General features: G+C 49.7%; 2 protein-coding genes across 3 annotated transcripts; one reads left to right on the top strand and one right to left on the bottom strand.

The window, feature by feature from the left end:
- Positions 1-8,954: 8,954 nt before the first annotated feature.
- On the top strand, positions 8,955-16,486 carry A4GNT (alpha-1,4-N-acetylglucosaminyltransferase). The gene is made up of 4 exons (XM_066193802.1): positions 8,955-9,066; positions 12,723-12,934; positions 13,607-14,056; positions 15,370-16,486. Exons 2-4 carry the CDS (start codon positions 12,818-12,820, stop codon positions 15,979-15,981), a joined length of 1,179 nt encoding a protein of 392 aa, XP_066049899.1. The 5' UTR covers positions 8,955-9,066; positions 12,723-12,817; the 3' UTR covers positions 15,982-16,486.
- A 17,403-nt stretch (positions 16,487-33,889) lies between these two features.
- CLDN18 (claudin 18) lies at positions 33,890-51,310 on the bottom strand. Of its 2 annotated transcripts, none has more exons than XM_066194171.1 (5): positions 51,091-51,310; positions 38,672-38,836; positions 37,068-37,173; positions 36,645-36,755; positions 33,890-35,836 (listed from the first exon to the last, which is right to left on the bottom strand). In XM_066194171.1, exons 1-5 carry the CDS (start codon positions 51,308-51,310, stop codon positions 35,659-35,661), a joined length of 780 nt encoding a protein of 259 aa, XP_066050268.1. In that variant the 3' UTR covers positions 33,890-35,658. The 2 variants fall into 2 exon arrangements, with proteins under 2 accessions (XP_066050268.1, XP_066050267.1); XM_066194170.1 differs by lacking the exon at positions 51,091-51,310 and adding an exon at positions 42,753-43,175.
- Between the last annotated feature and the right edge of the window lie 18,954 nt (positions 51,311-70,264).

Raw genomic sequence — 70,264 nt, forward strand, 5'->3', positions numbered from 1 at the left:
GGCTTGTTCAAGACTCCTATAAAAAGAGCCTCTGCCTCCCAGCTCCTGCTCTTTTACAGCTCTAACCCATAATTTACTGAGTGAGAGATGACCTAAAGAAATTCCTGGGTAGCTGGAAAATGAGGGGGAGAAAGGAGCCATTTTATTGTATAGGCCACCACTGGCAAAGCAGTGCCTGCGCAGGTGCTAAAAAAAGGGAAGGAATCTGGGAAGCCACAATAATAATGTATAAATTCCAGCATTCAGGAGGCATCATAATGGCTAATGATGGAAGGAAGGGGTGCAGTGGGTGGTGCCGCCCACGTTTCCCTGGAACAGCATCCTTTGGCAATTCAGGATTTCAAAGTCCCCCTGAAGATTTATTGAAGCTGACACAAGTTGTTCTGGGTTTGAGGAATAATGAGTTCTTCCCAGATTTATTTTTTTTTTTTTTGTGGAAAATTATAGAAAGCCATGAGTCTCATCTATGGCTGAATCTGCTGCAGCACAGGTGAGTGAAATCCAGCAGCAGCAAGGAGTGTCCTCAGAATTACAGGATCATCCAGGCTGAGGATCTCTGAGATCCTCAAATCCAACCTTGTCTGCTTGATCTCCTCTGCTCTTCTTTGGATTAGAACATCCCTGGGAAATGGAAATGGCCTGGGTGGGGTTTGTTCTCCCTGCTGCCTTGACTGGTGAATTTCTGAAGATTTCACATGCCTTCTATCCTTGAGGATGGAGCTGCAGTGACCAGACGTGATGCAAAGGGCAGAAAAGCAGCCCAAAGCATTCCTTAGGCCCTCTTCAAGTCCTTGTTTAACATTAACAGGAGCACTTGGTGCTTATGTAAGTTTGCTCCCTGCCAATGGAATCCGAATCAAGGTGTTATTGCTTAATGCAAACACCCTCCCTGCTGTTTCATGAGGTTTAAAAAGGTGATCAAGACTTATTAGGATTAAGGGCTCATTTTAGCTGAATTGATCAGGTGGCATTTAGGTGTAATTTCAGCTAAAAATACAGGCAAGGGGTAAGCAGATTTTATTTCTATATAAAACCGTCTCCTCCTCTCGCTGTGCCGTGCACACGCGCGGCCGTGTTCGCACTTACCCTCAGCAGCTCTGCCTGCTTCGGGGCTTTTTGTGCACTGGGAGAGGCTCTTTGGGCTGGCTCTGCAGGGAGGGCAGCGCTGCCTTGATCCCATCTGATGGATTTACACCGCTTCCCTTCCTCTGGCACCGAAGCTGATCGTCCAGAGCCACGTTCCTCGGGCTGATTTAGCTCCCACCGCCGGCGCTTCGCAGTTGCAATCGCAGATTTCTTGGAGCCGGCGCTGAAATGCGTCCAGGCGGTGAGAGCCGGGGCTGGGAGATGAGGAGGATCGGGCTGCTCATCCATGGACCAACATTGCCATCTCACGGTGCCGCGCCCTCCCTGCAGCCTCCGCAGGGATGCTCCCGCTCCCTGAGCTCCAGGTGGCACGGGAGCCGCTCCAGGAAATCCAGGAAACTTCCCTCCCAGCCTCGGAGATGGAGGGACTTTGCCAGGATGGGCCTCAGGACGGGCTCTCCCGGACACCCAGCTCCAGCCGATCCCGATCCCGCTGTGCTCTCTGTGCTGGCCCCGGCTCTCCCCACTCCCCAGTCCTGTTAATTCTCATTTTCTCCAGCCTCACTAATAATTTCCCATGCGGCCCCGTATCAAATGCTATATTGAACTCCAGATAGATTAGATCTACCAAATTTCCCTTGTCTGGAAAACCAATTATCTTATCAAAGGAAGATGTCAGCACAGGCTGGCACAAACTGCCTTTGGTAAACCTGGGTTGCACTTTATCTCATTTTTCTCAGTGCATTTAATTAATGTTTCCTTCAGAATTTGTCCTGCAGTCCCAGGTCTGACTACAGATGGGTTAACACATCCAGAGCTGGATGCTCCTGCTTTTCATTCTCCTTATCTTCCTCACTTTCCCTATAATCCAGTTGCTTTAGGGCCTCAATCCATGCTATTTGACCCACAAAGCTCATTAGAAAGCTCTGCTGTCCTCTCTGCACTCCATGTGTCCCTTCTCCCTGGATTCTTGGGCAATCAGGGAATGGCCTGGCCTGGCTGGGTCCTGGCAGTTCCCTTTTCTGCCTGTATTTACATATTTCCCTAAAGAAGCTTTCCAAGACTCCAGACTTTCCCTCACACTGAAGATGCACCTTTCTGCTGTACTAACATTTTTTTATCCATTTTTTTGTCCCAGAGTGGTTCGGGTTGGAAGGCACCTTAAAGTCCATCCACTCCCGTCCCCAGCCATGGGCAGGGACACCTCCCAGCATCCCAGGCTGCTCCAAGCCCCATCCAACCTGGCCTTGGACACTTTCAGGGATCCAGGGACAGCCACAGCTTCTCTGGTGTCAGGGCCTCACCACCCTCATTATCAGTAATTTCTTCATTTAATCGTTAGTATCTGGAGCCAGATTGTTGCTCATGGGAAGTCCCTCTCCCATCTCAGATGTCATGGACACACAGGAGTTAGTGAGGCCAAGTTCCCCAGGAATTTTAGGCAACAAAATGTATATATTTTTTTTAACAGATAAAGACATGACGTGACTGAAATGAAGGCTGTGTGGACGTTGTTCGTCCACTTTGCCACGACAGACAGAGGGTGTGCAGCTTTAATGATCCCATGTTATTCCACGGCAAAATCCTGGATTCTGGATATGCTGAGATTATTCTGGTGTGGCAGCAGAGCAATTTGCCATCTCACCAGGGCCAAAAATTGAAACTTTTAATTTTTAATTGAATTAGAAATTTGGAGTAAATGTCCCCCCCAGCTATCTAGGGGTCCTTTTCCTCAGAGCCTGGGAAGCTGAAGATGCTCACAGAGATCCTCTTTGCTGTTCCTCATGCCTAAAAAAATCCTTGGAAAACGCAGCCTTCCCAGCAGTCTGCTAGCTTTGTTTTGGCAGATGCTCAACCAAATGTTACTTTTTGGCATGGTGGGATCCCATCTTTTTGGAATCTATCTTCTTGGCCTCGTGTCAAAACGTGCTGACAGCTTGGCTGGGCCTCTTGGAAAAATCTTGGGTTGTTCCCATTTTGTATTTTACAGCCCCACGGCAGCTCCTGGATCATGGCGAAAGGGAGGTGGGGATGGAGCCAGGGAGGGGACTCAGGGTGAAGAGGGACTCTGCTTCTGCCACAAACCCTTCTGGGATGGAGAGGGACACCAGGTCACCCCTCCTGCCTTTACTCTGCTTCCCAGGCTGCAGTTTTCTGGAGGAAAGCCATCAACCCCAGCCCATCCCCTGCATCCACTTGCTATCCAGATTTAACCTCCCAGTGCATGACTCCTGGTCAGCTGTTTCATCTCCTCTGCTCTTTGCAGCATTTTCTGGCCAAGAATCCAGGGAGCAGCAGGGAAGGGGCCCAGGAGCAGGGAGGGCTCCACCTCTGAGACTCAGGAGCCAAGGAGGCACACAGTGGCCACGGGGACAAGGTGGTGTGATAAGGGAGCAAACAGTCCTGCTCCATCCCAGTGCTCATTCCCTGAGCGCTGTTCTCCTTCCCTTCCTCTGTACACAGGCAAAGCAAGCAGAGAGCAGGAGGCTCCGAGTGCAGGCAGAGCTCCAAGAAACGAGGACAAACCTCAGGAAAGCACGAGTCATGTGCCCCAAACTAAATTTGCCTGAAAAAAACCCACCCTGATGGTGTTTTACACCAACTTATAATGACTTTCTTTCTGTTGTGATTGTTGCTGTTGTTCTGGTTAATACCTTCCTCGCTCAAAAACCCCCCAAACACGACCCCATGGCAGGCACGACACAAATATCATTTGCTTGGATTATTCCTGAGGTGGTTCCTGTGCTGCAGGCAGCAAGTGCTTACAATCACTCAGTACATAATGGAGAAATTCATTCCAATAATAACAATAATAACAGCATTTATTATTTTTGAAATATGACTCTGATGAATTCATGAATATAGAAAGCTCTTGTTGCTGGCTGCTGATGGAATCGAGGAGGATTTTCTGATGGAATTTTTTCTGGAGATTTCTAATGCCACTGCTCCAGATGGGCATCCATCACCTCTCACCATCTGACTCCTGGCCCCACTGGGTGTTTGGAGCACAGGAGGGCAGATCAGCCTGGGGCACCTCACCCTGCTCAGGGCACTGTGCTGACAGCATCCCACAAAATCCCTGGATGATTTGGGTGGGAAGGAGCCTTAAAGTCCATCCAGTCCCACTCTCTGCCATGGGCAGGGACACCTTCCACTATCCCAGGTTGCTCCAAACCCTGTCCAACCTGGCCTTGGACACTTCCAGGGATCCAGGGACAGCCACAGCTTCTCTGGTCACCCTGTGCCAGGGCCTGACCACCCTCACAGGGAGGAATTTCTTCTCCAAATCTGATATTTACTATTACTTACAAATGTTTGTTGTGTTATAAGAAAACCCTTTTCTTATAGGCAAAACAACCAATAATTTTGAGCTTTTCACTCCCTGGCATTTCTCTTTCCCAGGGGCTGGGAGCTCTGCGGGATCCAGTAAAACCAGGCTTTGCTCTGGCCCACCCTGCCCACAAGCAGAAATCCTACAAAATTTCTGATCAGCTCAGCTTGGTGGGTTTCTTTGCCTTGCAGGGACTTCAGGATTGGCACCACCCAGATCTCAGGGGCTCAAATATAATCTGCAGCAGGTAGACTTGCCGTTTGCACTGGCCCTGCTCAGGGGAAACAGATCTGTTTCTAATGGGAGGGGGAAAAAATTGCGGTGTGAGGCTCCCCAGTCTAATGGTGTTGCACTCTGATATGGCAGCACAACAAGCCCTGGTGCTGCAGAGGCAGATTTAGGAGCACCCCTGGCTAACCCAATTCCCTTTGCTCTGGAGGTGGGGAGAGAACCGGGAGGGCAAAAGTGAGAAAACTCGTGGGTTGAGATAATGCCGGTTCCATGGGGGGGAAGTTAAAGCTGCACACAAGCAAACAAACCCGAGGAATTCACTCCCCATTTCCTGTGGGCAGGTGTTCAGCCATTCCTAGGAAAGCCAGGCTCCATCACATGGACAGGCGACTCAGGAAGGGAAATGCCACCACTCCGAGAATCCCTCTCTTCCTCCTTCTTCCCCCAGCTCTGTGTGGCAAACACAGCCCCATCCCAGCTCCTCTGAGGGAAATCAACCACCCCAGCCCGAGCCAGCACAAAGATATAGCTTTACAACTGGCTGTAATTTGGCACAGATCAGCTCCTTGCGTTTCTTCCTCTGATATTTTTGCCCCCGAGCATTCCTGGCCCCGCCTCCCTGCGAATCGACTGCCAAGCTCTCCTTTGGGAGATGTAACTCTGGGTCTGTTTAGATGAGCTTCTCTCCTTTTGTGTTCATCTGCATGTAAGCTCTAAGTGCTTTATTGTTTTCCAGGAACAGATATTGATTTTTTGGAAAATAACGAAGAAAACATTAATTTATAACTTCCCTGTTGCTCAAAAGGAGCAAATGATTTTTCTACCATATCAACATAACTCTAAAAAAAAAAAAAAACCAAACCAAAAAGACACAGGCTTTCAATAAATACCAAAATATATAAATGCCAGGAGTTAACAGCAGCGAGGAGGATGGAAAACCAGAGAGGGTGCATGGAGGGTGGTCCTCTATAACCAAGATGGTCGTGGAATTCCAGAATGGTTTGAGTGGGAAGGGACATTAAATCCCATCCAGTCCCACCGCTGCCATGGGCAGGGTCACCTTCCACTGTCCCATGTTGCTCCAAGCCCCATCCAACCTGGCCTTGGACACTTCCAGGGATCCAGGGGCAGCCACAGCTTCTCTGGACAACCTCTGCCAGGGTTTCATCACCCTCTACAGGGAAGGATTCTTTCCCAATATCCCATCTATTCCCTCTGGCAGTGGGAAGCCGTTCCCCCTTGTGCTGGCACTCCAGACCCTTGTCCACAGTCTCTCTCCATGTTTTCTGTCGGCTCCTTTAGGCACTGGAAGGCCACAGTTAGGTAACCTAAGACCCTTCTTTTTGCCAGGCTGAACAATCCCAAATTGCCCGGCCTTTCCCCGCAGGAGAGGACTCCTGGAAATCCATCAGGATGCTTCTAGGGGGTGTGCAAGGAGAGGTTGAGGGAGATGCTCAGAACAGCAGAGGAAAAGGGAATCTGGTCACTGTCTCTCCCTATTTAAAGCTGAGCCAGGCTGGTTTCGGTGATGCTGAGTGTGAAATATACATGCAGAAATATAACATTATTATATAATGATATAATAATATATATCATGATATTAATATGTTTTATGGCGATGGCAAGGTCTGCATTGGATTCTTGTCTTCAGGTCCTGACTCCTCTTTTGAATCATCCTTTTGAATGGTACTTCTGCCCAATCCAGGCCCAGCAGATCCTACAGATCCAGCCCAGTGACTGGCTGCGCTCCTGGAGAGCAGTCCCCAGGCAGCCTCATCGACACTCTCCTGTACTGGGAGGAGAAGCTGTGGCTGCCCCTGGATCCCAGAAGTGTCCAAGACCAGGTTGGATGGGGCTTGGAGCAACCTGGGCTAGCGGGAGGTGTCCCTGCCCAGGGGAGTGGAGTGGGATGGGTTTTATGGTCCTTCCCACTCAAAGCATTCCATGATCCTGTGATCCATGTCCCAGTGAACCCAACTGAGCAGGCAGACCAGGGGTCAAAGGTGGTGGGACACTTTCCCCATGACTCTGGGGCTTCTCCTGTGGTGTTTGAGTCCCAGAGGTTGCTCTGAGTGTGCTGGATGTGGAGAAGAGAAGGGAAAGCCTGACTTTGCCCCAGTCACACCCCTGGGAGCTGGGGCCTCCTCCTGCTGATGTGACACTGAGGGGTGATGTCAGCTCCCCTGGCCATGCCACCCAGCCCTTGGAGATGCAGGAGGTCCAAGCACAGGCTCTGCCTGCAGACTCCCATTTTTCTGTGGAAAACAGGCTCCCGTAGAGGGCAATGCAGAGCAGCAGCAGCAGCACTTTGGCTGCTCCCTGTGTTTTAATTGTGTGTGAGTGTGAAGCATCCAGCAGCCTCAGTCCAAGCCCCAGCTGTGGACCAGCTGTGGCACGTGTGACCCTGCTTATTGTCTCCTCAGTAGACTTTTGGGGACCCAAATTCCCATGCTGGGCTGGCAGGGCACCGCTGCGGCCGTGGCAGTGGCACCTGGAGCAGGGAATGGGCAGAGTCCTGGTGGGATGCTCAGCCCGGAGCATCCAGTGGGGTGCAAAGAGATTGGCCTCAGCTCGTCTGGAATCAAGGGGCAGGATGAGGCTGCTCCAGGCTCTAAGTTTCTGCTGGAGCGAGTTCCATAGAAAAATCTCCTCCTAGATCTGTGCCAAGAGTCTCAGCAGGGCATTAGGGCAATGGGGAGAAAGGGGGCAGGACAGGGAAATTTCCATGTTGTGGGTAAGATAAAAACTGGGCTGGAACTTTTAGTAGCAGCTGGTGTCTCTGTCCTGATGTTGTTACATCCCCCAGGCCCAGCAGAGCCCTGGGAAGGGAAGGGGAGATGGACCACCAGTCAATCATAGCCTCCTTTGGTTTGGAGGGGACCCTGGAGATCATCCATTCCCAACGGGCAGGGATCTGCTGGATGGGCAGATGGACGTGCTCACCCCCAGAGGAGCTGTCAGCGTTGCAGCTGAGCTCTGTCCACCCCAATTCCCTGCAGGTGACCTGCAAACGATGGCCCCGAGGGTGTTTGCCCAAGGGGAGGGTTCCTCACCCCACGGGTGTGCCGGACTCGTGGGCTCCTCACCCACGTCATTGCCCCAGGGATGTTTTTCAGAACGGGAGCGCTCCTGGCATTTTTACCCGGGCTCTTATCAGCTGATTAAGCCCTGGGTATCTCGCTGCCTTTCCGTGGGCGCTGTTTGCTCTGCCTGCAGCTCTCTGCATCCTCCCCCAGCCCTCCCAGCAGGAATCACGTACCCGGGGGTAGGTAGGATCTCTGAAGTAAATTAATGTTATTTAACTTACCCTGCCGAGGGGTGAGGGGCTCCTACGGGGCAAATGGGAGCTCCCTGGAATGTTCGTGGCTGTTTTTGAAGAGCTGTCTGGCTTTTTGGTGCCATCACGGGCTGCAGGAGGGATATGCTGAGTGGCTTTTTGGTGGTTTCTAAGCACTGCTGGTGGAGAGGGGTGGGGGTTTGGGTGGAAAACGGGGGCTTTTGCCACGTTTGCATGTGTGTAACACGTGGTGCTGCCAGCACTCCTGGGCTGGACAAATCTTCCCGCTCTCCTAGCTTCTCTGGATATACAGCTTGGCCAAAAATAGGAAGAGGAAGGAAAAGGATGAGGAGAGCTGCAAAGAACCTGATCACTGTTGGTGGCTGGAGACAGGGGTCACATCTCTGCTGGATGCTGTGATGTCCTCACACGGGCTGAGCAGCCATGGAGCAGGGGGGATGCACTGGGGAGTTTTCTTGGATGCCACGGCTCCACCTCAGCGTACAAATTCTACTCTCCCAGCACAGGATGGACACTGGAGTTCACATCCAGAGCCGGCAAAGCTCTGGGGGAATCTTTCCAGTCTGAGGTGGGTCACCCAATCCTGTTCCTGCCCCTCCAGGGCATCCTGCTGGGGACAAACAGAGGCTCTGAGGGATCAGGGAACATGGGCAGGCACGGGAGCCTGTCAGGCGGTGGTTCGGTGTTATTTGGGAGGTGTTTGTGTAGAAAGCCCTGTTGTTGCCTCCCTTGGAAGCATCCAGAGCACTGATCCCACTCCGCAAAGCTCTTCCTTGCCCTATAGGAGCCTCCCTGAGAGTGGATCTGGACAGCAAGGGAAAAGGCTGGATGTGCTGCAAACCACCGCCAAAAGGTGCCTTTTCCCAGCCCCGCCCGTCCTTGGCAGAGCAGGACACTGACCTTTGGCCACTGCTGGGAGAGCACGGCCCCAGCGGAGCCTTATCTGGGCACCCCGGGAGTGCAAACAGCAGAGCTGTGCAGAGCCAGCCATGAGGCTGCTGCCAGGGCAGGACACAGCGGGGAGGCAGCGCAGCTCCTCGGGCTCTCCATCACCTCTGGATCCCTCCCGGCGGGAATTCCCAACAGCCTGCACACCTCACCTGCTCTTGGCAGCCCTCAGGTGAGTTCTGCTCTATCCCTGAGCCTGTCGAGCTGGAGAACGGGAAGGCAGGTGTGGCAGGGCACGGTGAGAAGCCCTTTCATTTGCATCAGATCGGCTGCACTAATTAATCTGCCGTGAATCCGATTCATTCCTCGCACAGGTTTTCCATTAGAAGGCGCTTTCCAAACGTGCCTGGTGTTAAATGTGACCAAGCTGGGGTTGAAGTGCGTGCACGTTCATTAGATTGATTGCAGCTGTAATTTCCTTGAGCAAAACCCACAGAGTCTCAAAAATAAACCGGTGTGTGCTCACGAGATGCTGTTAGTGTGGAAATCCGGGACTGGCCTGGGGTTACTCCCAGAAACAGGGTGGGTGCATCCCAAAGGCAAATCCCGCCGGCTCTCAGAGGAAACCTACAGACAGGGGACGCGCAAGAGGATGGAGGTCTCTGCTTTGAATCCTGAGGGATTCCGGGAGCTGTGGGGATGCGGATTCGGTGGCAGTGGGGTTCGCCAGAGGGCTGTGAGGTGTGCAATATTTGCTTGCAGTGCTTGAACTTGCCATTTGAGATGCAGCTCTCGCTTTTGGAGAGCCTAAAACTGAAATCAGGGCTGGGCAAAATGCGAGCTGCAGGTGCTGAGATCATTTGTTTATTTATTTATTTATTTATTTAGAAATCCTTTTTAGCAAATGAGGAGTTTTAGTCCTTGTTCAAGCTGACTCTGAGTCCCTGCGGGGCTGGTGGTGCCCCGTGGGCTGTCCTGGGGCTGCAGGGGTGTGATGTGCAGGGGGTGTAGGGCCAAGACCCAGCAGCGTCACTGTCCCTCTTTGGTGACAAAATCTCGCTGTATTCCCAGCGCCTGTGTCTCACGGCCACCTTGAGGAGTTATCACAGGCATCTGTAGTAATCTCCCTCGTAGTCTCCCAGCCGTTCTCATCCTGCACTTGAACCACGGAAATTGCCCCAAGAAAAGAAATCTCTTTACAAGATGGGCCATCAAGGCAGCAGCCGCATCCCAGAATCATCCCACTCAGCAGGGTAATCTATTCAATGGCCGGGATTTATTTTTAACATTCGGCTCCGCAGTCGTTTTAACTCGAGCAGGGAAGGGAACATTTTGATAACAGCAGCCTCCAGGTCAAATGTGATGAGAATTCATAACTCGCCACACAGGGGTTTTGGAAAACCAACCAAGCAAAACAATTTCCCGGAATGAGCCGATGGAGATGCGTGTTTCTCTTCACAATGCCGTGCACAGAGCAGGGAGCTGTTGGAGTGGCTCCTCATTCCCTGCCCACAATTTGCAAATAAAATGCCTCCCGGACTGTTTTAAATTTGAAGGACTATTGCGGGCACGGCTCTGCTGGGCTGCTCATAAAGACCTGAGACATCGGATCTGTCGGCCATCAAAGGAGAAATATGAATCCAGTAATGGGAATGTCCTCATGGTCCCAACTCTAATCAAAGCAAAGCCGGGGGTTTCTGCTTCAGGAGAGCGGCATCAAGATTTAAAAAGGAACAGGGGTGCTCCAGTCCCTGGTCAGCACTGGAGCTGCAGCAGGAATGATTTACAGGGACATGGAGTGGCAGGACAGGGGGAATGGCTTTAACTGCCAGAGGTTAGATGGGATATTGGGAAGGAATTCCTTCCTGTGAGGATGATGAGGCCCTGGCAGAGGGTGTCCAGAGAAGCTGTGGCTGCACCATCCCTGGAAGTGTTCCCAACCAGCTTGGATGTATCTTGGAGCAACCTGGGCTAGTGGAAGTTGTCCCTGTCTTATGGGTACAGGAGCACCTTTGGGTGCCCCCCAGGGTTGGGATGACCCAGGTCAGATTGGAAGGATCCCCCTGAGGTTTTCTGGCCCTGGAGTCTTAGGGGTGTGAACTCCACTGGAAGGGGATTGGAACAAAATGAGCTCTAAGGTCCCTTCCAACCCAAACCACTCTGGGCTGGAAAAAAAACCAACTAAAAGCCTGAAAATCTGGCCAAGCCCAGACTGTGACAGAACTGCCAGGGAGCAACTTTTTATTTCTGTTTTCTTTTCAAATGACTAGAGTAAATGAACTGCACCTGTCTGAGAATGAGAGGCAGGTGGGAAAGGCAGGACGAAATTTGGAGATTGAGCACTGTAGTTTATTTTAATGTCAGTGCTGGCATCTCCTGAGCCCTGTGGGGCTGGGCTGGACATGTGTGTTCCTCCTGAGCTCCACGGGGCAGCACAGGCTGCCTTATCTGCGGGCTCGGGAACACGGCCTTTCCAAACCGCGGATATTTGCTCTCCATTCCCTGTCTTCCGTTCAAATTTCCTATCTGCAGGGAGGCCCCAGGTGCTGCCACTCACAGCAGAGTGCAGGGACAATGAGGGAAACTGGGAACTGGATTGGAAAAATTAACATAGAACACGGAATTCCAGAAATGTTTGGGTTGGAGGGAAACTTAAAGCTCATCCAGTGCCACCCCTGCTATGGGCAGGGACACCTTCCACTGTCCCACATGGGTCCAACCTGGTCTTGAGCACTTCCAGGGTTCCAGGGGCAGCCACAGCTTCTCTGGGCAATCTGCCAGGTTGTCCCCACCCTCCTCCCCAAGAATTTCTTCCCAAACTCCTGTGCTGTCCTGGGAACCCAGGATGTGATGAGAAACCCTGTGCAGTTGGAAGAGAAAACAACGAAATCTGTTATGCAGCACAGGAAGCAGCACTGATGGGAACAGTCACTGCTTTAATATTTAATTTGATGAGCTCCAGCTCTGAGAAATGGATCGGGAGCTGCCACAGCTCCAAGCTCAAGCTCAGTGCTGGCAGGGAATTTCCATGGGGTTTGCTCCACTCCAGACTTATCTGTATTCTGGAAGGGTGACATGGAATGAGGCTCATTAATTATCCCAGCACACAGAGCTGTGTTTCCTGCCATTCCCTTCAATCAATCAAGTTCTGGACACTTTCAGGGCCTCTTGGACATTGGGTTGTCATTCCAGGTGTATCCCCTCTGCTGGACCCTGGCTCCTGGTCCCTGCTGAGCCACTCAGGTGGAACCAGGTGGCATTTCAGGAGGGAATTTCTTTGTGTCACCAGACAGTGCAGTGCAGATCCTATTCCATCCTGCCTCTTACCAGCAGGAGCTCCCTGTGGCTGTGTGGCCTCGTGTCCTGGTGGGACTGGGAGGGGGGAGCTGTGCTGATGCCTTAAGTTTTAACTTTCATGTTTTTCAGGTTCTATGCTGCCTAGGGGTGCAGTTCTGAGCCTCACATTAAGTGCTAGTAAGCTCCCCTCACAGAATAAGTAGGCAAAACAAATCCTTTTCCTGCTGAAGACCAACCGTTAAAAGTTTTCAGGCCCAAAAGCACAAACAGTGGTGGACTGAAGAGAGAAAACAAGCAGGATGAGACTTCATAATCTGAGGCTGTAATTGGACAATTAAACCCCAATATGCAAATGGACCAAAACTTATAAAAGTGTGAGACCTCGTGACCTGTCAGCCATTTTGGGTCCACCTTGGGTGTAGCCCTGGTCAGGCTCTTGTCCTGCCCAAGGTGGATCCTAAAGGCCTTTTAATAAATGTCTACTTTATTCTCCAGCTGTGTACAGTCTCTATTCCAGGTCAGCCTTCCCAAGGCATCAGTGCCAGGCACAAGATGGGTCTCACCCAACATGTCCCTTCTTTGTCCTTTTAGGTGAATCCCACACCTTTTCTGGGATTGAGACTGAGCCAGCAGCAGAGCTGGTTTTCCCCCGTGCACCATTCTCATACCTCCAGAAATCCCTTTGCATGCTCCAGACAGTTTGGGTGTCCTCACCAGGGAACTGGGCTTTGCAGGAGTCCAACAGTCACCGACGGGGCAAGAAAAGGTGCTGGAAATGTAGATTTGTCAGGGCTATAATCCAGGTAGGTCATAATCCCTTCCTTGTATGAAACCATCCACTTTCTACCCTCATCTGCTTCTCTCTGGTCCATCACAAGACTCCATCCCTGCAGGACACAAGTCCCTCAGGGTTGAAGTGTTAGCAGAAGGGATGGACTGGGAAAAAGCCCTTGGCATGCTGTTGTTTTAGCTCTGGGTGACACACCCCAAACTGTAATCACAACCTTCCCCCTGTGACACTCACAATCCCCTTGGGCACCTAATTCCATGGGCACATTTGGCTCCACAGATTCCCTGGGACAAGCCTGTGTTGGAATGGCACTGCTGTGCTTGGGAGCAGTTTCCCACACCTGTGGGATGGTCCTGGGGCTCCTTGCCTTGGCATGATGACCCTTCTCACCTGCTCTCCCTGGGTCCTTCCCTCTCTGCCAAGCCCATGCCTGCACCGTGGGGCACAGCTGCCCATCCCTTCTCCAAGACCTCTCCTGGTTCCCCCTGCCTGGCTGAGGCCAAGGAGGTGGGACCCCACATCTTTATCCCAGGGGAAAGAGCCCTCTGTATCCCTAGAGGGACTGTCACTAGGCTTGTCACCAAGCTGCCTTCACCTTTCACTGTCCAAAACCACATGCCTCCATTTCCCAGTCCTGCTGACTAATAACTGGCTCCTCCTCTTGCTGTTCCTTGTCTCTCCTTAGCACCCATGCCGGAGGCATGCCCCCAAACGCTCCAGGAGAGAAAGAATGTTGAGGAAAATCCAAATATGCCTCTGTTTCTGCTTTGTCTCGGGCCTTTTGTACGAGATCTCCCTCTTGTCCAGCTCTGTCTTCTCCTACTTGCCCGTGGCCCAGCACTACCTGACACCTGAGCAGGTGCTGAACCTTGGCAAAAGCATCATCTTCCTGGAGACAACGGAGCGCCTGGAGCCGCCCCCGCTGGTGTCGTGCTCTGTGGAATCTGCTGCCAGGATTTACCAGGACAGGCCCATCATCCTCTTCATGAGGGGGCTCACCAACGAGACAGCCTTGGACATGAACACCAGCTATGCAGCCTTCTCCCTCTTGTCTTCCATGAAGAATGTCTTCATTTTCCCTCTCCAGATGGAAACTGTCTTCCAGGAGACCCCTCTGCTCCAGTGGTACAACCAGGTGAGTGTTAAAACAAGTGGGAAACAGGAAAAGAGTTACAGCCAGGGGTGGGAAAAGGCTTTAAAAGGAATGGGGAATGCAGGACTGTGTGAAATTAGTGACTTTTATTGTTTTGGTTGGGAAGAGATTCATTTTGGCCGCGTTTTGCTGTGTGTTCGTCTCTGTGTTTATGGCATACATGATTGGCCTTATCTGGAGAATCGGATTTTTTGGCAAAGGAAACATCAGTAAAAATAGATTGCAGACGTGTTTTGAGAAAACAGCCTTAATAATCTTCCCCAACAGAAGCTGGTTGAACAAAATGTGCTGCCTGAGCACTTGATAGAGCTGCCTCACTCTGACGGAGCCCACAGGAGATAAGAGATAGGGGAGAGATTTCAGGTTCTATAACAGCAACATGCAAAGCCAAGGTGGGATCTGGTGAGCTCCACCCTGGAAAAAGTTCCTGGCAAACTGGCCACAAGAAGCTCTGGTCAAACTGCTTGGGCAGGGCAGGCAGATTTTGCCCAAATTCTTTCTTCTCCCTAGAAAAAAAGACTCCAAATGCCAACAAATGCCAATGAAAAGCCTCCAGCCTGGTTCAAAGAGCTGGGAGGGATCCGGGAGTGTGTTAAGTGGGTTGTGTCCCACTGAAATAGCAGGGAGTGACTCATGGTGGCATTGGGTTAACACTGTAGGTGCCATCAAACCACCTGGGAAATGTTCCTTCATTCCCAATGCTAACAAAGCATTGCTTTGCTCCAACTCCTTATCTTATCCCGCTAAAATCCAGTGGTTGGAGGCAACAAAAGTTGTCGGTGACTGTAGGAATAGGGTAAAAGGCTAGCCTATAATTTCTTCTAAGTGCAGCAAACAAGCAATCTGGAAGTTCCCACATGAAGCTGTTTTGAGAATGAGAAGTTCCTTTAACACAACAATCTGTTCTGAGGGTGAAAAATAAGGGCACCTGTAATAGCATAGGATTTGTCCCATGAGAATCAGTAAAGAAAATATGTAAACAACCTGAGAATAGATGGATTTGATGGACAAGTAAAATGTCTTTTACTAACCAGTAGAGTAATTAACAAGAAAGCTATTAACCAATTAGAAGTTACCCTCGAGATTTGTAAAAACTGTATAAAAGACAGCATGGGGCCATATTAAAGGTGCCTTCTGAACTTTTATGGGGTCACTCTTTGTGTCATGACCATCCCAAAAACAGGTGCCATTTGCAGGTGTGCAGGTGCAGGTTTCTGGTGCCATTTGCAGCCCCGTGGAGGGCTTGGATCCGTTCCCTGCCCGTGGCAGCACATCTCACCTCTCCCACTCCGCAGGTGGTGCCGGAGCAGGAGAAGAACTGGGTGCACGTCAGCTCGGATGCCAGCAGGCTGGCGCTCATCTGGAAGTATGGGGGCATCTACATGGACACGGATGTCATCTCCATCCGGCCCATCCCGCAGCGGAGCTTCCTGGCCGCGCAGAAGTCGCGTTTCTCCAGCAACGGCATCTTCGGCTTCCCCGCTCGCCACAAGTTCGTCTGGGACTGCATGGAGAACTTCGTGCTCAAGTACAACGGCAACATCTGGGGCAACCAGGGCCCCTTTCTGATGACGAGGATGCTCAAAACACTCTGCAACCTCACGGATTTCCAGGGCACCGAGGACCACAGCTGCCAGAACATCTCCTTCCTCAACCCGCAGCGTTTCTACCCCATCCCATACCCGGCCTGGGGTCGGTACTACCAGGTGTGGGATAAAAGCCCCAGCTTCAACCACTCCTACGCGCTGCACCTGTGGAACTTCATGAACCGCAACCGCAAGGTGGTGGAGGCCGGCAGCAACACCCTGGCTGAGAAACTCTACAAGACCTATTGCCCCACCACCTACGAGGACCTGATCCAGAATGCCAAGCACAGGGATCCCCCAAGCCCTGAGGACGCTGAGTGACGTGGAGCAAGGAGGAGAGGGGTGATCCTTCCGGCCAAACACAATCCCCACTCTGTCAGTGTCTGGCTTTGTAGGAGAAAGAAAGAACTTTCCATAACCACCATTCCTGTTCCCTTGAGATGCTGAGAATGGTGGTGGGTATCCATCAGACCTAGCCTCCAAGGACCTTTGCCTCAATTCTGTTTCCTGATTGGTGCTCATGAACCAAACCTTCCCAAATCTGACAGACTTTGAGCCTTTTCACAAGCTTCTCCAAGGGAAAAGTTCCTAAAGAGAGGGGTGGCCTCCCAGGAGGAATGTTATCTCTGCTCCTCTTGGAACTACCGGCAGCTTCCCACATCAGAAAATTTGGAAGCACAACAGACTTTGGACTGGAGCCTCTGAGACAAAAGAGGAGAAACCTAAACCAGCGTCTTTTCTTGGTGTTCTCCTCACGTGGACTTTACACCCTACGTTTTTGAGAGGGACTTTAGTGAGAGTGAAAATAAAAAAAGTTCATAAACCACCACTCCTCTGAGCTCACTTCTCCCTGAAAAATGAGTCACATTTTCCAAAGGTTTGTGGTCCCACACTCTTACTTTGGCTTTTGCCAGGAAGTGGCTGCTCTGCCCCATCCTGCCAGGTCAATCCTGGCTGTAGAAACTGTGCCTGGAAAAGGGATGCTGAGACACCAAGGAAGGATAGAGATGGCCCTCCAGGTTCCCAAATCCTTCTTAAATAAGTGGATTTCAATGGACACGAGGTGGTCACCCCTGTCCAGCTGTGCAAAAATTCCATTTAATCCCAACAGGGCTCCCAGTGAGCAATCCCCTTCCAGATCCTCTCTTTCCCAGGATTATACCAATCCACCCAATTCCCTAAAGAGAAGCCCAGTTTGCAGATCCCTGCCGAGCCTCTCTGAGTTTAACTGGTTTTGACTGGGGAGCAGAAAGGTGGGGATCGGTCTCCGTCATCCAATGTTTGCCATGTGCACAATGCTATCTCCTGCAAACACCACAGCTGCTGAGCCAGCTGCAGCTCAGAATTTGGGAGTCAGCAGGAGAAGGGAACCCTCTGCACACAGGTCCTGTGTTCAGGCAAGTATTCCTTCTTGACCTGTGTTCCTCCAGAGTCACTCCAGTGTAAGGTTGGGTGGTGCCAAGCCGAGTGCTGGTGGCTGTTGGAGCAGGAGCATGGCACGAAGGAATGTTTTTCCTTTCCCTTCCCCAGAGTGACACTCCCATGGCTCAACCCCAGCCATGAGTTTCATGCTCTGGTGCCGTTTAGCTTTGCTCCACTCTCTGTTAGAGCAGGGATTTCCTGCCCATGGATTTTCCTCCATGGCTTTGACTCCTCCCAGCAGTGAGGGGATGCAGGGGAGGAGTGTCACAGCCCAGGAAGCCCTCCCTGTTTCCCCCATGGCTCCAGACAGCCCTGACTGCTCCCCACTCCTTCTGACTGCCCACGCTCTTCACTCTGCTCCCATCCTCCTCTCTCCTCTCCAGTTTCTCTCTGTCTCTGGCAAAAAGTAAAGATTCGCCTTTTCTTCCGTGACTCGACTCTTTGGGAGTGTGCATGAGGGGAGGGATGGGACTGAGGGATTTCACCAGTCAACCCCCCTCCACAAGTGAGCTCAAGGAAGAGGCATTTCCAAGGCTCTACTCTGTTATCTGGTGGCTCCTCTGAAGATCAGTCCAATCCCATCCCATTTCTCTCTCCTGACTGACAGGAGGGGAGGAATCCTGTCAGGAGAGGAAAAATCCTACCAAGACTTGGAGCAAACCAGGGCACCAAGCACAGCCAGCCTCACCAAATGGGAGGTGTCCCTTGTGCTCACCTCCTGTGAGTCCCAGGAGAAGCTGGGAAAGAGCAGGAGGCGCTGGCTGCAGTTAGGAAGAGTCTGAAGGTGGTGGGGAAGGTGCTGGAGCAGATCCCGAGCAGAGTCTGGGTCCTGCAGGATGCCCACACTGAGCTGGCTGCTCCCAGCAGCAGGGGCAGAGCAGCACAGCTTTGGTGGGAAAAGGAGGACAGCAGGAGGTGGAAGAAGCTGATTTTCCCACAGCAGCTCTTCCTGCAGCTGGTCCCAGCAGCTGCTGAAAGGTGTGTGGTGGGAGGGTGTGAAACACCCCTGGGCACAGCGCTTGTTGCTGCATCCTGCCTGTGTGTCCTAGACCCTGGCCCCAGAAAAGGTGCCAGCCAGCCCTGCTGCTTTCCCTGCTGCTGGTTTCTCACCTCCATGGAGATGGCAGGTTCCCTGCCAGCCCCTGGGAAAATCTGTATTTTTGGGAGGTGCCAGCTGCAGGTGGTCAGAGCTGTGTGAGACAAGGGGTCTGTAGAGGGATCTCACATGATCCCTGTGTCCTGATGGATATCTCATGCCATGGAGAATTTAAGCATCCTCCAGATCAGTGAAAGGCTTCTGGATGCTGCTGGATTTGATGAGGATTTTCTTTTCCCACCTTTCCATCAGGAAGTCTCCTGGATGTGCCTCTCTTTGCCTGCTTCTGCCCCATCACCAAATCAACTCCTTCCTTCCTGGAGAGGAAATCCACCCGGACCAAATCATTTATGTTCATTCAGCCCAGGCATCCCTGAAGCATGGGATCCCCTTTTAACCAGGACCTCAATGTTGCTCTGGTCACCTCATTCCACTGCCCCTTTGGAAAAGCAGCATTTTTCCCTGAGCTCTATCCCTGCCCCATCCTGGCCTCTGCCTTCCCCACTGGTTTTAGACAGAAACAGCTCCTGACCCCTCCATCTCCATCCTCCCAACACATCCATGTCTTTGGAGCTCTCCCCTCTTGCTTTAAAGCACCAAAGCCCTGCCTGCCTCACCAGGGACATGAGGAATGTCCCTTCCTGCAGATCCCAATCTTTCTGATGGCTTTTCCCTCCTCTTCAGAGCCACCTCTGCCACAAATCCTTCGTGACCAACTCCTTCCTTGCAGCCTACATGCAGCACACAGAGGCCACTGAGCCAGGTGAGCTCTGAGACAATTCCTGCTCTCACTTGCCCAAGCAGATTGGATCAACCTGCTGGAGACCAGACGGAGCACAGGAGGCAAAATTTTATCACTTCTCTCTTCCACAGTTCTGGCTGAATTCTCTCTGCCTGCTGCCTTTCCCTCAAGGGAAGGACCTTCTCCCTCAAGCACAGCCAAATACGAGACCTCAGGTGCATTTACAGCTCCTCAGTTTCCCCAAGGATCTTCTCCACACAAAGATTCCATGGGACTATGGGGATGGGGTTAGGCTGGGGAGTTTGGGACAAGGTCTTATTGGAGTGGGAAAGGGTTCACCTTCCCCATGTCCCCTTTTTTGGCAAGGAATTGAGACACTGAAAGCTGCAGCTGTGGGAGCTCTGGAGCCTCATTACAGCTTCCCCTGTGACCAGCACTTGAACTTGGCAGGTAAAAAAATCTGCTTTTGCTCTTTGCTGGCAGATTTCAACCCCAGCAAAATGCAACAGACTGTGCTTTGTTCCAGAGGCATTTTGCCTGCTTCACTGGCTACCATCAGGGCACTTGGAATGCAGCAGAGGGCAAAGCCACTCTGCTCCATGAGCCATCAATCTCTTCAAATTTGAAATAAATAAATCAATAAAATAATCAGGGGCCACATGGCCATGTTTGTTCTGGCTTTTCCTGCAGCTCAGCTACCTGCTTCTCCACCCTGAAACCCTACAGTGGCTTTGCTTGGTGCTTTAGTGGGGATTTCCCATCCCACCCAAAGCAAAATCCCAGTAATCCCCGAATCCCAGTAGGAGCTAGCAGATGGCACCACTGCTCATGGCCCCTCTGCTTCCCTGAGCTTTCAGAGAGGCAGAAGAAGAAGCAAGTAAAGCAAAAGGAGGAGAAAATGCCAAAGCTGGAGGTGAAGCTGTGGTAGACAGCTGGATTGGGAGAGGTGTCTTAGTTTGGGAAGACAGGTGTCTGCCAGGGAAAAAGACAGAACTTCCCTTGGAGTGGAGAATGTAAACCCCCTCCCTCCAAATTATTATAATTTTGCAATAAAGGGGCTTTCAGGCAAAGATATGGGAATAGGAATAACAGCTCTTTACTAGGAATATTAAAAATATAGTAGTACAAAAAAAAGCAAACTAACAAAAAAAAAAAAAAAAAAAAAACAAAAAAAACACAAAAAACCCACAGAAAACTGACAGAGTTAGAACACGACCTGACACCTGTTGGTCAGGGTGTTGGGAACAGCCCAATCAAGTCCTCCTGCAGTGACAGGTGTGGTTCTGTTGGAGCAGACATGATCCTTTTGAAGGGTCCAGTGGTGCTGAGATGGGTCTGGTCTTCTTCTGGGAATCCAGTGCAAACAGGCTGTACTGGTGTTCTGAATCCCAGGTTTTATCCAGGTAGGAATGCTGGGCTCCTCCCCCTGGGTGGAGCATCTCCCAATGGGATGATGTAATTGTATCAGTCATGCAGTGAGCTTCGATGGCCCATGAAGAGCAGAGATCCCCTGGAGGGAGGATGGATGGTGGAAGGGATAAAGAACCCTGCCCCAGCTGGTTTTAACAGCTGCCCATTAACAGAAGACACCTGCCCCCTTCCCCCCAGTGTTCGAAGAGATAAAGGAAAACACCTCCCCAACAGGTTTCAGCAGATGGCAATGCAATACATCTTGCATTGAACCCAAGACAAGAGGGAAGGGAAGAGGAGGGAGCAGGTCCGGGGTGAGGGCGCTGCTGCCCACTTGGAAAAGATTTGGGGAAAAGTGCTGGAACCCAGGATGGGTATAAGGATCCTTGGTGCTCATCTCAGTGGCATCAGGGCAGAAGCCCTAGCCCTCAGTGCTTTTGCTTTGCAGCTGTAACCTCTCCTGTCCCAATTTTCCCCTGCCTTTAGGAAACAGAGAGCTCGCCAGCAAGGGGAGGAGAGCAGGAGGCATTTGGAAAGGTGGCAAGAGGGGAGGGTGAAGCTGTGAGAAGACATGGAGGACCTGAGGCAGCTCTTCCTCACAGCATTCCAGGCTGAGGCCAGCTGGAACAGTGCCATGGAGAGGGAGCAGCATCCCACAGGCTCCCCTGAGGCAGGAGGGGATGTGGAGCTGGCTGTTCCACCTGCCCAGGTGCAGTCACAGGCTGACAGCCCAGAGGGGCCTCCCCCCATGCTCCAGAGGCACACAGGTGTTTGGGGTGGGAGAGGCTGGCTGTCCAAGGCTGGGCTCCTGTTGGACACAGCTCCTTCCTCTTCCCTGACCATAAAGTGCAGGAGCTGCAGGCAGAGGGGTGGTGGGGTATTGAAATTCTCACCAAGCCAAATGTTTTCAGCTCCATGAGGGTTCAGTACACTCTGAGGGTGTCCACCACCTCAGAGAAATGGCTTAAAATAATTTGCGAGATGGCTGATCAGTGTGCTTTGAAAAGCAAAAGGTTTTAGTAAATGAGAAAACAACAAAAGAGACAAAATCAAAAGCCAGGCATGGTGCAGAGATACTTCTAACACCACCCAAGGCACCCCAAAATGCACCTGAGCACCTCTCTGCTCCTTCTTAAGTACTTAATGTTTTAGGAGGGCTTTTGGCAATAGGAAATAGCTCCATCTCTGAGGAGCAGCTACAGACACCCAACAGGAGCCTTTGTCTTGATGCTGAGCCAACCGTGGTAAGAAGGGCATGGAAGAGTCTGGTTTTCCTTCCTTAAAAGTCTCGAGGTGAAACTGAAACCCTTTTCCTTATTTGGAAACATTTGTTTGGGTGTTGGGGGGTGCACTGAAACAGTGGGGTTCAGCCTGAGGACCTTGGGGGACAATGACACAGGGTGGCTGAGCCAAGGCCAGCGGGAGCAGAGGGAGGCACAGGTGAGCAGGGCAGTGCCCGTGTCCTCACCCCTCCTGTGCTCTCCAGGACGTGCCTGTGGACAGAGATGGACCCACATCCAGGCAGTTCTGGGAGCATCTGCTTTGTGGATGTCTGCTATCAGCTCAGGACATCTTCCACTGTCCCAGGTTGCTCCAAGCCCCGTCCAACCTGGCCTTGGACACTTCCAGGGATCCAGGGACGGCCACAGCTTCTCTGTGCCAGGGCATCACCACCCTCACAGGGAACAATTTCTTCCCAACATCCCATGTAAATCTATTCTCTGAGCATGGATGAGACTATGTCCGTGGCCACAAGAAACCCACAAGGTTGGACAGGGCTTGGAGCACCCTGGGACAGTGGGAAGGGTCCCTGCCCATGGCAGAGGGTGGAACTGGATGGGCTTAAAGGTCCTCTCCAACCCAAAACAGTCTGGGATTCCATGATTAAATTATGAAGGGAAATAACACCAGAAATGACTGAAGTTGTATCTTATCATGGCCAGTGAGAAAACCAAAACTGGTCAGCAGCAGACTTTGTACCTGGTGGCACATCTTCTGCCCTTTGGGAGACATCTCAATGATGAATAAAAGTCCAGAGAGCTTCCCTGGCTGGTGAGGGGAAGAGGTGGCTGCAAACCCATCTTCTCATTCCTGTTTTTGCCACAGCTCCCATCCTGGGCAGCAGCCCAAGGCCATGAACACCCAGGAAAAGAAGACAAGTGAAATAATAATTATGATTGGAAAAAAAAGAGTCCTTGGCTCATTAAGAGCATTTAAGCAGATGTTTAACTCTAAGCAGCCTTAAAATATTTGCTGAGCTTAGACTATGCCTAATTTCAAGCCTCATTTCAAGCCCATCCTGTGCTGTTTTACTCTATTTGGCACTCATTAAACACAAAGTATCACATGAATATCGTCAGCACGAGTCACCCACCGGGGTGTCATCCATCAGAGCAACACTTTAAATTCCAGTTGAGAGCATCTTTTCCTTGTCTCAGATCTGAGTGGCACATGGGGTGTGACAGGATGGCATCTGATGGTCATTGTGTTGTGGGAAGCAAAGGCCCTGAGCTGGCCCCTCCCAGGCATGGTCAGCTGAAGGGACACAGCCCTTGGGGAATCTCCATGCTCAATTTGCTCTTTTCTGCTCTGGTTTTGAATGCCTTCCACAATAATATTCTGCAGAGAGAGGAAAGATTGACAAAAATTACAAAACAAATGACCTGTGATGACCAGCCTGTTTCTTTACAGATCCAGCTGCTCTCAGCAAACAAAGCTGTAAGTAATGATGGCATTTTGAAGTGAATCAGTTTGGATGTAGATACATTTTTCACAACTCCCATCCCTTCAGAGCACAACCTCTTCTGTGTCTCCCTCTCCAACAGCCATAGAGTCCCCTCCGGGAGCTGGCTGTGCTTCCCCTCACATTAGCCATGCACTGGACCCTTCCAGGCCTTCCACTGTCAGCACAGCTCACAAACCAAAATTGTCCCTTGGCATGGCAGCCAGATCCCAAAGGAATGAGATTTCCATGAGATTTCCATCCAGTTTCACAGCGAAGGGGTGACCTTGCCTCCTTCAAACTATGCTGATGGTTATCTGCATACAAACAGGGACCTCGGGCCTGCTGTGGGTCCTTCATTGGGGTCCAGGGAAATGAAATTGGAGATTTCTGGTCTCTAATGCAGGCAGGAAATTAAACCAGCCCTAAACCAGGGCTGGCTGCTGGCAAATACCCAAGGGGGCATTGTGGCGTCCTCCAGCCTTGAGGTCAGAGGTTGTTCTCCAAGGACTGGTGGCATCCCAAAAGGGACAGCTGTGTCCATGCTTTCCATACAGGAAAAGCAGGTATTGGTCAGGACTTGCTTCCATGCTGGGGCCTCAGCTCCTTTTTGACCCTCCCAGGCCTTTTCTCCCTGCAGGGACCAGGGAGGTGACCAAGGTGGTGCTGATGAGGATCCATCAGATGGTGCTGGAGCTGGGACCATCCCCGTCCTGAGAGCACCAGGAAGAAGCCAGCGTTGGGCTCAGGGAATTCACAGAATCACTGGGTTGGAAGAGACCTTCAAGATCATTGAGTCCAACTCATGCCCTAACACCTCAACTAATCCATGGAACTGGAGTGCCACATCCAATCTTCTTTTAAACACATCCAGGGATGGTGACTCCAGCACCTCCCCAGGCAGACCATTCCAGAATTTTATCACTCTTCCCATGAAAACTTTTTCCTAACATCCAACCTAAATTTCCCTCGGCATAGCCTGAGTTGTGTGGATCGGATGGGGCAGTGCTGGGCAGAGCTGCTGGGGACACAGGAGGGATGAATTCCCTTGTCCCCTTGGCTGGGCAGCTCCATGACCAGTATTTCCCTGGGAAAGCTGCCCCAGGCAGCTGCTGCGCTGGGATTTCGGGAAAGCTGTGGGCAGGAATTAATCGATTTAGGGGAGGAAGTTGCTCTTTCCTAAAGGGGTGTAGGCTGTGGGAACAAGAAATTCCTTTCTCCGGGACTGCTGAGACCCACCAAGGGGGAGAAGGGTCCCCCCCACCCCTGCCCTGCACTGGCACCAGCACCCACCGCAGGCCACCCCGATGGGGAAGCTGCTGAAAGCTCTGCAGAGAGCCCCAGACCTCCAGGAGCTGTGCCACCCCATCCTGGAGGAAAAGCTGGAGAGCCTGTGGGCTAACAGAGTCCATCTGTCCTTCCAGTGCCACCAGCCCCGAGCCACTCCAGGGACACAATAACTGCTCCAAAGTGGGATTTTGTTGTTTTGTTTTGTTTGGTTTTTGTTTTTGTTTTGTTTTGTTTTGTTTTGTTTTGTTTTGTGGGGAGTGAGCAACCCAAACAGCAGTAAAAACCCACCCACCTGGAAAAACACCCCTCGGAGGGGCAGATGGGATGGTGGAGGCAGAACCACAGGGTCACACAGGGAATAAACTTTCCTGCTCCCACCTCCGAGGCTGCTTTTTAGCATCTCTCCAGCAACTCTGCCTCTCCAGCAGCCTTCCCCGTGCTAAATTACCCCGGGCTCCTTCTCCCGGAGGGAAGGAGGGTGTGTGAGGGCACGGCAGCCGCTGGCACGGGGATTTCGAGGGGATATTCACTCTCCAAGCCCTCCTCGTGCCAAGCTTATCAACGAGCGGTTCCTGTGAGCATTCCCGAGCTGTCGGCAATGCAACACCACCACCTAGCCCCGCGTACCGCCGCTGCAGGGACACGAGCAGCCCGGGATGCTCCGGGGTCCGAGCCTCGGAGCAGGGCAGCCCTTCTGCTCCGGGTACCAAAAGCACAAAGAAAAATCAGTGACTCAGTGACTTTTCCCGCGAATCTTTCCTGGAGGTGTTTTTAAGGAGCATCCCTGGGTTTGTCTCACGGCACGACATGTCTCCCCTTTCCCTGGCACGATATTTGGGAATGCTGAGGAGGTGTGGGAGGCAGCCCAAAGACGGATCCACACCTCCCCTGCACTTCTCGTGTTTTACATCCCCAGGACGTTCCTGGTCACAAAACCCGCTCGAGCTATAAAATCCCTGCCAAGAGAAAATGCTGCACAAAGCCCATAACCTGAAAATTCCCTAAACTGACTCTTCAGCAGCCATTCCCTTAAGAAAACGTGGCCCGTATCTTGGGAAATGATGGGTGTCAGGGATCTTCCCTGGGATTTGGACAAGGCTTGGAGCTCGAAGGATGCTCTGACAGGTGGGTGGTGCTGTTGAGGGCTTGTGCCTTGTCCTGGGGGACCTTTTCTGCCTCAGGTTGTGAAGAGAATCTCCCCCTAGACCTGCGGGAGACTCCAGGCTCTGGTGAGGCACCAGCAGCAGCCCAAGGGTGACAAATTCCCTGCTCTCCTCTGCCTGCAGGATGAGCTGGCCCAGCAGGGATGGGAGAAGCAGGCAGTGCAAGAGGCCCAGCAGAGCTTCGCCTCCACAGCTCTCCCCCATCCCAGGAGAGGGGACATTGTGTCCTCTAAACACATGGGCTGGGAGACCTGTATCCATGGCCACGGGAGGCTGTGCCCTGACCCAGAAATGCCTCCAGAAAGGCCCCAGAAAAGGTCATTTGGGGTGCTGTAATCTCTGCAATTGCCCTCTGCATATTGATCCCATGTGGGCTGACCTGAAATATTCAGGAAAAACCACTGACTGCTCCCAAAACCTGAGCAGGGTGAAATACAGCTCTGGCAGTGCTTCAAATCCCTTTTTACCCCCTTCTCCTACATAAACCCATGTCATGTGGGCCCACAGGTCCATCAGGACATGGGGATTTCCTGACTCTCTCCCAGCTCAAATCCCAAAGACCCCCAGATCCCTGGGAGGGTCACAGCCTATGGGGTCACCAGCTGCAGGAGAGCTGAATCCTTTATTATCCCCAGAGCTGCTCCTTGTAGCAGAGCCTGCCCCATGGCCCTCCTGGCACTCCCTGGAGCCCCCTCCAGGCCCCCAAAGCCAGGAACTCCCGCTGAGGACTTGTCCCATCAGATCCTCTTGGGCTCCAGGCAGTGCCCTGGCCATGAGTATTCCAAGTGCTGCCCAAACACCTTTGGAAGATCTCAAGTGGTGGGTGATGTGACACCCCAAAAGGGTTTGTTTGTTAAAGGACTTTCCTGGAGACTCCCTGCCCATATGGGATAATTCAAACAACAAACCAAAGCAACCTGGGGGCTTGTACCCACCGTGTGGGACTGGGGACAAACATGGAATTTCCCACTGTGGTTTCACTCCTTATTCCCTTCCCGGAGCCTTGGCAAGGGGATGAAGAAATTGGGTTTGGAAACATTACAAAAGTAATAAAAGATATAAAAAAAGAAAATATATGCATAAAATAAAAACTTGGAGAAACTGTGCAGAAATCTGGATAAGGAACAACTCGGGCTGAGAATGAGGTGGCAGCACAAAAGAAGAGGAGCTCAAGAGCAGGTGAGGAAGAGGAGTGAGCTGTTTGCTCCAGGAGCAAGAGGAGTAGGTTTTAAGCTCAAGGGGAGGTTTTAAGCTCAAGGAGAGGTTTTAAGCTCAGGGAGAGCTTTTATGCTCAGGCAAAGCAATAGTAAACACAGACAAGGCACAAGTGGGAATTGTTGGAGACTCCAGCTGATGCCTTGGGAAGGCTGACCTGGAACAGAGACTGGACAGAGCTGGAGAATAAAGTAGATATTTATTAAAAGGCCTTTAAGGGCCCACCTTGGGCAGGACAAGAGCCTGACCAGGGCTACACCCAAGGGGGACCCAAAATGGTCACAAAATGGACAACAGGTCACAAGGTCTCACACTTTTATAAGTTTTGGTCCATTTGGTCCATTTGCATATTGGGGTTTCATTGTCCAATTACAGCTTCAGGTTGTGAGGTCTCATCCTTGTTTTCTCTCTTCAGCCCACTGTTGTTCATGCTGTTGGGCCTGAAAACTTGTAATGGTTGTCCTTGGTCTTCAGCAGGAAAAGGATTTGTTTTGTCTCCCTGCTGTGTGCAGAGCTGAGTGACACTGAATGTGAGCTCAGAACTGCATCCCTGGGCAGCGCAGAATCTGAAATACATGGAAGCTAAAACTAAAGGCATCACAGCAGCCAGGTGTGTGTCATCAGTGGATGTGATGGGCCTGTCTGTGGGGAACGTGGGACTGGATCACAGCCACATCCACACTGGTCCTGGAAAAAACCCTGGATGCACAGAGATCACCCAGTGGGGGAAGGTCTGCCCACTGTGTGAGCTCAGCAAGGCCCAAAAACAGCCAAGAAACTCCAGGTATCCCTTACAAATCCACAGGGGTGCTTTTGGACATTGTTTACATTAAAATAATACAAAGAAAAGTCATGTGGTACTTTCTCCATCAGCAAGGCCACAGGAAAGAGTTTGGGCACAGGGAATTCAAACCCACAGCAGCAGATGTTGCCCTTCATCCAGCTGCACACATCTGTCCAATCCCTAATGTTTGTCCATTCACCTTTGTTTGGGGGGAGAGACAAAAAAAATCGTTATTCACACAATTGAGAGCAAACAGTAACTGCCAGAAAATCAACTTGGGAAAAACTGTCTGGAACAAATCTGGAGATAACTGGAGTGATGTAATGGTGAACTAATGGAATTACTAAAAGAGGATTTAAAACAACCTCAATTTGTGGGGAGAACTGGTGTAATTACAGTGGTGGCAGTGTTAGAATTAAATTGCTTCTTTCACAGAAAAAAAAAAATAGAAAGATTTTACCCAAGGAAGGCCTGGAACAAACATTGGGAAGAATTACTTTTCCTTTTAGCAATAAAAATTAAATTCCAGGCCTTTGTCTGGCTAATTCAAAATAAAAATGAGGATTTGGGGACAATTTTCAAGCCATGGAAGTAGAGGAATGGTCTCCTGTGTGGTGTCCTGGTGCAACGATGCTGTTTGGCCCTCTTGGCTCTAATTTTTGCAATTGTTTTTAGGATGTCCCCAGCAAGTCTGCCTCTCCAAATCTGGCAGCAGTGACCTGGAGCCCTTCCCTGTGGACCAGGGATACCGGGGAGGAGACACATGGTGGGGACAGGGAAGTGACAGCGCTCTGCCAGCAGCCACTGGATGGTGCCACAGGACCAGCAATGAGCAGCAGTCGCTCTGCAGCAGCCCCGGGGCTGCTCCTGGCCTCTCCTTTTGGGAAAACCCTGACGCTGGGGCTCTCCCAAGGTTTGGGACCTGCCTGGTCAGTTACCGAGGAGGGTAAATGAGATTTCCTAGGTGTGATTTCTCCTCTCCTTTCATCACACACGTGAGCAATAACGGGCTGAGAGTGCCAGGAGCTCTGGAGCGTCAGCAGGTCTCCCTGGATATCCTCAGGGCATAGGCACAACCCCCTTCCCATGGCATGTGGCATCCCGCAGGCTGGGGTCAGCTCTCCACACTGGACACACTCTTGAGCAGCCTCTGGATCCTTTAGCAGCTTTCCTTGTCCTCATTTTCCTCTTTCTCCTCTTCCCTCACTCTCCCCTCTGCCAAAGCTCCAGAAGGTGGTGGGAAAAAGCCTCATTTTCTGCTGCAGGAGGAACCTGGCCTGAATTCGCTTGGATAGAGAACCCAGCCACAGCTGCTGTGTGCTCCCTCCTTTCCTTCTGGAATCAGTGGGAAATCCAACCCCAAGGATGACTCTTTGCACTGTGGATTCAGCTTGACCCCTTCCAGAGCTCATCTGTGTAAATTCAGTTCATTTTCCTAATTCTGTCTGTATTCTGGAACATTTCTAGCAATGCATTTATGATCTTGGTCTCCGCTAAGTATGAAATTTGGAAAGAAGGAAAACTGGCACTCAATTCCTCTTCTCTTTTCCAACCCACTCCACTTCTGGTTCAGACTCTTACACCTCCCTATTTCCCACATTTCCAGGCAGGTTTTTATATTAGGGGGCAGGACACACCCAAGTGGGACTGAGCAGAACAAGGGGAACTGTTGCCCTGGTTTGTGCCTGAGATGTTTTGGTTTTCCGAAATTCTTTTCCCAGGAAATTTTCTGTAAACAGGAGAAGTGTTTTTGTAACTGTAACTTTGCTTTCATTCTTTTCCCTAGGAGGGACTTCTTAATGTCCTTCTGGTCTGACCAATGCGATTGAAGAAGTTTGTCTTTGTTTCACCAATCAAATTGGTCTGTATAAAATAGTATTAAAAAAAAAAAAGACACATCCCAAAAATTTAAAAAAAAAAAATCAGCCTTCTGAAGTCGGAGTCTGTGTCATTGTAGTGTACAACAGTGTCAGGGAAAAAGCTTAATTCCTCTGAAAAAAAAAAGGTATTCTGCGCAACTGTTCACAAATAAGCAGAGAACCCCTTTTTACCTGTAAAAAGTTACAAGTGGCAGGGAGAATTTGTTCCATGGAGGGGGTGACAGGAAACCTGGGCTGGGCACTGGGGCTGTCACCATCCAAAACTAATGGGAAAACGAATTCCTGCCCCAAAGAGCAAACAGGCAGGAGAAGGGCAGAAAGCAGGAGCTGCTCTGCCTCGACAACGTGGCAAACCTGGTGCCAAGGCAGGTGCCTGTTCTTTCAGCTGCCAGCAAGTGCAAGAAGCTCTTTTCTGTTGGTTTTCCCAGCAGCTTTCCTGCCTGAGGTGCTTTTGGTGAGCTTCAAACACCGAGTCCAAGTGGCGGTGGAAAAGTGGGGGAAATCTTCTCCTAAGTCTGGGGAAGTCCAGAAATAGCTGAGAGCCTTGTGCCGAGAGAAAGGTGACACTGGTACCCTGACCACTGAGGGAGCTGAGATGTGGGAAAAAGAGGTTTTGTTCCACGTTGGGAATCTTGAGGCACTGTGTTCCACGGGAAGCTGGGATCAAATCCCTGCTGTTGCTGTGCCCTGCCAGCCTGGGGCTGGCAGGTGGTGCAGGGGGTGGGTCCGGCTCAGTCCATGGTCTGGAAAACATGTCCCTGTCCTTGCTGCTCAACCCCCAGGGGCTTTGCCTCAAAGGCAGAAAATCCCAGCATGGTTTGGGTTGGAAGGGACCTTAAAGCTCACCTTCTTCCAACCCCAGGGACATCTTCCTCTGGACCAGGTTGCTCCAAGCCCTCTCAAGCCTGGCTTAAAACAACTCCCAAAGTTTTGTTAAGTGATGGATGATGCAATCCTCGTGTCCTGCTGGGATTTGGAGGAGCAGGGCCTGTCCCACTCCCCTGGTTATCCCTGGGCATGGTTTTCCCTCAGTCCTCACCCCTCTGCCCGGCCCTGGGTGTGTAACTCCATCCCTTCCAAACTGCTCCCCTTAAATTTCCACAGCTTTTTATTTGCCTCCTCCTGAGTTTTTAACTGTTTAGCTCAGTACAGTACAGAGGGTTTCCCACAGTCTCCAACAACTGCTGACACCCCATTTCTCCTGCCAGAAGTGACTCCTTTGGCTTTATCCTCTCTGGAGTCTCTGGGAACAGTAAAAACAAGCCCAGAGCCAGCAAGATAAAGACCTGGCCAATTAAATGAAGAAGAAATCACACAAATCAATTATTTGTGGGGTTTGTTTTTCCCAATGACTTTTTCTTCATGGGCTCCTGTTACTGGTAACACTTTTATAAATCATGAAGATACAAGGGAATATCAGTAAATATTCAACCCGCAGCACTAACAAGCTCTGAATGCAGCACAGCTCTCCCAAAGCTGGAAAAAAAAAAAAAAGAAACAAAAATAAAAATCCTATCAAATTTATTCAGCTGGAATATCTCACCCAGAGAGCTATTCTCCCATCATATTTGGGGCCAGCACAGTGTCATAAATCTTAGTGCCATTAATCCATAGACTCATTCATCTCTGTTCAACTCCATAAAAGCAATAACCTTGTCACTATAGGGAGGAAGATTGGGCTTTTAATTGCATATATATTTCAGGAGAGTTCTTATCTCCTAGTCCAATTTGTAGCTCCAGTTTGTCCCTTGGTCAAGCTCCATGCAAATCCAGCGTGCTCTCACACACTCCAGATGTTGCAGGGGCTTGGGAAGAACCTGTTCAGAGCTGCCAGATAATGCACCCAACCTTTGCAGGCTTGGCTTTATTAGACAAGCCTAAATTTAATTAGCCTAGATTTAATTAGCTCCTCCGAACGGGAAATGCGTTTTTCAGAGGATGATCAAATTTGCGGAAACAAAACCCCAACAACAGTTCATGAGTTCCCTGACTCATCTCCCTTGGTTCTACAAATGCTGCCAAATCCATCCCTTGCAGCTGACGGTCAATAAAGGCAAAATGAAAGGTGGGAGGGTGTTTTCTTCCCTCCCTCACCAGGAACAGCAGCTGGAAACACTGGATTTTCTCACAGCGCCACGTGTTCTGCAGTCTCTGGGATCTGGTTTTTTCCAGGATCTACTCAGCCAAGGAACTCCAGAGGCCCAAACCTCCTTGCTGCTGTACAGCTGGTCAAACCAGCCAGCCCAACTCAGCCCAGCAAATCTGGAACTGCTCCTCCCAGCCCACAGCCAGGCAGGATGGGTTTGGTCCAGCGCTGTGTGCTCCACACGTGCTGCTCCTTCCAGCAGCTCCAGCCCCATGCCATGGATCTCAGAGCCCAAATTCACATCCTGGAGGGTGTAGTGTCCCCCTGCAATGCATGGTGTGGGGGCAGAAGTTGTGTTTGGGGTGGGTGGCCCCAGGATGGTCCCCAGGCAGCGCCTGGGCAAAGTGTCCCCCTTCCCTTTCAACTGGGGGCTGTGGATGTGGCTCGGGGGTTTGTGTCCTCCACACAAGAGCACTGGGATGCGATGAGCTGTCACCAAGACACTGGGTCATCCTCAGAGTGCTTCTGGATCTCTAAGTCCAAAAAATAATTAGGGTATCACGATTATTTTTTTTTCAGCCTTCTGGGTTGCAGAGGAAAACTTGGAAAAGGGAACTTTGGCCTCAGTAAAGACCCAGAGATATCCCAAGCAGGTAATTTTGGCTTTAGGACTTAGAGAAGACATCAACTTAGCTGAAAAAGGGATACTTGTGTAGGGGGTACTTGTGTCTGCGTCCAAGACAAGGAATCATGGAAACATGGAATGGTTTGGGTTGGAAGGGACCTTAAGGTTCATCCAGTTCTACCCCCTGCCATGGGCAGGGACACCTTCCACTACCCCAGGTTGCTCCAAGCCAAATCCAAGCTGGCCTGGAACACTTCCAGGGATGGGACATCCATGACCGCCCTTGGGCACCCTGCACCAGGGTCTTTTCAAACCAGCACATGTAGGAAACAGCCTCCATGGCCATGGGGATCCTCAGGACCTTCAAGTATCCTAGGTTGTTCCACACCACATCCAACCTGGCCTTGGACACTTCCAGGGATCCAGAGGCAGCCACAGCTGCTGTGGGCACCCTGTGCCAGGGCCTCCCCACCCTCACAACCAAGAACTTATTCTGTTTATCCAACCTAAATCTCCCCTCTTTCAGTCTGAAGTCATTCCCCTTGGTCCTGTCACTCCAGTCCATTGCAAACAACCTCTCTCCATGTCTCCTGTTGGCTCCTTCAGGCACTGCAAGGCCATGATGAGGTCTCTTCATCACCCCTGGTCTCTTCTCCAGGCTGAACAATCCCAGCTCTCTCAGCCTTTCCTCCCAGCAGAGCTGCTCCATCCCTCTGATCACCCTGGTGCCTCCTCTGGACTCTCTCCAGCAGCTCCAAGCCCAAACCCCGAGTTCTCCCTGCAGTTCCGTGGCTGTGGGTGAGTATTCTCCTGGTGCTGTCATTCCTAACAGTGATGTTCACCACCCTCCATGGTGTCAAACACAAGATAAGGTCCCTCAGGGCCACAAACACAGGAGCAGCTGCGACACCAGGTGTAGTTACACCACAGCCAGGCTCATAAATAAATGATTCTCTGCTCCAGAATGGGATTTTATTCAGTGGAGTTCACTGCATTAAAATATTTCATCCTGTGAGTTTTCGGCCAAGGCAAGGAAATGAAAACTGATGCTGGAAGATTAGGAGCCCAGCGAGGGCAGGAATTCCCGGATACAGCTCTCTGTCAGCTCCCCAGAAGGTTCCTGCCCCTAATCTTGTCATCTACACGCCTGCAGACATCAAAGTGTGACCGAGAGATAGCCAGCTCGGGGACTTTGTCACAGCATTTGTGTAGCAGAAAAATAAAATGTAACTTTCAGAGCTGTTTCCTCAGGATTTTTTTTAGATCTAACTCAGTCGTAAACCTGCATTTTGAATTTTTCTGGGTGTTTCCCTGCCTTTTGCATTCCCCTGTGTACCTTTCCCTCAGCACCACTTATGTGTTTCCTATCTAAATTAAACATTCCTGGGCTTTTCAGCCCCTTTCCAGTGGAGGCTGAGAACATGCCCGCAATTTTTCTGCCCTCCTAAGAACAATGAAGTGTTCAGAAGTGTTTAATCTCTACCCTGAAACTTGCTGCACTCTACTCCTCAGCAAGCTCAGGGTCCCACCAAGGATCTCTGACTTCATCAAATCACTGATTCAGGGTCCCCCAATAATTATTATTCTGCTTTTCTGATGTTTTCTCTCATCGTGTGACTCCTTATATCTTACTAAGGAAATAAAACACCCAAATCTTTTCTTTTTTTCCCTCAACCACCCATCTGTGTGCATACTCCTCCCAAGAGCATGTAGAACACAAGCTGGGGGGCTTTGGCTGAGCAGGAAGGTTGGAGCTGATGATTTTGACAGGAAGAGAGCAACTGGAAACTGTGATTCTGGTCTTTAAGACATTCTCTTTTATTAATATTCACGTAAAAAAAAAAAAAAAGAAAACAACAACCAACAAAATAAACAAGCAAAAAAAAAAAAATCCAGCAGGCAAAAAAAGGCAGAAAATCTAAGCTTATACTGAGAGATACAAACCATAGAAATGAGTAGCAATGCTTTTAAAACAGAACAGGATCTACCTCTGCAAAATAAATTCTTTTCCTTTAAAAACAAGTCCGTAAGTTCTTTGCTGGAAAAAAACAGGAGGGTCAGAACTGACATCCCACAGGAGTTTATCCCAGGTGGCCAACATCCAGCCTGAGCTGCTCTTGGCTGGAAGCTCTTCCCACCCCTCTGCATGGTGGTTGTTCCCTCCAACCACCTGCCAGGTGCCCCCTCCTCCTCTCATTGACCTTCCCCAGGAGCTCCTGGTCCTGTGCTGGGGATTTGCCTCCATGTGGTGGTGGAGAGCTGGTGGAGAGCTGAGGGTTATGGAAACTGAGGTTTATGGAGCAGTGATGGACATGGGGAGCACAGCCTGCCCCCTCTAATCCCAGCAGTCACCAGAGATGCGAGCTCAGCTGGCGCTAACTTGACCTTCCAAAGGTCCAACCCTGCAGGAATGTTCAGCTGTAGATTCTGATCCCTCCAAGATATCAAACACTCAGGGAACATCAGCATTTCACCAAAACAATTTTGCCTAAACCGAATTCCTTCAGAGAACTTGTAATTCTGAGGAGTGGTGCTCAAGCCCACTGCAGATGCCATTAAAATGGATGTTTTGGCGGGTCTGGACCCCTTTTATTGCTCAAACTTACCCCTTTCTTCTATTCAAAGGCATTGTCTAGAGCTTTTTTAGGATGTGCTCAGGAGCCAGGTGGGAGGACCTGCTAAGAGCTCACAGCTCTCTCTTCCCACAAAAGTTCTGTCTCCTTCTTCCCCCTTCAAATAAACTCCCTCTCTGATGGATTGGTTGGAGGAGGCAACGTTCCACTATGGAGTTAACTTCCAATCATTGGAGGGAGAATTACCACAGGGAAGTCCTGATATGGGTGCGGAGTTACACATCTAATGCTCCCTGGGAGTCCTGCTCCAAAGGTAACCATAATTAATTCCAAATGAGAAATTCTCCTGGCTCCATTAAAGATGACATCTGCGGGAACACTGGTGGCACACGGAGGTTGGGAGTTATTAGTGCAGGAATAACAATGGATTATGCACATTCCCTGCAGAGATCCAAAGAAATAAATACACTTTGCTATCACAGGCTCCAGAAAATGTCTAAGTAACAGAGATCAGATTAAATATCAGAGCAGGTCAGTGGTGGAGTACAACCAGCAAAGCAGAGGTGGGACTGGGTAGAGAAGTCACCAGGGAGGAAAATGCCCTGACCACAGGCTCTGTTTGCTTTGGGCACAGCCAAGGGGACACAACTGGATTTACTTCAAATACACAGTGATTATCAAAGGGGATTTTTCACTATGTGAGCAATTAAGAAAGGGCACAAGGCACTGCTCCTGGATGTCAGTTTATACAGAAAATAGGAGCAAAGTGTTCTACTCTGAGACCACCACGACTCTGCTCACAGACCTCTTGTACTGTTAATACTAATGGGCAGTAGAGTAAAACTGATGTTCACAACAAAGATGCAACCTCAGAGTAGAGAAAACCTGCCAGAAAACACAATCCTATTTACAGACTGCTTGCTCTGCTGCACTTTTTGCTTGTGAAGTTAAAAAAATATCTGATAGCACAACTCAGCGCCAGAAGGTCTGCTAGACATAGTCGTACTTCGAGGGGTACGAGCGTCTCCCATCCTCACTTCGAGGAGCTTCTTCATATCCCACGCCCTTCCTGGTCTTGGGGTCAGCTTCATACCCTGAGCCAACCTTGTAGGGCCCCGTCCTGTAGGAGATGTTCCGGCCTGAGGCATTGTAGGACACGGCTTTGTAGCTGGAAGAGACAGCAGAGGAAGGAACATCAGCCTCTGGAGGGGCTGTGATGCCCAACGTTACATCCTGTGCTCATGGCAGGTTTTAGGGAACTTGGTGCTTTGCCACTCAGAGACCTCAGCCCAGCATCCATGGGAACCTGCAAGTCCCTTTCAGGTTCTTTCATAAACATACACTTTCTTTCCCTTGAAAAAAATCCTTTGTGGAGTGATGGACCCACCTGCAATAACCGGCTGTGTTGGAGTACAAATTTCTGGTGATGTTACACCATCCATGGAAGGGTTCCAGGCCAGGCTGGACATGGCTTGGAGCCACCTGGTCTATGGAAGGTGTCCCTGCACATGGCAGGGGTAGAATCAGATAGGCTTTAGGTCCCTCCCAACCCAAACCACTCTGGAATTCTACAATTCCATGTAAGTCATGGCTCTGGTTCAATCTACCCCTGCTCATGATCTGTGCAACCTGCAATTCATGGGCCTGAACCTACCAGCACAGGGCAAATGTCACATTTTGAGGTCGGTTCTCATGTCTTCCCCGTTTGTGTGTGAGTCACAGGGACAGCGAGGGCAAATGCTCCCTTTGGACCCACGGGGGGCAACTCACTAACCAGGGACTTCAGGCAGTGGTGGCCTTGGCAGTGCTGAATTAATGGCTGGCCTCTGATCTTAAAGTTCTTTTCCTACCTAAAGGGCTCTGTGTTTCCTTCATCACGAGGGCTATGATGACAGGGGTGTTACACATCCTGGGAAATCTGCACACCTCCCCAGGTTTCCTGAAATACCTTCCCATGTCTACCCAGCTCAGCTTACCGGGATTCTTCTGGGATGAGCCCTTTGCAAGCCAGGCACATCATGATGCCTCCCACGAGGGCCAGGCCCCCTGCCACCCATCCAACAAAGAGGGCTGAGCCAAAGGTGTACCTGCAAACAGGCATGGCTGGTTAGGGCTGCCAAGAACATTGCCACCCGCCCTCAGACCCTACAGTTGTACCCACAAGTCCCCACAAGTCCAGTCTGAACCCAAATGGCCTCCCTTTCTCATTCTTGAGCTGCAAGGACAGAGACATCCCAGCCCATTTGCTTATCTCCAGCCCAGACAAGAGGCTCTATCTCCTAAGAATAATCTTCCAAGTCCTGCAGCCATCCCAACACACCCCGAGTTTCCCAATCCTTCAGCAGCAGCCCTGAGGGAGATTTCCACCGTGTAGCACGCAGAGCCAGCTGAGCACCCACCTGTTCTGGACGTTCTGCATTCCCTGGAACATGCTGGTGGTGGACATCCAGAAGTTTGTGACCAACATGTTGGCAAACACGGACACTCCAGTGATGGCACACAGGCCTGAGATGGGACAGAAAGACAGACTGAGAGCCACACAGTGCAAGAAGTCACCTGGAGCCTCAGGGAAGCATCCCACACCTCTGGAAAGGTGGGTGGACACTGCTCAGTGGCCTTCAGCACAAAGAGGCACCTACAATGTGTTACACTTTTCTTCCAGGTTTTCCTTGCATTTACAATCCAACATCATTGTATTCAATGTCACACAACACATTCCCAAGGCAGACCGGCAGGAATCTTTCTCCTGACATGTTTTATCACACAAATGAGTTTAACATACAGATCATTGTTCAGAATACCCAGTAGTTCATTTTAAACATTTGTTTTACAGTGAAAAACATGGACCAAAAATTCCCAGACAGAATTTTTTTAATGGGAAAACACACACTTTGTCATGTGAAAGAGGAGATGTCTTTGTTTCACAGTCTGTTTATCACCAGATGTGGAAGACCATCCCCAGGAGGCTGGAACTTCTTCCATTCACCCAAACAGGGGATGTCTGGGATGGCCATCCCTGACAATCCTGGCAGCAATGCCAACCTTTGGTTTTCCTCAGCAGAGGAATCCAGTTGAACACAGAATCACAGACTGGTCTTGGTTGGAAGGGACCTTAAAGACCAAGAATAGATAGGAGCTGGGGTGTCCAGAAGAGCAGGAGTCCAGAACTTTTGGCAAAACCCCTCACATGACAGGTTTTTTTTTTCCTTCCACAGTGTCCAAGGCCAGGTTGGATGGAGCTTGGAGCCCTGGTCAAGTGGAAGGTGTCTCTGCCCATGGCAGGGGTGAAACTGGATGATTTTTAAGGTACTTCCATCCCAACCCATTCCACGATTCCAAAATTATAGATGTCAAATACAAAATTAAAGCTGTGTGGCAGAAGGTGGTTTCCTCTTTACAGCTTATATTTCTGACGTTGTGTTGAATGTCTTATATGCCAAGAAAAGTTAAGCACTGGGATTTGAAGGATTTTAAATAGGGACATTCTCCTTCCCTTTGTTAGGATATAGATATCATTTGTTTCTTATCTCAAAAATAATGTAGGAAAACCTGTAAGTGATGTATAAAGCATTTGCAGTTTTGAGGAAGCTGGGCATATCTGCAGCTTTGTAGGCAGGTATTTTACACCTTCAAACAAGGCTACAACAACCTTGGGAATCTTCCTAAAATTATTATGGATAAAGCCTGAAACTGGAAAAAGTATTCTATACAAATAAAGGCTATAATAATATATGGCAACAACATATATAAAACAAATCAAGACATATATAGTTCCTTTTCCATCTATGGGATGTTTTTTCACCCTTCCATATTTTGTCCATACAGACTTCAAATCTCCAGAGATTTTTTTGTTCCCTAATCAGAGGTAAAAACCAGTTGACCCCAGGAAATCAGGCTGGAGGAAAATGCCAACAACTTCAGAAATGCATCAAGATGTGCCCAGTCCTCAATTCCAGGGAAATGCAAAGACTTCCACGTAGAAGACACAAGAGTCTCTACTTACCAGCAATGATGAACATGATGCCGGAGGTCAGGGTCATGTTGGCTTTGGCAGTGTCCTCCATGCTCCCAATCCGGATGCATTTCAGAGCAAAAATGCACACGAGGAGGCCAAGGATTCCCAGGACTATCCCCACGATCATGAGGGCCCTCACAGCCTGGAACATCGCTGCAAAACAAATGGCAAGAGCCTCGCTGAGTGGCTGAAATGGGATTTGTCAGAGTCTGGGAGATTTTCAAAGATCACCTCTGTTTGAAAATAGAAAAATTAAAAAGGAAGACCTCGAAAAATGGGCACTGGATCTATTCTGTAGTGTCTGGGGCACCTCTGGACATGTGGCTGTTTGGCTTAACTTCTCAAATAGTTTGATGCTTTAGGCAGCTTTTTTTTTTAGAAATGTTCATTAGTGCTAGTCATGAAGTTCATGGAGAAGACTTGGTGAGGAGCTGGGATAAGCATGGATTGTTCCAGAACCACAGTGTTTGAGAAAGGGCTCTTCTTTTCTCCCCAGTGGAAGCTGACAGCTCCACCCAGCTGTTGGGGATATTTCCAACTACTGCATGACTCAAAATGCAGGTCTGTATGTTCCCACTTCCCAGTAAAGTGCATGGAAAAGAGGAAAATCACCTCAACAAACATTACACGGAGAGCAGGAAAGAGCATCAAAGCTCTGGCAAGCATCTGCCTCACCATATCCTTCCCAGGGTTGTTTGGAACATCACTCCTGGATAAATCTGCCCATGATGTTCATGAATGAAACATCCAAATACCCCCATCGTGAATCTGTTCAGCAGCATGCCATGAGCTGGGAATGCTGGTGGGCCATGTCCATGGGAGCTGAGGTCTGAAGGAGGCAGAAACCCTTGAGACTCCACTTGGGTGGAATAGAAAAGTAGAAGGCAAAGTAAAGGGAAATTTGCACCTTTAAAACTGGAGAAGTGGTGGAGGAAAGAGTACATGAATACCAAGGTGATTCTCTAATAAGGTGGCACATATCCCATCTTTTTTCCAGACAGCTGGAAAAAACTTCCCCACTTGTGCCCGAGTCCCTGGCAGAGATAGGAAGGCGGCAGAGCCCTGGAGGGGGTGTTGGGAGGAGTTTCAAGGGCGGTTGGATTTGGCTGGGACACTTTGCAGCCTCTCCATGCCCTGCCACGCGTTCCCACAGCCCTGGGTCTGGGTTTGGTGCTCCCCAAGGACGATTGCCCCTCTTTAGGGAAGAGAAAGTGAGATCATGACGGTGTGAAACAGGTGGAAAACACATTCCACAGCCCCAGGGATTTCTCTGCCCTGTCTGCCACCCCTTTGCTGCGCGACCGCAGTGCCCAAGGCTGCAGGGGAGCACAGAGCCCTTGCACAGGCTGAGAAAAGGGTCTGCAAACCCTTCCCAGGAGGGTGTTGTGTGCCTGGGTGGCTCTCCTGGCCTGTTGGGTGTCAGGAAGTGGAGCAGAACCGCGCTGGCACCGCAGTGCACATGGAAGCAGGCGGGCTGCCATTCCACAGGCCAGGAATACACCACCTTCTCCCACTGCCTCAGCTCTAATGACTCAATTTGCCCTTATCAGTTGATAACGAGTGCTAACGAGCCGGGGGTTTTCAATCTCTCATTCATCAGCCCCCAGGTAAGAGCTCATTAGTTATGATCCATCACGGAATGGCGGATACGCCTTATCAGCCCTTGGAGGTTGTTCCGCAGCACCTGATGGGAAGCAGAAAGAGGAGGAAATTTCAATCTTCGTTTGCCTTTACAACCACCAAAGTTTCTTTGCAAATGCCTTTGTTTCAGGGCAGGCAGGAGAGGCTGATAATCCAAGACTATGGATGATGATGATGGAAGCCCCTTGTCCCCAAGGCTTCATTCCTGGGTGTTTCGTGCAGGTTCACGGGTGTCATCACTGGGGTGTTTTCAACCCATCAAGCAGTGATCCCAAACAAAGATCCCACAGAGAGTTTGATCGTTCTCAGGAGAGGTCTGGTGCCTTGGGTGCCTGTGGAAGGACACAACAGGCGGGGCCAAGCCAATCAGCCAAGGATGCTCCACTCTTGCTGGAGCACTGTCATGAATCTCCATTGAAAGTAGCTGTTGGAAAGGTGGTGGAGAGAAGCACAGCAGGACATGACAGAAAAATTGCCAGATAACCATCAGCAGCTATTCCTGCCTCCATGAGACTGAGTTATGCACCATCTCTACCAAGAGATGGAAAGCAGAAGGGAGTTCTCCCATGCCTGCTGTGGCACAAAGACCTCTCCACATGGCTCACAGGACCTGAAGTGGGAGCTGTTTGGAAAGGCAGCGCTGCAGTTTCAAGGGAGTTTTGGCATCCATTGAAAGTCCTCTGAAAAGAGCTGCTTTTCCAAAGGTGAATGACCTCTGCTTGGAGGAAGGAGTGGAAGGGCTTAGACAAACAAAGTGGGAGACTACAGAAAAGTGGTATCGGGAGCAGTGGGAAGCAAACAGCCCTGGAATTACAAACCTGGCTTAGGCACACACCTTTTGCAAGAGGGAGGATAACTCGGCTTCCATACAAGGGCTGGCGTTCCATAACAAGGGAATAGCAAAAGCACCAAGAGAAATGGCTTCTCCACCAAAATAAATGCCAGTGATGTGAAACCACAGCCTGAACCCCTGTTTTCCAGAGGTAAGGGAAACTGGATAGTTGTCTTCCTGCCCCATGTGAGTGGTAAGAGATGAGTGAGGTAAAACAACTTCAAGTCATTTAAATAGCCATCACCTGCATTTCTGTCACTAATATGTAATAAAAAGGGTGAATCTGACTTTATGACCAGTAATGATTGATGGGATATAGAAATTTTAGGGAAATTAAGTAAATTCCAGCAGGTGTTTAAGTTAAGCAAATTCCAGCAGGGACATTTTTTCTATAAGTTTGAAGGAATTATTCAAATTAAACGGATTCATAAAGATAACTCTGACAGGATATCTCTAATAGCAGAAATTGTCTGTGAGTGCTTTGCGTGTTTCTTTATTGCCATATTACTTTAAAATAACTGAAAAAGTAAAATCTTGATTGGGATAAATTGACATCAGAATGATGGTTCCCATTTCCTTATGGCTCATTTAAAACACAATCACCTGCCCACAGCAGTATGAAGAGATATAGTGGTCAACATTTGGTAGAGATAAATGGATAGATCTAATTTTCAGTCTTTAAAATAAATATTCCCACGGGAGACGTGACTAAGTATCAGGGAAATTCCAAATAGGGAAAGAATTCACCTGGCAATCCTAAAGCTGGGTACACAGAGATACATTTATTCCATGTCACCCCTCGGAGAGTCACAGGTCCTCAGCAAAGCTTGAGGGCATCCCTGAGGATACAAGGCTGGAACCCACATCATTCCTGGATCAACAGTTGCAAAAGGCCTGTGCACAGCTGTGCTTGCTCGGATCTTTTTGTGAGCATGCACCAGGAGTGAGAAACGCTCCCAGGGCCAAATTTACTGCTGGGCTGGGAGCACTGGAATGCCCTCACATGTACTGGGGTGGGTAAAACAGCTCTTTTGGGAACATTAGCAAGCAAACGGGACAGCAGTATGCCTCTGCACTCTGCTTCTGTAGGCACTAACACTGTCCAGGTGATGGGGAGTGACTGAACACAACTTTCCCCATCATGCCCTTCCTACTCTCTCCTCTCACAAGCAGATATCTCCCATTCCAGTCCTGTCTTTGGAAAATCAATACATTCCAATTATTTCCATTACCCTGTAACACTACACAGTTGCATACAGCCCTTTTCCCTGTGTTTCCATTCCAAGAGACAGCACCTGGGGGGTTAAACATCCTCGCTCTCCTCACCTCAGTGGAACTGTGCTGGTTGATGCCAGCAATGGTGCTGAACCCGAGATGCTCTCCCAGAGATCCCCCACACATGCTCCAGGTTGTAAGCCCTGCCAATAACCCCCACCACAAAAACTATTTTGGCAACAAATATGCTTCTATTTTTATGCTCATACCATAACACTGGAAATGTTATTCTTCACAAAATGCTTTAAGATGCCTGTTCCTCCTTTTAGATGAAAGCTGTGCAGAGTTCCAGGGGGACACCTGGAGTGTTTTTGCCCCTACCTGGCAGCCCAAGGATAGTGAAGTACGGCCGGCACTCGGTGAAGCCGGAGCTCTGCCGCACGCAGCTCCTCCAGAGCCCCTGGTACTGGAACACAGCCGTGACTGGGTTGTCATACAGGTCCTGCGTGCTCCACGTGTCCATGGCCGTGGCGATGATGCTGCCCCCAACGCCCAGCAGTGACACAAGGAACCCCATCACCTGGCAGATGGTGGTGGACATGGTGTGTCCCCGGAGAGTGCAGGTGGCACGGCCCGGAGGAAGCCGCAGTCCTACTGGGGCAGCCGAGTCCTCCTGCCTGAGCCACCAGCACTGCAGCTGCTCTTATCAGATGCTTTCCATTGAGGGCTGTTTGCTCAAAGTGTTTTTGCAAGATAGTCCAGTTTCACTCTCGCTGCCGGGGAGGTTTGTGCCGGCAGGGCTGGAGATAGGAGCTTTTGTCCTTTAGGAGTGCTTGTCCTTCCACCTTTAAGCAGCCACACTCTGCCCAGTGTTGGGCAACCCACTCGAGACTTGGCCAGCCCCCTGAAACCCTATGCTGTCCACTGGCCTTCTCCTGCCTGCTTGGCACGGGGCAAGGACCATGTCCCCTGGGGAATTCAGCACCTGACCCCATCCCTCTGCTGGTGCCACCACACCATCTGTCCCCCACGGAGGAGTCTGCACAAGAGGCACAATGGGAGACAGGGCTCTGTCAGAGGATGTGGGGCCACCAGCCCAGCCCAGGGATGTGGCTGCACCTTGTTGTGTCCTCAGGCATCACTGAGCTTCCATTGGATGCTGACCATGGCACAACCCAGGGCACCAAGCCAAGAGCCCCAAACTGATCCAGCAAAGCTCCTCCTACCCTGTTGTCCACCCACCCACATCCCCACTGCCATCACGAGGACACGCTGAAACCCACGCGGGAGGGAGGAGAGTGCAGGGAAAGACCACTGGAAAATGGCCTTTCTGAGGGGATGTCTGACCGGAGGGATGGTCCTGGGAAAGGGATGAGGCATGTAAAAAGTGGGAAATTCATTATCAGAGTGCTGGGTTTGTGGGAGCAATATAAATCCACTGTGCCACTCTGCCAATGGAGTCAGCGAGGCACAAGGACCTTCCTGGCTTTATACTCATCCATTCTCATCCAGTGTCCTCCTCCAGCTGATTTGCTTCAGTCCTGACCTAGAAACGAATTCCTACTTTACACTCTCCTTACCACAGGCACCATCCACACCAGCACCCGAATGTGAAGCCACGTGAAAGCCACCAGGAAGCGAGGAAAGGCTGATTTGTGTCCCTGGAGGAGCTACACTGGGGTTATTACACCCCGGATACTGCATCTGCCTTCTGGAGAACAACCCTCCAGGAAATCCCTCAGCTTGTGGGGCTCTGCTGAGGCAGCCAGAGCACAATTCCGTGTCTTGTGGCAATCACAGCCCTCTCAGGCCAGGCACAAGATGTCTTTGCTTCTATCAGTTGTGTTCAAATGTCATCATTTTCTCTCACTTTGGTGAGTTTATACCACAGGAAGGGTCACTTCTGACCTACCCAAAGTAGCCAGTAAAAATAATAAAGTGAACAAAAACCATAGAAAGGAACCCTCAAGAACCAGAGGTGGTAAAGAGCTGTTCATCGTCTGTGAAGGACAGGGAATGCTGTCCAAAATTCCTCTTTTTGGATAATGATTTGTGATAGATCAGGGCTGGAGAAGACTTAAAAGCTGAGACAACAACTAGGGATAAGAAAGACCTGGAAGACAGAAGGACAAAAAGTGGTAAAATGTGGTCAGTTCTCCTTCCTATCCCTTGTAGTCCCACAGCCAGAACCGTGTCCCGGTCTAGAAAATCCAGTTCCATCCAAGCCCTGATGTTCCTCAGCAGCTCTCCAGGACGACTGCTGACCTTCCCATGCCCCAGGAATCGCCTTCTTGTTTCTGGCCACCCAGTGGTGAGAGCCCACATCCCTTTTCCTGGGCTGAACCTCATCACAACATGTCAGAGGGAGGAATATTCCTTTGAGACATAACCCCTATTCCCAAGCGTGTGCAACAGAGCACAGAGAAATGAACCCATAGACTGGTCATAGCTAAAAATAACCCCTGGCGAGGAAAAGGGAAAAAAAGGGGGGGGTATTAAAGCAGTGAACGTATTTTTTTCCATTTTTTCCCTCCATCAGCTCTGCCACCTTTTAAATGATTGGTTTTTTTCTGCTCAGTTGGTCATCTGGGTGGTTGCAGAAATACCAGGGGTGGTGGCCCTTCCATCACTAGACCCACATTTGCTTTGGTGAGAGGGGACACACCCACCACTCCTTCCTCCAACCTGGCTGCTGGCTCCAGCCACATTCTGCAGGAGCTGCTCTTCAAGCCAACAGGGACCTTTTCTTCTCCTTCTCCAGTATTTCACATCCCAAGCTCTGCTGATCCCTCCAAGACATCTATTGGAAAGAGGGCCATCCCTGGATGTGCCCACATCCAGTCCTTCACCTCAGTAACCTTTCTCTGGGAATGGAATTTTCCCCTGTGGATGGAGAGGCTGTTTCTCACCATTTCTCTTATTCAGGGACATCAAAACCCCAGAGCGATGGTGGAGCAGCCAAAAAGCATCATCAAAATCTGTAGGTGTGGAGGAAAGTCCAGAGGAACCAGTCTGGCTTTGATTTGCATGGCCAGATGGAACCATGTCTCTAAAGAAGAGAAACCAACACATGGTTGGACGTTCCCCACTGAACCCTCTTGTGCTGTCCCCAAAAATGGAGCTGAGGAAGGAATTTTGCTGCTGATGGTCATGCTGCAGTCCTCAATTAAGGGTTAAACACTCAGCCATGCTCAGCACTCCACATGTTGTCATCTTTGAAGAATTACTGTGGTTTGGGGGACTCCTGTTTGCTCATCCCTTAAAGTATTGGCTGAAGTGTCCTCCAGCCATCCCATTGCCATTTCTTCTGCTCTGACTAGAAAAGAGTCATACTTGGAAAGAGTGGGTGTTCAAAGCTCCCACACCTTCCTCAGTGGGTGTTTGAAGCAGAGTTCTGGAGGCAAATCCAAACTTGTTTCCTTCCTAACCCTTCCCCAGCACATTTCCTTTGACTTTCTCAAATATTTAAATTTTAAGTCTATTTTGAATGGTTTTTTCTGAGCTGCCCATGATAGGGAAAAATACATTCATCCCATTTTCCCAGGTAACAGAAAGTCCCCTGGGAGTTCAATCTGAACTGTTGGCTCAGAGCACAACCCAAGAAGGAGTTGGGTGAGAAGAAAGTTATGGAGCAAGTCCGAGCATCTTCACCACCACCTGATGCTCATCTCCATCCACCCCATGGAGATGACCACAGCCAGGATTGGCTGAAGGATGGGAATCTCTCTCCAATCTCTGTCGATTGTCTCCAGTGGCTGAATGCTTGGCAAGAGGGTTTCCCAGTCCACGTGGAAATGCTGAGCTGCATCTGAGGAAGGGGAATGGCGAGGCTGCAGCTCACCAAGGAGCAGAGAACAGGGCTCCCACTGAGCTTTGGGACAACTCCAGTGGTTTACCCAAATGAGGAAAAGAAGGGGGCTTTGTGGCCGCTCCCCCTGTGCCCATTTATTCCAGCTCATAGTTGCTTTATCTCTCCAGGCGTTGACTCTGCGTTATCTCAAAACCGGTCCCTGTGCCCAGGCAGCTCCTGAATGTTATCGCCGCCTCTCCCACAGAAATCACCTCCAACTCATGTTTGCTCTCCAATTTGCAAACACAGCTCACACCCTGCCGGTGGCTCACACCAGCCCAGCCTGCTCAGGCCCAGACTACGCAAACCCACCCTTCTCTTCCTGCCCCTCCATTGGCGGGACCGCCGCAGGGTCCGTGAGTGTGTGGTCCACAATAAGCAGGGCTGAATGGCCTGTCTGGAATTCAGTGAGGGAATGGGTCATGGAAGGACCCCCTCCCAGCTCAGATTCACACCACTGGGAGTGGTCCAGAGGGTGCTCTGAGCTCCCTCAGCAGAGCTGGGGTGCATGAGACTGAACTTGCCTACACATCTATGAGTTGTAGCCCAGACCCGAACCTCCACAGCCTTGCTCCTTCCTCTTCTGGCCCTCATCCCAGAACCCTTGGGATTTTTTTTCCTTGTCTCTCATCCTTTCATGGTGTAAAGACACAAAACAATAAATGTGGCACACGCACCCAGGTCCCTGTCCCCTCCTCTCACCCTGAGTGTCACTGGGGTTCCTGAGATCTCTCTTAAGGTCCCTCATTGTCCCTTTCCCCATCCCCACACCTCCGTCAGCTCCAGCTGTGAGTGCAAATCCATCAGAGCCTCACACATGTCCTGGTAGGATATATCAGGACTCCAGCCTGCCTGGGCAACTTAAATCCTTCTGCACCCAAATTTTGACCTCAAAAGACTTTAAGCAGGTTGCAGCAGTTGCCTGCAGATGCTTCAAAATTCGGAGCTGACCTGACTGGGTGAAAGGATTTCAAGCAGCAAACAGACTTTGAAAGAGACTTTGCCATGGCCATCACTGGTGGAGGATCATGACAAGGCAATTGGCACTTCCCATCCTTACAAACTTTGGGCATTGAATAGTTCCAGGGAGCAGAGAAGCTGTTGCCTTGGCCAGTGGCTGCCCTGTCTCCAAAATCAGGTTATTTGCTGTGGTTATGCCACAAAATGGGTGTGGGTCATATGAAATGAAAGAAAACTTTGTCAGAGCATCCATACAGAAGGGGAAAATCCAGAGAAGCCAGTGTTGATGCTTCCTAGACATGAATTCTCCTTGGGAAACATCTATGGACTGCTGCTACCCTGCGCCAGCCAAACTGAAATTTATGGAGAATTTGGGCAGTCATGGTTGCATTCCATGGGCTCTTTTCCCTCTGAGCACTCTGAGGACTTGGGGCATTTTTATCGGTTGGAGAAGTTGAACAAGTTGCTCCCAGACTGCCAAAGTTTGCCATTGGAAAAGCAGAAATATTCTCCCATTTTGAGCCTACAACCCTTTGGTCCATACCAGAGAGATATCTTAGCCCTTCCAAAGGGGTAAAAAGAGCTTTTGACCAGAGGGAGAAATGTCCTTGGAAAAAATGCTGGAGAAGGCTCCCTGAACAGGTGTGGAAAAAAGACACCGACACAGAAACCAGGGAAATCACTGGCCGTGCTATTGTGGTTTAGCAATGTTGGGAGAAACTGCAAAATCCTGCTTTGAGCAGAAATCACCTCATGATCTCCACACAAGGTGAAACCACCAGCCTTGCCCAGATCAGCTTTTGCTATTTATCCCTTATTTGTGTACTCAGTTTCCAACTCTGTCCTCCAGACCATCTCATGCCAAAGCAAGGAGCAAAAAATAACAGGAGAAAGCAAAATCAGAACAAATAGGTCCAGTCCTCCAGTGCTACATTTCACTAGAGAATGACTGTTTATAGCTGAGCAGTCAGAGCCATAAACTGTCTGGGTAATTTCTCATTTCTATTATCTTGATTTTTCCTCAATCTATTTGAAATTAAAATTCCCAACTAAATTGAAGATAGATGATGGGCAAGACAAGTTTAATCTTTGCTGTGGGAGCGAGGGATTGAGGTGAAAAAAACCCTTGGAACCCAAAACTTCCTCGATGTGCTCAGGTCACCTCGCTGCTTTGCCAGAGTCCTATTATTTTTATTCACTCTGGCACTATTGTTCCCAATATAAATTGCCATTGTCAGGATAATAAATAGGGGTTGATAATGGAAATGCTGACAAACCATTAACTCTGGGGTAGTTTGTGAGGGGGGTTTCATGGAGATCAACGTGCCGCACACTTAAAATAAACACGGGGATGATGCACTTAAATGGTGTCTGAACAAATTAATAATAGGATTTTTAGAAACAGTTCCCACCTCCCCTCTGATTGGGGTACCACCTTTGCTGGTGGTGGGTGGGAAGAAATGCCCACAGGAGCAGCTGGATTCAGGAGACAGAGCCAATCCATAAAGCACAGCAGTGGGACGTGAGGCTTTGCTCCAGCTTCTCCAGAGACTGGAAGTGTCAGACAATCCATAACAGGATGAAAAACGGGAACAGGGAGGGGGGTGACTACAGAAGAGCAAGCCCAGTTCATTAAAAAGAAAAGGAAAAATTCCACCTCGTTTTGTAGGGCAGCGCTGATAGCACTGGTCACAAAAAGGATCATTTGGGACAAAGCACATAAATATTCATATTCCCTCACACTGAGCCCACACCATCTCCCTGACACCACTGAGGGTGAGGGCGGCAATTTTGGGGGGCTCAGGCATCCACCACCTTTATTTTTTGTGGTTGTCCTTTATTCCTTGGGCTCTTTTATATCCCTTTTTGTGGGTGACTACAGTAAACCTGGCAAACCCAAGTGGAAATTCCACTCTAAGATGAGGACTTCATCAGGAACCCAAATATTTAGGATAGGCTGCTCTTTTTTGTCTGTGGCTGGGAGGGATCCACAGAGCTTATGGGATGGAGTTGAGGAACCCTGGAAGCACAGAATCCCAAGATGGTTTGGTTTGGAAGGGATTTCAGGGACCATCTTGTTCCACCCTCTGCTGTGGGCAAGGCCATGGACACGCCGGTCTCCAGCAGCCCCTCTAAATGCAGGAAAATCCTGCTAATGCAGGAAATCCTTCCCCTCAACGTTCCCATTTTGGGAGATTAATATCCACCCGACAGACACCAGTCTGGAGGTTTTGGAATTGCAAAAACACCATCCCTAATTTTCTGCTTTTTGCTGTAGGGGTGAGGTCAGCAATGAAGGTGTTTTGAAAGAACAAAACCCCCCAAGTCTCAAGTATTCTGATTTCTTCAAAGATTAGAGTAGTTCCCAAAGCTGAACACTTGAAAAGTTTAATTGCTTCTTTTGTAGAGTTACAGTTTTTGTCATTTTAAGCTTCTTGAGCAGAAGAACTGAGGAAGAACTGCAAGAACTGGAAGAACGGCAGTGTCTTGCGGGAGCATCTGTGTGGAGAGGGTTTGATTTTTACGCCTCAATTTACTCCTCACATGGTAATTTTAATGTCTTTCTACAATCATTCAGGATGGAAAAGACCTCTAAGATCAAGTCCAACCATTAACCCAGTGAGTTTTACCAACCTCTCCTGCCCTTTGCTCCCTGAGTTTTCCTCTGTGAAGCTGCTCAGCTTTGCTGACTGGGACAGCAGTGTGTGAATACCAGCCCTGCACAAACACCCTTCTTTGGATGTCATCCTTCAGCTGGATGCCCAGGCAGGATCAGACTCATGTCCTTCTAGGAAAATGCATCTCTGTACCTGAGAGTCCAAGCAAGGACATTCCAAACCACAGCTCCAACAAGAGGACGATGCTCAGGGACATCCCTGGTACCTGCCTGGGAAAGCTGCAGCACAGCCAATGCCAGACACCAGTTGGGAATGAGGATCCAGAGAAGAGCAACACAGAAACACAGCTCAGGGGATGAAACACCTCCCCAGCTGGTGTCTGAGACCACAGCCACCCTGGGTTATACTGGTTTGATTTGTGCCTTCTCTTGAGAGAAGCAATTTTTGTGCACAATGCCCCTTTCTGTGTGTTTTGGAAATGCCATTTTGCACAAGTTCTGCAGTGATTTCCTGATATAATTGGCTTCTTCCCTCCATTCTGGCTGTATCAAAGCAGAGAGGCCAGATGGGTATAAGAGTCTAAGTGCCTTTTTTCTCACTGTATTAAGGCAAGAAGAAACCCCAGATAATCCTGTTGTAACCTAATTGTTTGCACCCCGAGATACTCTGGGCACAACCAGGACAGGAATGATTCCCGTGGCAGAAAAAACTGGAACCAAAGGAGAATTAGAGAGAAATCCAGCCTGGTGGTGTTAGCCCGAATAGAAGTACAGTGAGCTGAACTGTGACATATCCTCTTAGGAAAGGATCTTCTCCAGTGACAAGACTATTAGTGGCTTCTGGTGGGAAGCCACACACAGCCACACAGCCAGAGCAGGAATCTGAGCCAGAGCCACCCGTGGCACAGGGGACGAATAATCTCCACATGGAGCAGCCTGGACAATACTTCAGGATGCATAATTGGCTGTGATGAGTTTTGCTGAACCTCAGCTTGGCCATGTGGGAGGGGGTTTGCCTTGAGGTATCTCCAAGCACCTGTTTTCCAAACAGGGCGAGCACCTGAGGTCCTTTTTGGCTGAAATTTGGGTTGCCTGCTGAAAATTGCCTGCTGCTGAGAGAAATTTGGGTTGTCCACTGAAAATCACCTGCTGCTGAGAGAAATTTGGGTTGTCCACTGAAAATGGCCCACTGCCGAGAGAAATTTGGGTTTCCCACTGAAAATCTCCCCCTACTGACACAGAGATTGTGTCCTGTGCCCTCCCACCCCTTCCCTGGCACCGTCAGGCCCTACCTGGCAGCCCCAGGATGGTGAAGTAGCCGCGGCATTCCGTGAAGCCGGAGCTCTCCCGCACACAGGTGCGCCACAGGCCCTGGTAGTTGAAGACGGCTGTCACCGGGTTGTTGTACAGGTCCTGTGTGCTCCACTGGTCCATGCAGGTGGAGGCAATGATTCCCCCGATGCCCAGGGCGGACACCACGAAGCCCATGGACTGGCAGATTGTCACTGACATGGTGCAAGCTCCCACAAGCCGGGTCTGGGGCAGGCAGCCAGGGCACCGGGGACTTTTAGCTGGAGGCGCTGCCGACGTCACGCCGGCAGCCAAGAGAGCTCCGGGTGCACCACGCCAACCTCCCCTCACCTTTATCTTTTTCGGTGAGATAATCTCCTCGCTCGGTACCAAGAGCCATTTGTTCCACCTCGCTGTGTGTTTACCTTCTCCCTCCAGGCAGAGGTGCAGCCGGCACGGCCAGGCAGGACCAGCGGGTTCCTCTGGAGACCTTCCACAGGAACACAGGAGACCAAGCACAGAAATCAGATGAAACATAAAAAATTATGGAAAGCCTAAATCATTTCCTGGCAAGGATGATGCTTTTGAGCCAAGTGGAGAGGTTCAGATTGGATATTAGGAAAAATTCCTTCATGGAATGGGTTGTCCAGCATTGGAGCAGGCTGCCCAGGGAAGCGTGGAGTCCCCATCCCCGGTAGGATTTCACAGATGTGAGTGAGAATGTGGCACTTGGGGACATGACTGACCTGGGACTGCTGAGGGAACAGTTGGACTTGATGATCTTAGAGCGCTTTTCCAACCTAAATGATTCCATGATTTATTAGCATGGCTCCATCTGGCTCAACCAAAACATTTAAGCCATGGTTAATGTATAAAAATGGGAATCTTGTAGCAATGGGTGTTTGGGCAGACCTCAGGAACGCTGGACTGGGAGCCCACGTGAAAGGCAGCACTTGCTGAAGAGTGAAAGGTGTGAACATGCAGTTGGTTGTGGGAGGACCAAGGGGAAAACATAGACAAAACTTCATATCCTCATTTATTATTGTTTTATACTCCTCATCCAAATAAGAATTTGGACTTGTTTCCATGGACAAAGGAAGATGGCAGGGCAGATCTGCTGTTAGATCAGAGTACCCTAAACGACCTGGCCTTACTGCAGAAAATGCCTTTGTGGGGTAAGGCCTTGTTTGCCCATTCAGCTCCATCCCTCACCACTTTCTTCCTAGACCAGTTTTCCACTGGTGCCAACCTGTTTGTGGTTGGAGAGGAACAGGGAATGTGCAGAAGAGGAGATGAGGAGCCCTGTTTTAGCAGTGCCAGATGCACAGAGGGGTCATGGAGGGAGCCTCGGGAGAAGTGGAGCTCAGTGGGGTGGCATTTAGGTGGTGGAAGTGGAAGGTCAGGAGGAAGCATGAAGGAGTGGACCTCTGTCATCTGGCTGAATTTACCCTTTCTCAGGGAGCCTGGAGTCTCCCATATGCCTTGAGAACTTCCCTGTAAAGCTACTTCTGAGGAAGATCCAACCTGTTGCAGGAGCAAAACCTCCCAGAGATTATTTTGGTCCTGCACCTTTTTGAGAGAAGCAAGCACAGGACCATGGGAGGTCCCACTGTCTGTTCCCGTGTCCAAAGCAGAGCAGATCTACTCATGAAGCTCCAAGAGAGATGTCATTCTCACTTAAGATTCCAGAGCCTCAATTATCATTTCCAAAAATGTTGTGTCTAATACCGATGTTTGTTACACATCATTCATGAAATTAATGCCCAAAATTAAACACTAGCCAGGGAAAAGACAACTCCAAGCAGTCCTCAGGTTTAAACGGAACACTATCCCATTTTCCCTTTTTTTTCCCAAAAACACAGGACTGGTGATTCATGTGCTTTCACAACCACCTCTCTCCCAGTCGTTTTTTGGGTCCAGTGACACCCAGTCCTGGTGCCACACCTCGCCTGCTCCATGTTGGGGTTGTTAATTACTTTCAGTATCGGTCAACAGAAATTAATCACAGAAAGCTTTCCCAGTATCATGTAGCTAAATATAGAGCCTGAGTCCAGAGCACAAACACACTCCCGGTGTTTGTCACCACCGGGATCTCCTGGAGACGGAAAAGACTCATGGCAGCCAACAGTTGTGTTCAATACGTTAACTCAAAGGATAAATTCACTTGGAAGGTCTGGAAAAAGCGTGTCCACTTGGAATACGTTGATCCCTGGGTGGGGAGTGCAAGATACCTGCAAAGGGACAGATTTTATCCAAATTATCACCCGTTTATTTCAAAATGTGCTAGTGTACGGCAGCCAGAGGAGTAGGGTCTTGGCGTGTGAGCAGCAGCATTCCCAACCAAAAATTTCCTAACCTTAACCTTAAAAAGGACAGTTTTCTCCTCTGGGAGGATCTCAGGGTGAAAGTAGCCAAGGACTGCACTCCTTCAGCTGCCTAAACTTGGTGTGAGCTGGATAACTCAACTCAGTTACCTCACACCACAGGAATACAGCAAGAACAAAGCCTTTCCTGGGTGTTTTCCTAAGGAATGATACTGAAAGCTGCTCCAAGTCCCTTCCAGCTGTGCCCGCTGCCCATCTCCGATGCTGTGAACACTTAGGTGGGAAATTACACCTGTTCAAAAAAACAGAGTTTGTGCTGTACTCTGGGATTTAAGTGATCTAGCCTCACTTTAGCCTTGCTGCTGCCCGTGGGAAGGGGACTCCTCCCGAGTGCTGCCTGCAGCCATCAGCCCCTTCCCACCTGCAGGTTCCACTCTCCCTCTGACATGTCTCCTCACCATCTCCACAACCCCGCTGAACCTCCTGCTCCCAGCACAGCAGAGAAGATTTCTCTTGAATATGGGATTTGTCCCTGCCAAGGAGGACGCCTGGACTGCCTAATTATTTTATTCATAAGCCGGCCGTGCTTTCAAAGGCATCTGGGTGACCTATCTAGAGCTAAGTGAATCCCTCACCCCGGAGGAGCCCCGCTCCTCCTGATCCCTCCGGGGAGCCGGGGTTGGGTGGCAGAGGAGCTGCCGGGGGAGTTCTGCGGAGCCGGACAATGAGGAACACATTGACAAAGTGTTCACATTATTGGCTGATGGGTCTGCATCAGTCACTCATTCACAAGCACAAGGTCTAAATTGCAGAACCAATTAACGGCACTAATAGCCCTTGCCTGAATTAATCTTTGAGACAAAAGAGGAGAGAAGTGGAAGAGCTATTAGCAAATCAAGCTGTACCATCCCTGCTTTATTGCAGGAATCTAAGTGTCTGTATTTGGCTATTATGAACTGACTGCAATTACAGCCCTCATTTAAAATGATTAAGTGGTTATAATTATTTTTCAATTAAAACTTAGATCTTCCATTTATACAACATTGCAGGCTTCAATTAAAGTCCTTTTTCCTTTTTTTTTTCTTCTTTTTTTTTTTTTTCTTTAGGAAAAAAGTACCACTGTGCCAAAAGACTTGCATCTCTTCTGGCCATTGAGAGCCAAGTGACATGGTAATAACACCTTTGTTTTCATCCCTCCTTCCCGGCCTCCTGAACTCATGTGTGGCCAAAGAGATAAACTGCCAGGCACAGCACCTCCCAAAGGTCAGGGAGAACGAGCTTGGAAAGGTCTACAAGCCTCAAATACCCCTGAAATCAGGTAAACCCACCTGGAACGGTGCCTTAACCACTCTCAGAGCTAAGCAGTGCTGTAGGAGTTATTAATAAAAAAGATTTGGGGGGATGGAGGGTTCTCAGTTTGTCTGGGGCTTTTGGAAAGAGCAAAACCACCGGGAAACACAGAAGTAGGAGAAGCGTGGCAGCAGATGGGCTCAGGAGAAGTTTCTGCCAAGCCTGGTTTTAAACATCTGAGGAGAGAAAAGCCAAGATCTTCATATGAAATTAAGCCCAGTGAAAACTTTCTCCAGTTTTCATTTCAAAACGGCATTCCCATTTCTAACTGTGTTTACGAGAACAGGGAGAGGAGAGGAGAGGAGAGGAGAGGAGAGGAGAGGAGAGGAGAGGAGAGGAGAGGAGAGGAGAGGAGAGGAGAGGAGAGGAGAGGAGAGGAGAGGAGAGGAGAGGAGAGGAGAGGAGAGGAGAGGAGAGGAGAGGAGAGGAGAGGAGAGGAGAGGAGAGGAGAGGAGAGGAGAGGAGAGGAGAGGAGAGGAGAGGAGAGGAGAGGAGAGGAGAGGAGAGGAGAGGAGAGGAGAGGAGAGGAGAGGAGAGGAGAGGAGAGGAGAGGAGAGGAGAGGAGAGGAGAGGAGAGGAGAGGAGAGGAGAGGAGAGGAGAGGAGAGGAGAGGAGAGGAGAGGAGAGGAGAGGAGAGGAGATGGAGACAGAAATTCAGAAAAAATATGGTGGTCCAGCCAAAATGTATTTTCCTGTGATTTTCTTCTTTTAGCAATATGGCCCCCAAAATTATTTACTATTTTCATTACCTACACGAGGTTGAAGAGTTCTAATAGTGTTACTTGGCCATAGCTTCTGTCACCAAGTTTGACTTGACAGTGTCAGTTATGAGGTGAGAAAGGCAGCTGCCATAAAAGAGCCAGACCACACCAAGAAGTCACTCCTTCCAACATGATGTGACCTCCAACACAGAATGGCACAGGCAGCTTTGTCCCAGAAATGCTGGGCACACCAGGAAATTTAGAGAGAGAGGATGTTTCGCAATTCTGCAGGGAGGGCTGGGTGGAGGGGGTGACTCAGAGAGGCAGGGTCAGACAGGAGTGTGCAGGCACCAGTGTCACCCTGCTTGTCCCAGCACATCACAGCAACACCCACAGCTTCCTGCTCTCAGGGTCTTCCAGGAGCTACGAGCAGCACTTTCCCTGCACAAGCTCATGGGCTCCATGACAGTTCTTTGGACAAATCCAGGCATTAGCAGCTTCTCAGGAAGGGTGAACTTCACACAATCTCCCAACTGCTTCTCCCCTGCCTATCCCCCAGAGGAGCTGGGGGAAATGCGTGGGCAGGAGGAACTCTTGTCCACCACAAAGAGCTCAGCAGAATCATGAATCACTGGTTGCTTCCCTGATTTGCGTTAAGGAGCAGCCACACCAGAGGTATTGCTGGAAGATTTAGCAAAAGCCCTTTTTCAATCCACCCTCAGCTCAACTCTGCAGCCTTTTGTACCTCTACCAGAGACTCAAAACTGTCCCCTACTGAAGGGTGCCCAGCTCAGGTGCATTCAACAGGGGCTTACTGGGGCTGCAGTACCCAGAACTGGCACCTGGACACAGGTACTGACCAAGTCAGGAGGGCTTTGGCTAATGTGCCTTCTCTGGATCATGGAATCACAGAATGGTTTGGGTTGGAAGAAGCCCATCCAGTTCCACCCACTGCCATGCCCATGGGCACCTTCCACCATCCCAGGTGGCTCCAAGCCCCTCCAACCTGGCCCTGGACACTTCTAGAAATGAGGCAGCCACAGCTTCTCTGGGCAACCAGTTCCAAGGTCTGTTTGGGAACAGATTTGGGAAAAAAATCAAGTCACTGGAGGGAGACAACCCAGACAGAGATATCAATGAGCAAAGCCTAAAGCCTGGCTAGAAAGAGCAAGGACCAGGCTGCAGATCCAGGACCTTGTGTCACTGACACCACTACAAGGTAAACACCTGTGCAATTAACTGCAATTAAACACATCCCTGAGCAGCGGATCTCCTGGAACAGCGCTTTCCAAGGAAGAATGTAAGCACTGCCCAGACTCTTGTGTGTATTTACCTTTACCTTCATGGCTTTGAGTGAAAACAGGAGTGGTGTGATCTGAACAGTGCCAGTATCCTCAATGGAGCACAGGGGGATAGTCCCAGGGACGAGCTCCTACAGCCACATAGGGCCTTTCCAGAACCTCCTGGTCCAGAAATGGATGCTGTTGCTACCAGCCAGCCTTGTTTCCTTTCTTTCCTGGGTTTGGACAGACAGGCGTTTTCCACCTGAAATAATTTATTGATCACTTTATGTCATTTTTGTATACAAATACCACTTTTGCTTTCATCCTTCTGTGTGACACAGGAATTATCCCTTCATCCCTGGAAGTGTTCCAGGCAAAATTGGATGGGGCTTAGAGCAACCTGGTCTAGTGCAAGGTGTCCAGTGCAGGTGCTGAAGAACAAGAGGCTGTTTAAGGTCCCTTATTTCAAACAATTTGATGATTCTATAATGTCACCCCACAAATCATATTCACTAGTCTTGTATTTGTTACACAATTTCAACCCCATCCAGTCTACAATGGTTTTTATTATTATTATTATTATTATTATTATTATTATTATTATTATTATTATTATCCCTTGCTACAAACCCTGCTGATAAACCACTGAGGGTGAATATTTAATCACTTAAAAGCCAAGAATAGCAGAGGCTGAGGTTAAAAGTCAAGTGAAACTAAAGAATCTTGTTGTGAGACACTCAGACTTCACCGACTTCAGTGATGGAGGACTTGCCCGGAAAAGTCCCATTTTACACACAAAAGGACTTCAGAGGTGGTGTCATGCTGCTCCTCAAACACCCCAAGGTCTTCTGATATACTGAATACTGCCATCTTCATTAATTTCCATACTGGAAACAAGCCATGGAAGAGTTTTCTGTTTGTGAGAGGCAGACAGGAAGAACTAAGTAAAATAAATAAACACATATTATATAAATTAAAGTATATAAATTTGATGTGCAGTGGTCATCTGACAAATCAGATCAACACAGTTTTGGGTGACAGAGGACTGATATTTTTCAACTTCTGTGTATTAAAGAAATCACAAATGGTTTTTCAATTCCAGGTTTTGGAAGTTGATATGGGAAAGCTCTGGAAGCACAGAGGCTGCAGGGAGTCCGAGGCTGGAGTGTTCTGGTTGCCACATCCAAGGCAGGAACAGAGCTAAGACTGAGTTGAGGTCAGCTTATCACAGGGATGAGGTTGCCATTCAGTGGTTTCCAGGATACAAAATAGTTTCTTCCACTGCTCACAGGAGACACAATTCTGTGTCGTGCTCATCCACATGTCCTGGTGCTCTGCTTCCCCAGGATTTCCTAAAAACACAGCATTTTTCAACCTCTTGGCCACCACCAAAAAACCTCCACTTGACTCTCACCAGCCATCTCTGAGCTCAAATCTACTTGAGCCATCCCAGGACCAAATCCTAATCTTCAGCCTTCTTGGAAAACCTTCCCTATTCCCAAATCTCCCTTTGCAGCGTGGATTCCCACCAAAGAAAGAAGTCTGAAGAGATTCCTTGGGAGGTGATTCCCAGAGGGAAACCAGAGTGAACACAGTGACATCCCAGCTCCTCTCACCTGTGTGCAAGATCCCAGCATGGGTCAGAGTTCCTGCTCAGCCAAGAGCTCCCAGAGGAGCAGGAATGCCCCCTACAGCTCCATCCCACCCCTGGAATGCCACAGCCATGAGGTGACCCACTGGAATGCCATCATGTGCCAATCCCATCATTCTTACACACAGAAATCTATGTTAAACCTGCTCCAGCAACAGCAGATCATTGCAGGGGGAGGGAGGAGAGTGATTTTTACCATCCAAAGCCCAAACAGATGGCAAATTCCTGTGTCAGGCTTTGTGGCCAGAATCAAAAGGCTCAGGCGCATCTGTCACAAACAGCATTCCCAGCTTTTCCTCTCCAAGCCTTTGTCTTCTTCTCATTGCTTTCACACCAGCAGATTCCCCCTGGAAATTCAGGAATTGTGCTTGCACATAATACAGCCCTCAGCTTTCCCAGGACCTAAAGCCTGGCATTAAAGTGAACAATTGTGTGTCTCCAGTTGGTTTGGAAAGACAAAATTTACCCTGGCAAGGCTCTCCTGCACTGAGGGGCAGAAAGAGCATGGGCACTCCTCTAAATCATCCTCTTATTATTATTTTCCTGTGCTTCCTTCTTACCCCCAAGCAAACCTGTGGCCCAGACTGAAAACCTCTCAAGGTGCCTTTCAGTCAGTTTTACAGGGCTCTGCACAGAGGGAAAAACAAACAAGGAGAGATTTCCATGACTCTGATTTTAGGATGAATAAAAGAGGGAAGATGCAGCATGTGAGGAATGAGGGTGGATGGCCCTGGAAGGCTCCAGCAAAGTCCACTGGGGACAAGGGGCCAGCAATCAACTCTTCCACCATCCCCTGACTGAGTTAGGATTTACTTTCCCTTTTCTAGGTCAGCCTTCCCCACAGGCCATGGTCATGCTTGTGCTGCAAGAGAAGGGAAAGTCCTCACCCAGAAAGAAAAGAAGCCCCCAGCCCATTGAGGGTAGTGCCTGCAGACCCTTGGCATTGTATATTTGCATTTTAAAATCACTACTAATGATTTTTTTTTCTAAAAGCATCCATTGATGTTCCGTGTAGGTAGAAAAGAAATACACAAAAGAAAGTGTAGTTTCACTGTAGAAAAATCCCTTTCCCCCTTGTTTTTGTCATGTCTGCATCCTTTGCTGCTGACTGTTGTTCCTTCAAGAAAAGCAGGTATCCTTCTTATATTTTTTTTAATAAAATGCTCAATTTTCTGTTTAAAAAATTCCTCAACTCAGATTTTTAAGGTAAACTTTTCTGGAAGGTCAACCAAAGTGGGGCTGGCACATAAATCCAGAGAGGAGATGTGTCTGTGGAATCCTTTTAATGCAAGGCTACCTGAACCCCCATTTCAGAGCCTTAGGGTGTTTAATGCACACCCCATATTGATTTTCCAGGGGAAAAATAATTAAAAAAAAAGGACAGGAATGTCAGATTATTTCATTTGTATTCAACAGACTTTCCTCTTCAGGTGGGAATTTCAAGATTTGTGCAGCCCGTTCTCCTCCCAGGTACCCTCTCCCATCTTCTTCTCTTCAATGGGCAAACAAGGGTAAAATTCCAGAGTCTCCCCTGGGTTTTTCCTATTCTTTTCTCCCTATCTTCCTCCTTTTTCTTCTACATTATTTTTAAGTGGTGGAACTGCTAAAAACCTTCACACCCAAAGTAACGACAAAGTTTCTCCTGCAGGGATCACTTTGACAAAAAAGCCCTGTCAGTATTGTCACTGGCCATATCCAGAATGTTTCCAGGGTTCTGTGTTTGCAAAAGAACCCACAAATATTTGGGGAATTAATTTCCCCCTGAGGCCAGGCTGAAGGAGGAGATGCTGCAGACCCTGAGGAGGGGATGTGACCAGAGCCTTTCACTTTGTCACTGTGTCACTGTGGGAGCAGCCTGACCCTGCAGGGGATGTCTGCCAGGTGTTGGCTTTAAATTGGTCCCAGTCAAGGAGATCTCTGGGCTGTGAGCTGAATACTCAAAGATTTAAAATTATTTTTGTTTGTTGGGAATTGCACAATCCATGGGGGCTTCAAGATTTGGAGGAGGGATGGGAACACATCGAGCAAAGGTGGGGAAAAAAAAAAAAAAAAGAAAAAAGAAAACAAAAAGACTTTTTTATGGTGGAGAAGAGAGCACAGATTAACCCTGCAGACCCAAACTCAGGGGAAACTTCCCCAAGAAAATATTTTCACAAAACCACCAGTTTGGCAGGGTAAAAGCAGCAAGTGTTTGAGCGCAGGTGGGAGCAGCCCCGGCCCTCAGGGCAGGCCAGGGGGACAAGAGGGACACGTGGCCCTTGTGGTGCCTTCTCGCCCAGGACATCCCGTGGTTCTGCGATCTGCTCCCACCTTCCTCAATCCAAAAAAAAAAAAATTAAAAAAAAAAATCTCTCAGGAAAACAAGCTGGCCACAGGATGGCAGCAGGAACCCAGCGATGCAGCACCGGCCTGACTCCTCGGCCTCAATCCTCACCCTGCCTGACGGGCTTCCTCTGTTACGGGCAGCAAATTGAATCGTTTCATTGTCTGGAGGAAATTTCTGCGGTTTTCCAGCCAGGGCCCGGCTCTGGCGCTGGGAGAAGATGGCACGGAGATAAGGGCCGGCGGTGCCCACACAGCCGGGCACCCCTGAGGGCACAGCCAGGGCCGGGGTTAATTGCTGGGAGAACTCTGCTGCTTCTTCCGAGACACCGCACAGCCGCCGAGCGCTGATTACAAAATAAATGTGGTTTTTGAGGAGGCTGTTAGCCCACCTTCCTCCTCCTCATCGCCGCTCCCTCCCCACCAACTCTGCCTAGCCGAGCTTTACACACTTAGCCCTTCCAGCCTTTCCGGCCCATTTCAGGGGCGTTGTTGCTCTTCTCCCTCTTCCCTCCTTTTTATTGACTTGTCAGGCTGAGCTGTCGCCGGTGGCCGTGGCCTGGGCAGCCCTGAGCGCACAGCCAGGCTCTGGGGAAGGAAAACCCCCTCCAGCCGTGGCAGGGAGCAGCTCCGGGCCACTCCATCCATGTCTGATCTGAATTGTCCGTGTGCTTCACCACGCAGGAGTGGCTGGGGCTGTGCGAGGAGTGCAGGGATTTCACAGGCTTCAAATCGCTGCTGCTGCCTCTGCCCTGTCTCTCTGCCTGTTCTCTCCGTAATAGCAATTCAGTTTGGCCTTTAAAAGGCAAATATTAGGGATTTAGGCAGGCAAATGAGGTTGGTAGCCATAGCACTGTAACTGTTCTACTTTTTTTTTTTTTTTTTTTTTTTCCACACGTCCATGTTTTGGAGACCTCAATCAACTGTCAATGTCTGGAAAAAGAAATAAGATACAAATTATGCACACAGATATCCCACGGTCATGGAATCATGGAATGGTTTGGTTGGGAAAGCCCAACTTAAAGTCCATCCTGTTCCATCCCCTGCCATGAGCTGGGACACCTTCCACTACCCCAGGGTGCTCCAAGCCCATCCAGCCTGGCCTTGGACACTTCCAAGGATGGGGCAGCCACAGCTTCTCTGGGCACCTTGTGCTAATCACCCTCACAGGGAAGAATTTTCTGATGTCAAATCTCACCCTATTCTCTGCCTGTTTAAAGCCATGGCCAGTCTCTAAACTAATATCCAGTCAGAAATGTGGTTTATTTGATTTTTTAATCAAATTTAACTTCTTTGCAGCATTGCCTAAAGCAAGCCATGTGCTTTTCCTGAAGCCAGGTTTGGAATTTTTAGTTACAGACCTTCACCAGCCCCACTGGTGAAAGATACCGTTCCCATTTACCCCAGAGGCTCTGGGTTTACCTATAAAATTCTGGCTATCCGGACTTTACATCCGGAGCTCACAAGATTCCCAGCCTAACTTTTCCCTTCCTATTTCAATGCCTGCAGGTGCAGAGGCTGGGAAGGAGGTGATATTCAGAATTAAAGAAGTTATTTGGGCATTTTTCCCCCTCAGCAGAGGAGTGCTGCTTCCTCCCCTCCTGTGTGAATCTTTCCCCTTTGAACTGTTTTTCTCACCTCCTTTTCCTGTTTGAGTCCTTGACTTACAGAGAGAATTTCATTTCAACAATTCACTGCAGGTTTTGTAAGGAGACCAAGGAAACACTTGGACCAGGAAGACCAAAGCAGTGGGAAGCAGACCATAGATTTCTCCAGACTGTGTGGCAGCATCATGCCCTGGAGACACCTGGGTGCCACCTCAGGGCTGGGGACCACAAATGAGGCCGAAAAAGGGGAATACAGCAGCAAGAGCTGCTGGTTGGTCAGGTAGAGTGGCTGGAAAAAAAGTCCATTTCCATTCTGGCCACTCCAAACCATCCCACCCGGTGGGGTTGAGCAGAGCTGGAGGAGTGCTGGGGAAAGTTACTGGGATGTGGCAGCACTGCTGAACCCCTTGGAGAGAATAAATGGCTCAATATGTGAGAAGTGGGGGAAAGAATGAACTTCTGGCACCTCCAGTGAGTCCAGCCCCTTGCCCACGGAGGTCACTGGATGCAGCCCTGCCCAGGCCCACTACTGACACCAAATGTCATTCCTTTTGTCAGAGGTGTCTGCAGACCCCTGGGAGCTGCTGGGTTTTCCACGTCCCCTTTAAGAAAGTCCATCACACGTAGTTTAAGCCCATCTCTGTTCACCAGGAGTCTCTATCTGCCTTTAAACAACATTATCATCAGCAGAAAGGCCCACAGAGGAAAGGATGTAGAGCCTCAGTGAGCCATGTCCCTGAAAAGAGTCGTCCTGGGGTGATCCCTTTGATTTGGCCCTGAGAAATCCCATCAAAAGCTGCACTAAATTGCTGGCTCATAGGAAAATAGAAGTCATTTCATCCAGGCTTTGGGGGAGATACATCCCCCCTTCGATACAGCATCTCGCAAGGCCACAACTTAATTGTTGTTTTGTAGATGAATGTGATATCTTCCCAATATTTTTGCCAGTGGTGGGTACTTTGAGCTTCTTTTACTTGCAGGATACAAAACCAAGCAACATCATATCACTACCCAGTTACCAAGGTAACTGGAGAGAAAGATAGAAGCGTCTGGGGTTGCACACTTTGTGATCTCCCTTCATTAGCTCATTTCTTGACATCAGCTGCTTTCCCGGCTCCATTTCTCCCTCTTCCTACAAACCACACAAGAACTGTGAATCCAAGTCTCTTCTGAGGAAGGTGATAGTGCCAAGAGGCAGAAAAACTGTTCGTGTGCTATTTGCCAGTGGACCTTCATTCTAGAGGACATCTGTACACCTTGAAAGGGGGATGATTGTGTCACAAAGGAGGAAGTGGCAGTGCAGTTGTTGTCACTCTGCCTCAGTGGCCCCAAATGTTGGGTTTCATACTCGAAAGACCTCCTTGTCCAGAAGCAAAGTCATGATGTCCACCCTTCCCTCAACACCTGACATTAATTCAGTCTGGGGCTCATGGAAATGGTCCAGCTGTCAGCTGGGATTAACTCCTCCAGGATCACAGTGTCACTGTCACTGCACTGGAAAGATGCTAACACCAGTGCCAGAGGGAAATCCAGCTGGGAATAGACCTGATAAAGGTACACTGACAGCAACAGCTCCCTGGAAGCAGTGTTCAAAAAGTAGCCGGATGATTAAAACACAACACAAACAGAACACATTAGGGAGCACACAGAGAGAGGCTCAAATGCTTCTCACAATCTGGGAACAGGAGAGTTCCTCAAGAGAATTTTATAGCTCATTTGATGGCAAAGTGTCAAGAGAAGCTGGTAAGTTTCTAGGAAGGAATACCTCGCCATGAGGGTGGTGGGGCCCTGGCACAAGTTGCCCAGAGCAGCTGCGGCTGTCCCTGGATCCCTGGAAATGTCCAAGGACAGCTTGGATGGGGCTTGGAGCAACCTGGGATAGTGGGAAGTGTTCCTGCCCATGGCAGGGGCTGTGACTGGATGGGCTTTAAGGTCCTTCCACCTCAAACCATTCTGGGATTCTGTGACCATCCTGGTTATGGAGGGCCACCCTCCACACACCCTCTCTGGTTTTTCATCCTGGTCCCTGTCCTTAACTCCTGTCATTTATAACTTGAATCACACCCAGGTAAGATGTCACCAAGGCTGTGCGTGCACAGAACTCAGCAACTGGTGTGTCACCAGCACTTGGTCACATGGGCAGTGCCCAAACCTTTGGCAGGTGCAGATGGAAAAGACATTCCTACTGCAGGGGAGGCCATCAGGGAGTGGGGGACACTGGAGAGGAGGCAGAGGGCGATCCTTCCGTGGGCACTCCCATCTGAGCTTCCACCCGAGTGAGTGAGGATGGAAGAACAACTTCAGCCTTTGTCATGTGCTGGAGTGCAAGGGCTCCTGGGGCTTAACTCCTTGTCCTTATCTGTGCAAGTCCCATTCAGCATCCTGGATGCACCGTCCGGCTGGGGTTGGTGTCACAGGCCAGGCAAAGGGACATAATGTCTCAAAGGGACATTATTTACACCGAGTCGTGCTCGCCATGAGCTGCAGGAGCTGCTGAGCCAAAAATTCCCTTGCCTGGCTCCACACCCCACCAGACACACACTAAATGCAAAATTCATACTGAAAACAGCCAGCTACAGACAAAACAAGCTCAAACTGTCTCTGCCGTCCGTGATTTGCTCTTTCTAATCCCAAAGACAGTGATAAATGTGGGAAATTTGAGACACAGATCTGGGGTGCCTAACACAACCACCCTTGCACACATCCCCTTTACAGCCAGGAGTTTCCACCTCACTGTACCCTCTGGGGGGTGAGTCACCACCCTGCCAGCTCAATGTTCCTTGGGTGTCCCCCTCATTTCAGTCACACTCAGCAGATTCCAGCCTCCTGCTGCCTCCTCAGTTACACCCCAATGCTTCCAGAGCCCAGGAAGGGTGTGCAAGCCAGTAAGGACCACACCACTCAAGGGAACACATCCCATGGAAAGAAGGGAGTGGCAGCTCGAGGGACAAAATATGTGCAACCTTCTCAGTGCCCAGGGATAAGAGACAATGGGAAACTGATGCCTGGGAAGTTCCACATGGACAGGAGGGAGAACTTCTTTCCTGTTCAGTGACCAAGCACTGGACAGATCCCAGAGAGGACACCCTCTCATCTCCCTCACTGGAGATGTTCCAGAGCTGTGTGGGCACAATCTGTGCCCTGTGGTCTGGGATGGCCCTGCTGGAGCAAGGAGGTGGCACCAGGTGACCACTGGGGTCCCTTCCAGCCTGGCCCATTCTGGGATTCTGTGAATATTTCTGGAATAAGGGCTTGGGTTTGCCCCAGCAGCATCTCCTGGGGGTGACAGTGAAGTGCTCAGTGGCTTCAGGGTTTGGTTGAGTGTCCATTTTTGGCAGGGTTGGTCTGGGTTGGGGACAGGCAACAGGAGGCAGCTCCATTCCTGTGACACTGCTATGCCTCAAAGACAAGCCCAGGGAACAAATCAGATAATTTAGGGACCATCTGTCCTGCTCCCTCTAGGAGACACCTGAGGCGTGCTGGATGTGCTGTGGGGAAGGATGTGGAAAAGCTGGGAATGGAATAGTTCTGTTACCCCCTTGCTAATACCAAAAAATGTGTGTCATTGCTGAGCTCATACGTCGTGTTTCAGAGCACACCAGCCTATCCCGCTGCCCACTGGGAAGAAGATGCTTCCTGGCCTGCTTTCCAGCTTCTTTCTTGTAATAATGCTGCTTGTCTCCCAAGCCGTGCATTCCTGCTTTTCCATCTTTCCCTTTGAGAACGAAAACAAGGACAGGTCACTTGTCTTTTTGTACGAGGATCTCTCTGGACATCTCTGAGAGGGGGAGAGAGAGCAAAGGAAACGAACCACACAAAACAAAGTGAGGGAACATTTTTAATTGGAAGTGTTTTGTTTTCACCAGGATTTTAACTTTGGAGAGAGCCTCACAAATACTCTCTCAGGGTCCTCTGCTGAAGGGCTTTATTCTGCCGCAGGCGCCTTTCATGGTGCAGCACAATAGCTTTTGTTTCAGAAGTGTGGGGCAATGAGGACCTTGAATGCCAGAGGTCTGTATTATATCCATAACTGTAGATTTGGATGGTGGAACGGAGGTTGGGGGGAAGGTGAGAATGAAAAATTTCTCCATTGTATAGATGGAGTCCTTCCAGCAAACACTGGCACAATAGGAAGCACATTCTTAAGAGCTGAAGCAGACTGTGGATAAAGACTCCCTCATTTTGTACATAATGGTCCCTGTGCTTTAACCTTGTACAGCTGCTATGACACCTGCTTTTCAAAGCCTTTGTGGCAGAACAAGCAGAGCTTTGTCTGCCATACACATTCTGTGCCACACATGTTAACATTTCTCTTTTTGTATTTACTTTTGTTTCCCCCACCTTCTCTCTCCCTCTTTTTTTCCTTCTTCTTCTTCTTTTTTTTTTTTTTTTTTTTTTTTTTTTTAAACACAACAGTTATGAATGAATGGCAGAAAAGTAATTTCAGCCTTGATTCCGGCATCGTGTCCAGTCTGGAAATCTGCAGATATTGTAATGCAGAATAAAGGGCAGATATTAGACTGGGGAGTGCTGTGTTCCCTTTCTAGCAAAGCCTCAGCCTTTGTGTCTCCTTCCTTCCTTTTCTCCCCATTTCCCTCCCTTCCCATCTCTCTGGCTCTAGTTTGAAAGGACAGGCAGGACCCATCACAGCTCACGACCCCTCCAGCAGGAAGAGCTGCAGGACTCTGTGGCTCTGGCTCACTCACCCCTGGGACTCAATGGGTTTTGTCTGGGGTGGAGGAGGGAAGTCCAGGTCACCATTCTCATGAGGGGGTGGAAAAGGTTTGCAGCACCGGAGTCCTTGAGTGGCTTTTCTTGGGCAGGGGTCCAACCCTGAGCAAAACAAGCCTGGAGCACATGGGATCTCTGAGATCTTCCCCTCCCTGTGCCATCTGCAGTGGAAGCAGGGCCAAGACATTGTGGTCTCCTGGATCACATCATAGCTCCCCCATTCCAGAGATTCCTTGGCTGAGAAGGTGCCGGCCCCAGGGGGCAATGGGAATAAGATAAACTGCTCCTGATCTGTCAAGGAAAAAGGGAATGATGACTCTGAGCCATGGTGCAGCTAAAATCCAGATCCTGAGGTCTAATAATGAATCATGTAATGACAAGGGAATTAATTGATGGTGCCACTCCATGGAATTACCTGGGTGATCTGCCAGTGCCTCACCCTGCAGGTCATGGATTATCTCCATGAGGATCTGAGCAGCCCTCTCTGCTGGAAGGTGTCCTTGTCCATGGCAGAGGTGTGGGATGAGATGGCCTTGAAGGTCTCTGCCAACCCAAACTATTCTGGGGTTCTCTGGTCTCTGTAGGAAAGAGGCTCCATTTCCCTCCACAAGCAGAATCAGGACTGACAGGGGCCACCAGTGTGGGCCTGCTGCTCCTCTGAGCAGCCCAGCTGCAGCTCTGGCAGAGAATTCAAGCTGGGATGAGCCAGGATGATGCTGGTAACTTCATTCTCTCATGAACACAACAGGAACCAAAGCAGGAGCGGATGGCCAGAGGGAAAAACGAGTGATCCAAAGTTGGTTGTTCCAAGCAGGATGCACTGCCTCTGGGTCGGACAATTTAACAGGTCCAAGGAGCAGCAAAAACCTTACTAACCACCCCCATTCCAATCATCTGGGCTTTATTATTCCATTTGTTCTTGCGGCTTGGGAGGTTTCCTTTGGTTTGTGGCTGCAAACCCAGCTCTGTTCAAAGGTAGATTTTAAGGGATACAGGGAAACATCTTCTCCTCAGTTAACCTCCCTTCTCAGAGCATGTGGAAGGGATGGGAAGGATCCCCAGTGATCCAGACTCCCCACCAGATTCAGCACTGGTATTCCTGCGGCATGAGAAGAGACATCAATAACAGTGAGTAGCCTGGGGCGGGAAAGGTTCCCAGCTCCCAGACACTACACTTACATTTTCCTTTTCTTTCAAAGGCAAAAACAGGCCAAAATCTGAAATGAAAGGCAGAAGCCTGGCTTCTGAAATCCCTGTTTGAGTCTCAATTTTTCATGAGAATAACCCAGACATTTATTTCATGCTTGCTTTCATTTCTAATTATTGGCAGGAAGTGCCAACCACATTCACTTGATCTTTAGCATGTTCAGACTTGTTGGGCAAGGGAAAAAATCCATGGATGTATCCAGAGGACATCCACTGCCTGCAGAGTGTGAGCAGCTGGCAGGACAGCAGGCAAAAAAAGCTGGAGCAGGACTGAACACTGAGCTTCAAATCCTGGATGCTGGGAGAGATTCATGGGCACAAACCCTGCCTTAGGACTGTGCTCAGCAGAGCTGCTGCCCAAATTGGGAGACTCAAACAGGACTCTGCTGAGCTCCATGTTCTTCCTGAAACATCGCATCCTTCCATAACCTGAATCCAGGAGTTATTGTTGCATTAAGTGTCTTTCTCATTAAACTGGTTTGGTGTGAAGCTTGGACATGGGAACCTTCCAAGTCCAGACACCAGGAGCTGAATGCGAAATAGCTGAATGAGAATGAGGAGAAATTAGAACTGCCAAAAACCAGGTCTCAAGGTTTTCTCACCACCCTCAGGAATCCTTAGCAAAGGATGCGCTGGACTGTGCTGCACAAGGGTTTGCTGGGAGGGAGGTGTGAATCCCAGCAGGCTGAATTTCAGCGTAGCCTCAGAAGTAGGAATTATTCTTCGTGGAAAAAAGAAAAAAAAAAAAAAAGGGAAAAGAGCCAGAGTGGGTGCAACTCACCCGTTCAATATTCAGCCCTCCTTCATGTCAGACCCCCACGATCAGTTCACACCTCCATCTCTCAGCTGTTAATGGAGCAGGAGACAATTCCGGCACGGAGCCATCCAGAGCATAATCCTGCCATTTGAAAGCACATAAAGGCACTTCATAGCAGCAAGTGTCAATAGCCACTCCCCTATTGATATAACATCCCTTCCCTCCTCCATAAACTCCGGCTGGCAAAGAAAATAAACAAGGGTTAGATGAAATCTAACCCCAGCATAGCTATAAAAGATGCTTCATAAAAAATAATAAAATAAACCAACCCACCAAAAAAAAAAAAAAAAAAAAAAAGTGATGTTTAATCTGCTAATTCATGCTCAGGGCCCCGCTCCTTGTTTAGGGAGTGTGTGCAGAGAGCAGCTGGGATTCGGGAGAGGGGGAAAACACAGCTCAGATCCTCCACCACCAAAGCTGCTGGGAGACCTGGCAGACACCAGATAAAAGATTTAGTGGGAAGGGGAAGAGGCTGAAGCTGAAGGAGCCCTTAATCCCCAGTCTCACTGCAGAACACTGGACATCCCTGCATCCCATGCAATGTTTGCATCCCACAGCAGCAAACACGGATCAGCTGCCAGAGGAATTTGGAAGGGAACCAAAAGCCAACTTTGCTGCAGACACACCGCTCACACTGGGGCTTGCTGCAGCCTCAGCCGGGACCCCAGAGATGCCCCACTAGATCTGCCTCTCCCAACCCACCTCCCTGCCTGCAGGTACTGGCAGTGAAGAAGGAAGAACTTTGGCACCTAAATCAAGAAACGCAGACCACAAAATCTCTCTTTTGGCAGCTGAGGTTCTGATAGCCTAGAAATCCCTGCAAGAGTACACGTGCAGGGCTGCCCCTGTATTTCTGGAAGTGTCCAAGGCCAGGCTGGACAGGCCTTGGAGCAACCTGAGATAGTGAAAGGTCTCCCTGCCCATGGCAGGGCATGGAATTGGATGGGCTTTAAGGTCCCTTCCAACCCAAACCATTCTATTATTCTGGAATTCTATGCAATGGCTGGCCAGTCAGGATCCTCATGTTCTGCAAGGTGCAGAGTCCATGAGGAATACCTGGGGCAGTTCCTAGGAGTGTCTCAGGAGAAGGTCTGACCTGCTGGGAGGAGGAAGGCTGGACACCCCTTCACTGATCCCACCTGAGTGGGTTTATCCCCCACAGTGCCCCAGCCCAGGTAACTGTA

The sequence above is a fragment of the Chamaea fasciata genome, unplaced genomic scaffold, assembly GCF_029207755.1.
Source record: "Chamaea fasciata isolate MVZ Bird 193981 ecotype frontalis unplaced genomic scaffold, bChaFas1.0.hap1 SCAF_11, whole genome shotgun sequence".
NCBI classification, from domain to species: domain Eukaryota; kingdom Metazoa; phylum Chordata; class Aves; order Passeriformes; family Sylviidae; genus Chamaea; species Chamaea fasciata.

Coding starts and splice junctions, on each gene's coding strand:
- CLDN18 (XM_066194171.1), bottom strand. CDS start 51,310: ATGTCAGTGACAATCTGCCAGTCCATGGGCTTCGTGGTGTCCGCCCTG. Junction 38,837..51,090: donor CACCATCCTGGGGCTGCCAG/GTAGGGCCTGAC, acceptor TTTGTTTTGCAG/CGATGTTCCAGGCTGTGAGG. Junction 37,174..38,671: donor CATCATGTTCATCATTGCTG/GTAAGTAGAGAC, acceptor GTCCCATCTCAG/GCCTGTGTGCCATCACTGGA.
- A4GNT (XM_066193802.1), top strand. CDS start 12,818: ATGCTCCAGACAGTTTGGGTGTCCTCACCAGGGAACTGGGCTTTGCAG. Junction 12,935..13,606: donor TTGTCAGGGCTATAATCCAG/GTAGGTCATAAT, acceptor GTCTCTCCTTAG/CACCCATGCCGGAGGCATGC. Junction 14,057..15,369: donor TGCTCCAGTGGTACAACCAG/GTGAGTGTTAAA, acceptor CCCACTCCGCAG/GTGGTGCCGGAGCAGGAGAA.